Source organism: Bos grunniens, chromosome 4, assembly GCF_055505025.1.
Source record: "Bos grunniens cultivar Pamir isolate PY7600 chromosome 4, Bosgru_T2T1.0, whole genome shotgun sequence".
Classification (NCBI taxonomy): domain Eukaryota; kingdom Metazoa; phylum Chordata; class Mammalia; order Artiodactyla; family Bovidae; genus Bos; species Bos grunniens.
Genome location: NC_141168.1, coordinates 44,537,298 through 44,609,386, shown reverse-complemented (window position 1 = coordinate 44,609,386; position 72,089 = coordinate 44,537,298). Strand labels below are relative to the sequence as shown.

At 39.0% G+C, this 72,089-nt stretch overlaps 1 non-coding gene across 1 annotated transcript; it reads left to right on the top strand.

Moving 5' to 3' along the window:
* The first annotated feature begins 54,548 nt into the window (after window positions 1-54,548).
* On the top strand, window positions 54,549-54,620 carry TRNAR-ACG (transfer RNA arginine (anticodon ACG)). Its single transcript has one exon. It is a non-coding gene; the product is annotated as a tRNA-Arg (tRNA).
* Window positions 54,621-72,089: the final 17,469 nt, after the last annotated feature.

The window sequence follows — 72,089 nt, the reverse complement described above, 5'->3', positions numbered from 1 at the left end:
CATGCAAAAAGGCTAAACTTTAGTGACCCCTGAGAATCAGTTTTTTGCTGTTGGTCTGCTAAGAGCCCAGCTGAAGCCCATCTTTTTCCTTCTTTGTTGATGTTTTTATCAGGCAAGAGGTCACCATGGTAATTATAGAAGAGAAAAATATAAACAAGTAAATATTTATTGTATTTCAGGTTTTATCTTTTGTGGCCACTATCCTAATAGGATGCAAATATCCTTCACTCTGATAAAACCAGCCTGCTTCCCTGTTCCTCTGTCCAATGCTTTGCTTGGTTTTCATGTTTGGATAATAAAGTTTATGCGAATGAAAGATGTGTGTGCTGTTCAGGCAGAGCTTTTGAGCTCCCAGCAATTAAATCAATGCCAAATAAACTTTGTAAGGAAGATACTGAACTTTTTCTAAAATTTGACCTTTGCTTCACTACTCAGAAAATATGATTTTAAGCATTCAAACAAAGTTCTAAAATCCAAGTTGTGAAAAGATATTCCAATGTGTGATAAGCTCATAAGGAAATATAAATGTCATTTCCATGTAAATTTACAAGCCAGTCAGTGACTCAGAGTGCAGTTTTACAAAACCTGCTGAGAAAAGGCAGAACATTCCTCAAAAGGCTGGATTGTACCTGCTTGAAGACACGTACACATCTTTAAAGAGAATGTGTTGGCCAAGAGTCTGATGATAGCCTTTCGAAAGAAAGAAAAAGAAAAAAGTCAGTTGCAGCTGCAAACACAAATAAGACTGTAGACTGAAGGCCTGTGACTGTTCCTTTGAAAGTGCTAGCTAGCTAGAGCACACTAGTCATGCTTCTTAAGTTACCCACTTAAATTGCATTCTAATTCTTTATTTCATCAAATCTTGATTTCGGTGCTTTTCCAGATACGGAAAGGAAAGCCCACGTCAAACTATTGTGCCTTCTAATCTCCAGGAGAGCTTTTATTGATTTTTGTGAATTCCCAGCACTGACAAGCCTGTTCATTTCATTGATGCATCCAAGCATTTCCTAGGCAGGGGGATGGGAAGGCTTCCTGGGTTTCTCAAGTGGTGAGCTGGCTGGTAGAGGATAATGACGTTGTTAATGTGGAAACTATTATAACTTAATAATGAAAAGTGACCTGGAAGGTGGACACAGCCCAGGATGAGACCTGCTGGGTCAGGGATCTCCAACTGTGCTTCAGAGAAGATGATACTTGAGTTGATTCTTAAATGGCAAGTTCAATTTTTCCAGAGTGTTGATTTGTTTTTGCTCCTCTGTTTTGCTGGGAAGGGGCAGGTAGGAGAAGTGTGGGAGGCAGAGAAGGTAAAAGAGGAGCAGACACCCAAGACAGAGTGCTCTGTGGGTATATGATGGGAGAGGATCGTGCAGAGCTCTAAAGCCCAGGCTCCAGCAGCCAGGCCCAGGGGGCTAGAAAAGCTGGGTTGTAGTACTGGGCTTTATTCCCAGGCAGAGGGACAAAGTGGTGAGCAGTGGAGGCCTATGTAGCCATTCACCTACTGCTGGTAGGTAGAGATGTGTTAAACAGAGACTACCATCAGAAATAATAACATGGGGACTTCCTCGTGGTCCAGTCGTTAGGGCTTCACCTTCCAATGCAGGGAGTGTGGGTTCAGTCCCTTGTCGGGGTGCTAAGATCCCACACGCCTCAAAGCCAAAGAGCCAAAACATAAAACAGAAGCAGTATTGTAACAAATTCAATAAAGTCTTTAAAAATGATCAACATAAAAAAAGTCTTTTTTTAAAAAAAGAAACAGCCACATGTGCAATTTCAAACTTTTCTAATAGCCACACTTATAAAATAGGAAAAGAGGCAGATAAAATAAATGCAATAATAGATTTTACCTAACACAATACATCCAAAATACTGTCATTTCCCCATGTAATCAATTAAAAATTAATTAATTCATATTTTACATATTTATTTTGTACAAAGGCTTTGAAACCTGGTGTGTATTTTATACAAACAGCACATCTCAGTTTGAACACCAAACTTTCATCTGATATACTCAACTTGCTTTCAGTTCAGTTTAGTTCAGTCGCTCAGTCGTGTCCGACTCTTTGAGACCCCATGAATTGCAGCATGAATCGCAGCCTCCCTGTCCATCACCATCTCCCAGAGCTCACTCAAACTCACGTCCATCGAGTCGGTGATGCCATCCAGCCATCTCATCCTCTGGCGTCCCCTTTTCCTCCTGCCCCCAATCCCTCCCAGCATCAGAGTCTTTTCCAATGAGTCAACTCTTCACATGAGGTGGCCAAAGTACTGGAGTTTCAGCTTCAGCATCATTCCTTCCAAGAAATCCCAGGGCTGATCTCCTTCAGAATGGACTGGTTGGATCTCCTTGCAGTCCAAGGGACTCTCAAGAGTCTTCTCCAACACCACAGTTCAAAAGCATCAATTCTTCAGCGCTCAGCTTTCTTCACAGTCCAACTCTCACATCCATACATGACCACTGGAAAAACCGTAGCCTTGACTAGACAGACCTTTGTTGGCAAAGTAATGTCTCTGCTTTTCAATATGCTATCTAGGTTGGTCATAACTCTTCTTCCAAGGAGTAAGCATCTTTTAATTTCATGGCTGTAGTCACCATCTGCAGTGATTTTGGAGTCCAAAAAAATGAAGTCTGGCACTGTTTCCACTGTTTCCCCATCTATTTCCCATGAAGTGATGGGACCAGATGCCATGATCTTCATTTTCTGAATGTTGAGCTTTAAGCCAACTTTTCCACTCTCCTCTTTCACTTTCATCAAGAGGCTTTTGAGTTCCTCTTCACTTTCTCCCATAAGGGTGTTTTAGAGTTTGTAAAATTTACAGTTGAAAAGTAGAATCACCTACTCAAGTGTTGCCAGGATCCTTCAAAGTTTTCTAGTAACTGAATGGAGTATCAGCTTTTTAAATGTAAGAAAATAATAATATTAAATATCATTAAAACTGGAGTTACTTATGGCACCAGCAACACTTCCAGAGCTCAGTGGTCACCAGCTATGACCAGAGGTTATTGCAGGGGACCAAGCAGGGTTAGAGCAAGAACATTTGGAAGAAAAGATCCATTTAGGTGATTGCAGAAATAGTGACAAGGGTTTAAACTAGGGAAATTGTAGAAGTTGAAGGATCGACATGAGAGGGATCCTTAGAAGGCAAAATCAACAGCCTTTGGTGAAAGAGAAAGGGATCAGGGAGGATGGCTGGATGTTAGCATGGCGAGAGCACACAACAAGGCACACTCCTAGCGAAGGCTGTTTATCCAAGAGAAACCAAGAGCAAAAGAGAAGATGGGGTCCATGGAACGTCAAGTGGGACTGTCCATGCCCTGTAGGACCAGTTCTCTGGAGAGGTTTGGGGAGGAACTTCGAGAGTTTTCAGCAGGTTGTACTTGAAAGGAACCAGGCTTTATGGGGTCTTTGCTAAAGAAAACCTACCATCTGAGGAGCAGATCTGCTCTAGTAAAGGGAGGAAATTAGAGTTTCGAACCTGAAAATCAGGAGCAGACTCTGACGCAGGATAATCTGACATAAATCCTACCAACTGCTAGGTAACTGGCCAGTGCAATAGGGCAACTTCCTGAGGCATAACCTTATTTGTCTTCCATATTTACAAGGCAAGTAAGACAAATTAAGAAACATGCTTCTTTCTGTGCCTATCCCTAATACAGTAGTCAATGTGCCTTATATACATTAGAAACAAATGAAACAGATACTAATGGCTGATCTCATTGAAGAAAGCTCTAGAAAACAGATGTGGAATTATTTTTGTAAATGTAAAAGAATCACTGATGCTTTTTTTTTTTTTTGAGGGGAGGTCATAGCAATAGAGAAATTCAATTTTAAATTTGGGTTTTAAAAGATCATATACACTGAATGTGAACTATTACTTTATTAAAAGAATTTGAAGTCAATTTTACTTCAATAAAATGGTAAAAATAAAGACATAAACATGTTGAACAACACAATGGAAAGATTTCTCTCTACATTTATATATGCAAATAAAATTATCTCATCCTCATTGTCCTGTTTTTCATAAGAAATCAGGAGGAATTATCCATAAACACTCCTCTAAAGCTCTGATTAGAAGCAGATGACAAGTAGAACAGAGGGAGGCCGCCCAGGAGCTAATATCCCACTGGAAGGCACCATGAACCAAATCAAGCAAAACAAAATATAATCTGAGTAGAAGGAAGGAAATGTTCCCTTAGGTCCAAAAACCAAACTGTACAAGAGTAAGAACTCAGAAGAGCTTAGAGGTTCACAGGAAAAGACCTTGGGCCTTTAGTTGAATGTAAGCTCAGAACAAGTCAAGGATAATTAGATAGTAGCTGCCAGCTGTGCTGGCTCAAAGCCTGGAGGGCAGCAGGAATGTCTGTGAGCTCCTTTTGTGCTTAGTGACAAGGCCACATTGCCTCAAGACAGGTAATACCAGTGTTCTCAAATGTCCAAGAGCTCTTGTGTAAAAGGTGGGGTCCTTCCGCACAAGAGGGCGTCCCCATGTGGCAGAGAAGTAAGTTATGAAACAAACATCGTCAAGGACTTCTGCTTCCAGGAAAGTGGGGTGCATACTTTCTGCTAAATACAACTAACTCTAGATGTTACATATAAAGCAAAGAAACCCTGGCAGGTGGCAGGAAGGCAGTCTAGTCAGGGACCTCAGGACTCATAGAAGTATTGGAGGTGATGTTCTTGGCTCTTTTTCCTTCATATATTCCACGTTGGAGCTACAGAAGCAGGTAACCTAAAATACCAATGGGCACAGACAAAATAAACTAAAATGCTAGGATAAGCTAGCTTTCTTTGGCCAGAGGATCGGGAAAGGGGCAGACTAGTAGGACAGAAGACTTTTAGACAACAGTTACTCTACCCTAGCTAATAGTCAAATAAATAAACAATGAAGCCCACACCAAGCCTGGACAGCAACCTGAACCTCTATACACACAAGTTGAGGTGTCACAGAATGCAGAAGAGGAACCAGGGTCTTACATCTCCTTCTTTCCTTTATCCCAGTGTCCCTAGTGTTTAGTGGAGACAACACAGAAAGGTGAGACTTAGAATATTGCAGGCACCACCACCCCAGTTCCACTGGGATAAAGTCAAAGAAGGCCTCTAGGAACATTAGGAATTTCACCACTGCCCAGGAGGAGATCGCCTCCCTACCCCTGGAACCAATGGAGGGCACAGGCGGAGCAGTAAAAGGTAGCACTACCCCTCATGGAGGAGGTAGAATTAGCAGAGGACTGATAGATATTGAGAACCCCTCCCCCAAACAGCAAAGCTAGGATTCCCATCCCCACCTGGGTGGGAACCTTGTCTTCAGCTCCACCTAGCAGGGAGATAGTGGCCCATTTTTCCAGCTGGAGAAGTTTCAGATGAAGCCACTGAAAGAGACACAGTTAAATAACACCCAGGGTTTTATACTACCAAATCAGAAATGTCTAGAAGTCAATAGAAAGTCACTGGTCACAACAAGAATAAGAACTATATCAGACTGAATGGGAAAATAAATTAATAGATGCTAAAAATAAGATGATAGAGATGTTAGGATGATCTGACGAAGGTAGTAGCCATCATAACAATGCTTCAAAAGACAATCATGAACAAGCATGAAACAAATGAAAAACTAGAAATCTTGCAAAAGGGGAAGATTTATATTACTAAAGGATGGTGATGTCTCAATCAGTAATCTAAACTCCATCCCCAAGACTAAGGACCAGAGTAAACCCAGAGACCGCAAAATAACAGAGAAAATAAAGATTAAGACTAGAAACCAATGAAACTGAAAATAGAAAACAATATGAAAAACCAATGAAACAAAAAGAACAATAAAGTTGACAAACGTAGCAAGACTGACAAAGGACAAAAAGAGAATGCACATGACTAATATACCAATATTACTAAGAAGAATCCCTACAGACATTGAAAAACAATAAGGAAATACTACAAACATCTCTACATACATAATTTTGACAATATAGATAAAACAAAGCAATTCTTCAAAAAGAACAAAACACCTCAACTCACTGAAAGTGAAATAGATAATTCAGACTCCCTGTCAAATTAAGGAAATCAAATTAATAATTTTCAAATTCCTAAAAGATAAATCTTCAGACCCAGATAGTTTCACTGCAGAATTCTGCAAAACATTCAGTTCAGTTCAGTAGCTCAGTCGTGTCCGAGTCTTTGAGATCCCATGGACCACAGCACGCCAGGCCTCCCTGTCCATCATTAGTTCCCAGAGTCCACTCAAACTCATGTCCATTGAGTCAGCGATGCCATACAACCATCTCATCCTATGTCATCCCCTTCTCCTCCTGCCTTCAATCTTTCCCAGCATCGAGGTTTTTTCAAATGAGTCAGCTCTTCACATCAAATGGCCAAGTATTGGAGTTTCAACTTCAACATCAGTCCTTCCAATGATGACTCAGACTGATCTCCTTTAGGATGGACTGATTAGATCTCCTTGCAGTCCAGAGGATTCTCAAGAGTCTTCTCCAACACCGCAGTTCAAAAACATTAATTCTTCGGCACTCAGCTTTCTTTATAGTCCAACTTGCACATCCATACCTGACTACTGGAAAAACTATAGCCTTGACTAGAGGGACCTGTGTTGGAAAAGTAATGTCTCTGCTTTTTAATATGCTGTCTAGGTTGGTCATAACTTTCCTTCCAAGGTGTATGAGTCTTTTAATGTCATGGCTTCAGTCACCATCTGCAGTGATTTTGGAGCCCCCAAAAATTAAATCTGACACTGTTTCCCCATCTATTTGCCATGAAGTGATGGGACCAGATGCCATGATCTTCATTTTCTGAATGTTGAGCTGTAAGCCCAACTTTTCACTCTCATCTTTCACTTTCATCAAGAGGCTCCTTAGTTCTTCACTTTCTGCCATAAGAGTGGTGTCATCTGCATATCTGAGGTTATTGATATTTCTCCCAGCAATCTTGATTCCAGCTTGTGCTTCATCAAGCCCAGTGTTTCTCATGATGTACTCTGCATGTAAGTTAAATAAGCAGGGTGACAATGATACAGCCTTGACGTATTCCTTTCCCGATCTGAAACCAGTCTGTTGTTCCACATCCAGTTCTAGCTATTGCTTCCTGACCTGCATACAGATTTCTCAAGAGGCAGGTCAGGTGGTCTGGTATTGCCATCTCTTTCAGAATTTTCCACAGTTTATTGTGATCCACACAGTCAAAAGCTTTGGCGTAGTCAATAAAACAGAAATAGATGTTTTTCTGGAACTCTCTTGTTTTTTCAATGATCCAGGAGATGGTGGCAATTTGATCTCTGGTTCTTCTGCCTTTTCTAAATCCAGCTTGAACATCTGGAAGTTCATGGTTCATGTATTGCTGAAGCCTGGCTTGGAGAATTTTGAGCATTAGTTTACTAGCATTTGAGATGAGTGCAATTGTGTGGTAGTTCATTCTTTGGCATTGTCTTTCTTTGGGAATGGAATGAAAACTGACTTTTTCCAGTCCTGTGGCCACTGCTGAGTTTTCCAAGTTTGCTGGCATATTGAGTGCAGCATTTTCACAGCATCATCTTTCAGGATTTGAAATAGCTCCACTAGAATTCCATCACCTCCACTAGTTTTGTTCGTAGTGAAGCTTCCTAAGGCCCACATGACTTCTCATTCCAGGATGTCTGATTCTAGATGAGTGATCCCATCATCGTGATTATCTTGGTTGTGAAGATCTTTTTTGTACAGTTCTTCTGTGTATTCTTGCCACCTCTTCTTAATATCTTCTGATTCTGTTAGATTCACACTATTTCTGTCCTTTATTGTGCCCATCTTTGCATGAAATATTCCCTTGGTATCTCTAATTATCTTGAAGAGATCTCTAGTCTTTCCCATTCTATTATTTTCCTCTATTTCTTTGCACTGATCGGTAAGGATCAGTGTCTTTCTTGTCTCTACTTGCTATTCTTTGGAACATTAAGGAATAATAAATATCACTTGTACACAATATCTTCCTAACATTATAAAAGAGGGAACATTTCCCAACATATTTTATGAATCAGCATGCCCCCAATACTAAAATCAGGCAAAGATAGTACAAAAATTGAAAACTACAAATTCATATCATTCCTAAATTAGATGCAAACATTCATAATAAGTACACAGTAGAATCTAGCAATACATGCAAAGAATTATACAGTGTGACTATGCATGAGAAGTTAATGTTTGGATAGCAGTGTGACTGGCAGTAAAACTAAAATAGTATTGTGTCGTAAAATCAATTAAAGCAGAAAAAAATCATTTGTCAAAATTCAATATTCATTCATGAAAAAACTCTCAGAAAAATAAGAATAGAGAGAATTTCCTCAGCTTATCAAGAACATATGTAGAAAATCTACAGCAAACACCAGACTTAATGGTGATTGATTTTCCTGGTAAGAACAAGAAAAGGATGTCTGCTCTCATTATTCTTATTCAATGTATAACTGGAAGTTTTGGAAAGGAAAGAAATTAAATACATATATTGGAAAAAAGAAATAAAGCTATCCTTATTTGCAAATGCCTTTATTGTCTCTGCAGAAAACCGCTAAGGAATCTAAAAACCAATACAAAAACAAATGCCTAAACTAATACATGAGTTCAGAAAATCCATAATATACAGATTAATACAAAAAAGAAATTGTATTTATATATACTAGCAATGGGGCTTCCCTTGTAGCTCAGTTGATAAAGAATCTGCCTGCAATGCAAGAGATCCAGGTTCAATTCCTGGTTTGGGAAGATCCCCTGGAGAAGGAAATGGCAACCCACTCCAGTATTCTTGCCTGGAGAATCCCATGGACAGAGGAAGCTGTCAGGCTGCTGTCCATGTGGTCGCAAAGAGTCAGACACGATTTAGTGACTAAACCACCAAACTAGCAAAGAACCTGTAAACATCAACATTTTACATATAATACCATGAAAAATGATGAATAAAGCAAGTATGCATGTGGAAGTCTTACAAAATATGTCTAGGATTTGCATTCTGAAAACTTCAAAATGCTTATGAAAAAAATAATCTAAATAAACGGAGAGCCATACCCTGTTCATACATCAGAAGACAGTAAAGATGATGATTCTTCCTAAACTGATAAGCAGATTTATTGAAAATCCAGTCAAATTTCAGCAAGGCTTTTTGGTAGATATAGACAAAATTGTTTTAAATGTATATGAAAAGGCAAGTGAACTAGAATCACTAAAATAATTTTGGAAAAGAATGAAGAACAAGAAATCCATGTATACAAATCAAGCCTTATTATGTAGCTATGATAATCAAGGTTGTGTGTTATTGTCAGATAAGCACACTGTTTGATAGAACAGCATAGAGAATCCAGAAGTAGACCTGCAGAAGGCTGCCCATGTGGTTTTTGTTATAGATGCAAAAGAAATTCAATAGAGAAAGGATAGCCTTTCAAAAATGGTAGCCTTTGACTCCAACAAATGAAGTAATTGGACATTCATATACCAAAATAAATAAATAAATAAACCTTGACCCAAATCTCATACTTTACAGAAAAATTAATTCAATATATTAAGTGCAAATATGATATTGTAAGTCTTTTAGAGGAAAATCCCGAAGACCTCAGGCTAAGCAGAATTCTTCTACCAGACACCAAAAGTACGATCCATAAAAGGAAAGAAGTTGGACTATACACAAATTTAAAATTTTGCTCTCCTAAAACCCTGTTAAGAGGATGAAAAGAAGAACTACAGACAATTAGAAAATATTGGGAAAGCATATATCCAGCAGAGGACACTTTCAAAACTCAGTGGTAAGGCTATGATGAGAAAAGGGGCAAAAGGTATGAAGAGATATTTCACCAAAGAGGATGTACAAATGCTAAGTATGAGCATTTAAAGATGTGCAACGCTAATTAATCCATGATTGGGCGTCAATACATATGTATCAGAATGACTGAAATAAAAAAAGAGCTAATGCTGGCAGGGACAAGGAGAAAACAGATCACTCACACATCACTGGCAGACTATAAAATGGTGCAACCTTCTGAAAAAAACTGGCAGTCTCTTTAAAATCAACACGGGAAACTAGTGTATGATTCACCAAGTGCACTCCTGGCATGTATCCCAGGGAAATAAAAACTCAGGTTCACACAAAAACCTGTGAGTGAATGTGCACAGTAGTTTAACTCATAAAACCAACAGCTGGAAACAATCCAGATATACTGTAAAGACTGAATTTTTCCACAAACCAAGGTACATCTTTGCTATAGAATAGCAGTCAGCAACAAAAAGGAATGGATGTGGATACACAGAACCACGTGGTTGACTCTCTGGAGAGTTAAGCTGATTTTTTGAAAAATATTAATCTTTTTGTGGCTGAGTGTATACATGTATACCACATCTTTTTCCATTCATCTGTTGATGGACCCTAAAGTTGCTTATATGTCTTGGCTATTGTAAATAGTGCTGCAATGAACATTGGGATGCATGTATCTTTCTGAATTAGAATTTTTGTCTTTTCCAGATATATAGCCAGGAGTGGGATTGCTGGATCAAAAGGTGATATAAAGGAACTTATTTACAAAACATAAATAGACTCACAGACATAGAAAACAAACAATGGTTCCCGAAAGGGAAAGCATAGGGACAGATAAATTAAGTATTTGGGATTAAGAGATATACACTACTACATATAAAACAAACAACAATGACCTATTGTACAGTCCAGAGAACTATACTCAATATCTTGTAATAACCTATAATGGAAAAGAATATATATATGTACTATATATGTATGTATATATGAATCACTTTGCTGTACACTTAAAATACTGTAAATCAACTATCAGATCAGATCAGTCGCTCAGTCGTGTCCGACTCTTTTCGACCCCATGAATCGCAGCACGCCAGGCCTCCCTGTCCATCACCAGCTCCCGGAGTTCACTCAGACTCACGTCCATCAAGTCGGTGATGCCATCCAGCCATCTCATCCTCTGTCGTCCCCTTCTCCTCCTGCCCGCAATCCCTCCTAGCATCAGAGTCTTTTCCAATGAGTCAACTCTTCGCATGAGGTGGCCAAAGTACTGGAGTTTCAGCTTTAGCATCATTCCTTCCAAAGAAATCCCAGGGCTGATCTCCTTCAGAATGGACTGGTTGGATCTCCTTGCAGTCCAAGGGACTCTCAAGAGTCTTCTCCAACACCACAGTTCAAAAGCATCAATTCTTTGGCGCTCAGCCTTCTTCACAGTCCAAATCTCACATCCATACATGACCACAGGAAAAACCATAGCCTTGACTAGATGAACCTTTGTTGGCAAAGTAATGTCTCTGCTTTTCAATATGCTATCTAGGTTGGTCAAAACTTTCCTTCCAAGGAGTAAGCGTCTTTTAATTTCATGGCTGCAGTCAACATCTGTGGTGATTTTGGAGCCCAGAAAAATAAAGTCTGACGCTGTTTCTGCTGTATCCCCATCTATTTCCCATCAAGAGGTGGGACTGGATGCCATGATTTTAGTTTTCTGAATGTTGAGCTTTAAGCCAACTTTTTCACTCTCCTCTTTCACTTTCATCAAGAGGCTTTTGAGTTCTTCTTCACTTTCTGCCATCAAGGTGGTGTCATCTGCATATCTGAGGTTATTGATATTTCTCCCAGCAATCTTGATTCTAGTTTGTGTTTCTTCCAGTCCAGCGTTTCTCATGATATACTCTGCATATAAGTTAAATAAGCAGGGTGACAATATACAGCCTTGATGTACTCCTTTTCCTATTTGGAACCAGTCTGTTGTTCCATGTCCAGTTCTAACTGTTGCTTCCTGACCTGCAACACAAATACAAATTTTTCAAGAGGCAGATCAGGTGGTCTGGTATTCCCATCTCTTTCAGAATTTTCCACAGTTTATTGTGATCCACACAGTCAAAGGCTTTGGCATAGTCAATAAAGCAGAAGTAGATGTTTTTCTGGAACTCTCTTGCTTTTTCCATGATCCAGCAGATGTTGGCATTTTGATCTCTGGTTCCTCTGCCTTTTCTAAAACCAGCTTGAACATCAGGACGTTCACAGTTCACATATTGCTGAAGCCTGGCTTGGAGAATTTTGAGCATTACTTTACTAGCGTGTGAGATGGGTGCAATTGTGTGGTAGTTTGAGCATTCTTTGGCATTGCCTTTCGTTGGGATTGGAATGAAAACTGACCTCTTCCAGTCCTGTGTCCACTGCTGAGTTTTCCAAATTTGCTGGCATATTGAGTGCAGCACTTTCACAGCATCATCTTTCAGGATTTGGAATAGTTCAACTGGAATTCCATCACCTCCACTAGCTTTGTTCGTAGTGATGCTTTCTAAGGCCCACTTGACTTCACATTCCAGAATGTCTGGCTCTAGGTCCGTGATCACACCATGGTGATTATCTGGGTCGTGAAGATCTTTTTTGTACAGTTCTTCTGTGTATTCTTGCCATCTCTTCTTAAATCAACTATACTCCAATAAAAAAATAATAACTGTTTTGAAAGTGCCCATCTCAAAAGGTTACATAGTATATTATTTCATTTATATGACATACTTCAAATGAAAAAATAGAAATGGAAAACAGACTCCTGGTTTCCTGAGGTTAAGGAAGAGTTGGGGGTGTGAGGGAAGTAGGTGAGGCTAATAAAGTGCAACATGAGGGTCCTTTTGATGCTAGAATGTTTTGTAGCATCCTGACTGTGCCAGTGTTAATATCCTGGCTGACATGACATATTGTACCATAGATCTGCTGCTGCTGCTGCTAAGTCACTTCAATAGTGTCCGACTCTGTGCCACCCCATAGACGTAGCCCATCAGGCTCCTCCGTCCCTGGGATTCTCCAGGCAAGAACACTGGAGTGGGTCCATAGATCTGCAAGATGTTACTATTGGGGGAAACTGGAAAAAGAGTGCAGGGGTCTCTTTGTATTGTTTGTTATAACTTCATGTGAACCTATAATTATCTCAAAATAAAAATTCTAATTTAGTTTTATAAATTATAGAATTTTCTACCAGCATACAATCTATTTAGTAAGGTTACGCGTCAATTTGATCTCTAAAATACAGTGGTTTAAATCTTTAAATTTCTTACACGTGATGATTTGTTTTATAAAAACTGAAAGTATAAAACACTACCACTGCCACAACTCCCACCACTAGTAACCATCTCGTCGTCATCAGCAGCCACCAACCACCACCATCATCACCATCACCATCACCATATTCATCATCGGCATTATTAAAGGCAGTTACTAATTAGTAAGTATCGAAAGGTCAGAGTTATCTGAAGTTGGGCTTCGCATGTCTGATAAAAAGTAGCTTTCCTTACATGGAGATATTTAGGCAGAGATTAGGAAACTGTCTTTCAGGAAGGTCTTCAAGGATACATACATATACATAAATTATGAAGTAGACACTCTCTACTTCTAAGATTGCATAATTATACAAGGGCAATCAACTAAATGTTTGGTGAAGTGCAAAACAGGAAGACTGAGAAAACATGAACAGAACATTCTATCTATTCAAGTACACACACCTCTAATGAGAGGGTCCCCCCACCACCCTACTGGAAAAACCTAAATGATAGGGGCAGATGTGAGCACTGAAGCAAGCAAGGAACTGTCACCGTCACGTAGTCAATTAGTGGGAGAGCTTCCAATTAGCCCCAGAACTGTCACAGTTGCGTTTGTGCTCAAAGGTAATGCACACAAACAATGAAGACAAGCAGTCATTATCTTGTTGAGGAGCTTAGATAATAAGCAGATCGCAGTATCTCTTTTTGCATTTTCAGCAGTGGTCTGCAGCCTTCCCTCAGTATCAAATTAAATATTTCAAAATAATGCAGAGGGATCTATTCCTTTCAGTGTGTAAAAGCAGATTTTGCAAAAGTACTTACCAACACTAACCTCAAAATTATTCTGGATTTTTCTTCTTTTGAAAACATACTTTGTCCTCTCTCTTCAAGTGCAAGCTAGGCATAGTGACTTTTATCCAAAGACCACCACACTGAAAGGGAGGAAAGAAAAGTAACTTTACAGTGCCATGAGGTCAAGTTTACCATCAGCAAGGACTGTTCATGCTGAGAAATCATACTGAAAGGGCATTTCACCTCTCGAATCTTCACCTCCCAAATCCATAACCTCAGCCTAATCATTAGGGAAAAAAAATCAGATAAATCCCAACTAAGGGATGTTCTACAAAACTCCTGATCAGTCCTTCTCAACCCCATCAAGGTCATCAAAAACAAAGAACGTCTGTTCCAGCCAAGAGGAGCTTAAAGAGATATAACAAGTACATATAGGGTGATGGAGCAGAAAAGGGAATTGGGGGAAAACTATAGAGATGAATAAACTAGACTTTAGTTCAGAATAATGGATCAGGTTGGTCTATCAGGCTTCCGTGGTGGTGCTAATGGTAAAGAACTCACCTATCAATGCAGGAGACTTAAGAGGCGCAGATTTGATACTCTCTAGGTCTGGAAGATCGCCTGGAGGAGGGTGTGTCAACTCACTCCAGTATTTTGCCTGGAGAATCCCATGGACAGAGGAGGCTGGCGGGCTACAGTCCATAATGTCTCAAAGAGTTGGACACTACTGAAGCAACTGAGCACACACACAAGCACATTGTTCTATTATTTGCATCAAATAGACCATATTAATGTAAGCTGTAAATAGCAGAGGAATGTGCGTACATGGGACCTCTCTGTACCATTTTTGAAATTTTCCTGAAAATCTAAAAGATCTTAAAAATAAATTTCATTCAAAAATTTAATCCAGGCCCACAGATCAACAAATTCCAATGGGCTCATAGAAAAGCAGAATGTATGATTCCATGTTTCCTCATGCACAAGATGTGAACAATATCTCCTACTTCGTCTAGTTTAAGTCCATAGGAATCCAAGTAACGCAGTTTGTAGAGCACTTTGTAATAAAACAGATGCCCAGGGAAAGGTGGCTAAGGACCCCAAAGACCATTCAGTACATGCATCTTAATACTCTGGTCAAGTGTTTGTGCAAACTTCGGACTTCAGTGTGCCTCACATCCATTGGGTTTTACTCTTTTGTGCAGTCCCAGCCTCAAGAGTATCATCAAGAGTGAAGAGCAGTAGAACAGAAAGCATGTCTAGGCAGTACCATGCGCTAACTGCCAGTTCTCTTCCACTGGAGGGGGTGGGGTTCTCCACTCTGTAAATCCTGCATGCGTGCATCTCTCCAGGGGATTCTCCCCCAAAATGTCCTCAGGCAAGCAAGTTGGATTTTGGAAGAGTGACAGGAAGCACTATGCCATGTGCAAACAGTTCCTCGTCTCACTAAGTGACCCCCCTGGCCTCCCAGTTGCCTGGATCCTCCTCCCCTCTCCCACAGCCAGAGCCCTTGTTTCGTGAAACCCATGTCAGCTCTGCTTTCTACAAGCCTAAAGCTGAGCACTTCTCAACCGTCTACCGCCACCCACTCTGTCCCAAGTCTCCTCTGGTGACTTCTCCCTCCTGTTATTCCAGTGGCGTCTGTCCTTATCCTCCTACAGCTGATGCTCCAGACAGGAGCCAGATGGTCCTCTGGGAACTTTAGCCAGAACCTGAGCTTGCCCGGCTCAGAACCCCCCATACCTGGGCCATCCTAGCCCCCCTGGAGGTAAAGGCCCAATGGTCTTCCAGCACCTGCCTCTTGACTTTCCCCCCTCCCCCCGAGAGTCAGCGCCCCTCACGGGCCCCTCTACTGTGCCCAGCACACAGGCACTCCCCCGACAGGACCCATGTGGTGCCGAGCCCCACCTGGAGGGTTCTTTTTCATTCATCCATGGGGCAAGTTTAACTGATGGCCATCATTGGTCACCCTGTTCTGCATCTGCACCCACACGCTCCCACCCTGCCCCTCATCCATCTTCTCACATTTCATGTGCCCTCATATCACCCCTCGATTTCATTTGCTATACCCTTCCCCCAACCCCCAGCATAAACTCCACGAAGGCTAGCATCTTTATCTCACTGCTACCTGCTGCAGCCCCACTGGGTACACAGAGAAAGCACACTTGGGAAGAAATAGCTCTTATCCCTGTAGGAAAGACAGTGAGGCTCCTATTCTTCAAATCCGGGTCATCACTGTACAGAAAATACCTTTTCAGTTATTGATGCTGAGATCGTTGAATGGGATGTGGTGATGACCAGAGCGTGAGCTTCAAAGAAATATAATCTACAGATGGAGACAGTGGACAGGATGTCAAAGGATCTAAAGACACTGAAAATGTGCTTTAGAAAACTTAACCTGCCAGATAAATATTAGCTAATAGCATCTTGTGATTTTAAACTAGTTTATAGCCTGTGAGTCTCTCAGTGGCTGCATATACTCTATTTTTTCCTGAAGGTCCTTAGCATTTAGACTTCCATACAGTTTTCTGCCTTTTAAACACATCTCACATTACACATACACATGGTAAAATAATTCTTCAATTCAAAATGTCTGTCTTCCTTGCATCCACTTTAACAATAAAAGTACACTTGAGGGTGCAATTAGAGTGAATGTCATCATAGAAGCTAAATTTGGGGAAAAGTCATTCTAAAGAAAGAAAACTGAAAACACATTAACTTGAGCCTAAGAATAATTCTTGCACTATAGAAATTTTCAGGTCATTGTATTTCATCTTTTAATATGTTTTTTTTTTTTTTTTTTTTGCTTTTTTGAGATATATGTTTTAAAGTTTTTGTGTGTGTGTGTGTAAAAGCATCATTTTCAGACCCCAATGAGAAATCTTTTGTATTCCAATTTGTGTGAGAGAATCCAGTGGATCTATGAGGAAGAATTCTACTTGTGTCATTTATTTGTAAAGTAGAAAAAAGTTAGAATTTATTCAATGAAATGTAGGAAATGAGAAAGGTGGAAAAGGTGTTTAAATATTTTTTTAATCTTTTTTTTTCCCAAAGAGGACAGCTGTAAAAGACAGCTCATATTAAAAAGAATGCATTTGACTCAGTTCTAATGAGGTGCATGAAACTGGAGCCTATTATACAGAGTGAAGTAAGTCAGAAAGAAAAACATCAGTACAGTATATTAACACATATATATGGAATTTACAAAGATGGTAACAACGACTCAAATGTGAGACAGCAAAAGAGACACAGATATAAAGAACAGACTTTTGGACATTATGGGAGAAGGCAAGGGTAGGATGACCTGAGAGAATAACACTGAAACATGTATATTACCATATGTCAAACAGATCACCAGTCCAAGTTCGATGCATGAAGCAGGGCACTCAAAGCTGGTGCACTGGAACAACCCAGAGGGATGGGATGGGAGGGAGAGAGGGCGAACACGTGTACACCCATGGCTGATTCATGTCAACGTATGGCAAAAATCACCACAATATTGTAAAGTAATTAGCCTCTAATTACGATTTTTAAAAAAGACAGTTCAGCAGCATTGCCCAGATACAAATGCTAGCTGCTGCTGCTGCTGCTGCTGCTGCTGAAATGCTAGCAGGTGTCATTTAAAATGTGACTGCAGCAGTAAAAGAATATTAGATCAACGCTGAGCTGATTTCCTCCTGGGGAAAAAAACAAAACGAAACTTGTCTGACTTTATTCTGCTACTGGCAGGGATGTCCCAGGAGGAAGGCAGGTGTTTAGCAAACCACTTCCTCCTTCTTCTCCTTCCCCACTGCCCCAGTTCAAAGCAAATTGCAGTCTTCTTTCCATTTCAAATAATGACTCTAGAGTTGGGGTTGGGGGTGAAAGACTTCAATTAGAGTTCTGGGTTTAGATAGGAGCTACAGTGGTAAAGAATCCATCTGCAATGTAGGAGACACAGGGGACGTGAGTTCAATCCCTGGGTCAGGAAGATGTGCTAGAGAAAGAAATGGCAACCCACTCCAGTATTCCTGCCTGGAAAATCTCATGGACAGAGGAAACTGGTGGGCTATGGTCCATGGGGTTCCACAGAGTTGAACACAACTTAGCAACTGAGCATACACAAAATAGGTGAATTAGTTTAGTCTCTCTCAAACTTTGTTTCCTCACTGTTAAATAGGTAATATCATATCTTTCCAGCAGAAAATTTTGAATGATTTGCTATATATGGGGGAGTTTTTTTGCAAGCTAATATGGAAAGTATATTCTTAATGGTAGGCATATATAATATAGTCATGACTGTACTTCAGCGAATACCTTCTTTTGACCATCAGTTCATGCGTGGGCTTCCCTTGTGGCTCAGCTGATAATGAATCCGCCTACAATGCAGGAGACCTGGGTTCAATCCCTGGGTTGGGAAGATCCCCTGGAAAAGGGAAAGGATATCCACTTCAGTATTCTGTGGAATATTCTGTCTGGAGAACTCCTTGGACTGTACAGTCCATGGGGTTGCAAAGAGGCAAAACACAACTGAGCAACTTTCATTTCACTTCATGTATATGTGGCTGTCTAGAAAGTCCAGGCACAAACCAGGCCCCATGCTGTCTGGTGAGATGCTTTTAAACACTCTGGGCAGTCCACACAGGCCAATCACTGGGAGCACATGACATGGTAACTTCTGGCTCAGGGTGCCAATGAGTGAACATGCATTAGTTCATCAGTTCCTCACAAAATGTATGTGCTGTGATTGTCTGTGTTTTTCAGATGAGGAAACTGAGGCTTAGAGAATTAAGAATTCAGTAACTCCCTCTATGAGTCAGTGGCAGCAAACATATTTCAGGTCAGGTTTCTCTGGCCCCAGTCTGTGAACTCTAATTTTGCCTTTTCACCCTAATCTCTACCTCTTCTCTTTTTGTGGAAGAGTTCCCTGGTTCCACGTCATAGAAGTTTTCATAATATGTTTCATGAACTGCACTTGGAGGAGAGGGTAGAATCTGGTGGAAACTGGAGGAGGTGGCAAGAATCAAGTGCCTCTTCTTTTCCTTCTCTACACCCTGCAGGCCCCAGGTCCCCTCTAGTCCCCTCCTTCCCACTCAGGCCTCAAGTTTCTGCTATTAATTACAGTATCCTTCTCTGACGCTGGGAAAGATTGAGGGCAAGAGAAGGGGGTGACAGAGGATGAGATGGTTGGGTGGCATCACTGACTCAATGGACATGACTTTGAGCAAACTCCAGGAAATGGTGAAGGACAGGGAAGCCCGATGTGCTACAGTCCATAGGGTCACAGAGAGTTGGATACAACTTAGCAGCTGAATAACAGCATCATTCCCACTTCTGCTCTTCTGTAGGTCCTAGTCTCTGGGCCATAACTTCTTTCTCCAGAGAAGTCCAGCCACCAAGGATCTAAGTGCTGTCCCAGAAATATGTCTCATCTATCTGCAGATTTTTGCATTGTTGCTGCCCTGTTCCCTCCACACTAAATCTCTTTCCCCTCTGGCCTTCAGGAAAGACATTTGTCTAAACGTCTGTATTAACCATGTCTTTAATTTTCTTCATTTCTGAGGTTTTGACATCTGGGCCCTTGCTGACTTTAAAAAGACTACCCCTCCCAGAGCTAAGCAGTTCTTAGAAACTGAAAACAACTGCCTGGGAATGTACCTTTCAAATGCACACCAGCCAATGCAGAGCTCACACCTCTGCCACCTATTCTATGGGGCTTTCACACTCAGGGCCACTAAGCCCCTGTTTTAATCACCCCAGGGCCAGGTACCAGACAAATAAAGATAGCTCCTATGCTGCAGAGTTCATTGGAATTATTTAAACTAGCCAAGTCAAGGCCTGCTTACCCTGTCCAACTATTCCTTCCCATGGAAACCACAAAAAACGCGTATACCCCTGTTTATGCCTGATTCCTTCTGCCCCCTGCCTGACCCTGGTGCTTTGCATGTGACCTGCGTGGAGGACCACGCTTCTTGTTTCTAAGCCTCTCTGAGTATAAACTTCTTCCTTCATCACAATTATGTCTGGGTCTGGGTATTTTTCACACCTGATTAAAACAAATTCCAGTACAATTAAAACATCATGCATGAAACCCAGTTCATGTATCTGTCCTAAGACAAACCTTCCAGGAGCTCTAAGAAAGATGAAACTGCTTCCCTCTCTGTTCTTCTGTGTGCTGATCTGGCCCGACTTTGAACTTGCTCAAATCTGTGTATCCACATCTGGGTCCTCTGATAATCTGCCCACAGGATCCTTGTGAGTAGTGAGACCATCTTATACACTTAGAGGCTGTGTTCTTGACATACCCTCGCTCAAATGGATGTTTAATAACTGTTTATTGAATAAATGAATGAGCTGTATGGTGGACGGGGGATACTCAGAAAGCCAGAAATTTGTGATTTTGACTGCAATAAGTACATTTTTTCCTGTTTGGACTAAAGATTTAACTAAATAATCACTAATAACTCAGTCACATTTTTGTTGGATACCGAATATATTTGTATTAAATTTCTTTTACATTAAATAAAGAAATCCTGACTTGCTTCCAGGTGGTGTTCTGTCTGGCCCCCAATCCATCATAATTCTCTGCTTGAAAGTTCACCCTGACCCATGCAAATGGTCTGCAGTAATTCTCAGCAGAAATTAGAATAAGGATCTGAAACATGATCTTTGATTTATTTCATATGTAAGATCTGAAAAGTTTATTTTTTCTCTGCAAACAATGCCCAGCAGCAAAATGAATTTTGAGAGTATCCAAGAAGGCGTATGTCTGCATGAGTTTTTTTCTTGACAAGAGAAGAAGCAACAAGAGCTAATTCAAGGAAAACAAAATGTTCTTTTCAGATGGCCCAGCAGACAATTCTTTGAGTGTGCACTTTATTATCATTATTACATTATTATCAGTCCATCACCACCCTATTTCCTTTGGCTAAGCCTAAGGCAACATTCTCACCACTTCTTAGTCTACGGTTAGAGAAAACACTTGTTTTGAGTGCCACGTGGTGATCCCATTTAAGAAGTGTTTGTATTATTAAGAATATTTGCATACTAGTGTGTACTGTTACTGAAAAAGAATTGTTTTACTCTCTCATTAGTAGGATATTTCCAGTTAACAGCTCCAGTCTGCATTGTTATCTCATTTTATCCAGCCCTCATTCTGGAAACAGGTTGAGACTTTTTTCCATTTTCTTTAAGGATGTCGAAGCTCTGAGGATGATGGGTTGTCCAACTGCAAACAGGAGAGGGTGGGCCTGACCCCAGGTCTTTTGCTGTCAAATCCCGTGTTTTCTTCTATATTAACCCATGACAAATTGTTTATATTTCATCCTAGGCACTTGGAATTCTCGAATGGTCATTATGTGTACTATTTGAGAAAAGTAATGACTAGGAAATAAGTATGTCTGGTTCCCGGTGACCTTGTGTTCAATATCACACTTGCCTTTTTACACTTTTTACCTTTATTTATATATTTTCAGTCTCCTACTTGTTTACTTGTTTTCATGTCTTAATATTTACCTTCATTTAAGTATCCAAGCACTACAGATATATGTATCCATTTCATTCAACAGATAGTAAGCAAACATCTATCACTTTGAGAGTGGGTCATAGGGCAAATGAACCAAAGACAGCTCATAGGTTTACCCTGATGAAACTGTGTCCAGAATGGGATCAACATGTAAGGAAAGTGATGGATACAGATCATCAGTTTGTTACCAAAGAAGTGCAGCAAGGGGTCATCCTGCCCTGAACCCGCCCTGCTTCAGTTTGGCTAGGAAAATATGTCCAGGGCTGTTCTCCTGGTGAAGATTCTTGAATGATTCTCTACCATTTACAAGATCTGTTAACCTTTTAATTCATTGTAAACCTGATAGATGAATCTTCTAAACAAAGAAATGCACATAGGGATATGCATGCAAAGGGCAACAGAGGATGAGATGGCTGGATGGCATCACTGACTCAACAGACACAAGTTTGAGCAAATTCCAGGAGATAGTGAAGGACAGGCAAGTCTGGTGTGCTGCAGTCCATGGGGTCACTAAGAGTCAGATATGACTTAGTACAATAACAACAATTTTGTAAACACTATTCAAGAGTTTCATGATTTCTCAGACATTTGCAGAGCAAGCCTCACCAAGTATCCTCTGCCTACAGGAGAAGGTCCAAATGCCTCCAATCAGCATGTCACCCCATTACAACCTGAATGGTCAACTTATCCCTCTTCCTGTTCCTCTGACAGGTCTCACTGTCTCTGGCCCCATCCTTGACATAAACAGTTCACTCTTCCTGGTACATCTTTCTCTTCCTCTCTGCCTGCAGATCTTGCTAATTCTGTCATCTTTCCTGAACCAGTGTTCCTATCTATAAAACTGGAATAATAAGAGAATCCACTGCAAAGGGTTATTGTAAGGATTATGTGAGTGGATATATGACCTTTAAAGGCCCCTGACTCACAGTAAGGGCTGCAAGACAGCTCTCCGTACTCATCCTTAATGTCTCAGCTGGGCTGCCTCCTCCTCTACAAAGTGTGCTCTGGCTCTTCTTCCTGAAATGTGGTTGGGGGAGTCCCTCCATGCTTCCCCACACCCTGTGCCCAGCTGTGCAGCCATTCACAGTGCACGTAATCGTGAGCTCACAAGTTCAGAAATACTTTCTTCCTCCTCTTGGTGCCCAGACAACCCACTGCCAGTCCTCACTCAAATAAATGAATATTGAATGAGGGAACAACACAAAGAACACACAAGGTCTTTCCAACAATAAAGAGCTCTGCATGTCAGCGCTTATGAATAGTGATACATATACTCAATTTATGCAGTAGGAAATGGCAAACCACTCCAGTATTCTTGCCTGGAAAATTCCATGGACAGAGGAGCCTGGCAGGCTATAGTCCATGGGGTCGCAAGAGTCAGACACGACTGAGTGACTTTCATTTTCACTTCATACTCAATTTAAGTGATTGCCAATCAGTGAGATCTCTCTGGCAGCGGATAACTTTCCTTTAACCATTTCTTTCTAGCTTATCTATATTCTAGCAATTAAGTAGTGAATATTGAAGGTTTTTGATAATGTCCAGGAGTTGATTTTGTTTTGATAACCCTGTGAGGTTACAAACATGAATTGAACATGAACACCCACAATGAGCAATGAGTAATACGCACAAAATTGAAAGCAGAATCCCATTATATGAACTTACTTTATATTACAAGAAAAACAAATTCAGATTAGGTACTTTTGGCCTGAGCCTTCTTAACTTCTCTGCATATTTCTGAGCTTGAGACTGGAATAAATAAACTATGTTTGAACTGTCACTGCTATTGTCTAGCTGAGGGACAAAGGATGAAGCATTTATTATCCTAAATCTCTGTGAACCCATTTAGAAAATGGAAATGATAACACCAAAATTAACACCATGTTATCTTAATTCAATAGATGGTCATGATATAAAAGAATGAAGTTGGATTTTTACCATATACCATACAGAAAAAACTCAAAATGGGTAAAAGACCTAAACTTAAGAGTAAAAACTATAAATTCTCTAGAAGAAAATAGAAAATTTAGAAGAGCTTCATGATGTGGAATTTAGCAAAGATTTCTTGCGTGTAACATCAAAGGCACAGGCAACATAAGAAAAAAAAAGACAAATTGAACTGCATCAAAATTAAAACTTTTGTGTATCAAAGAACTGTATTATTAGAGTACAAAGGCAGCACACATCATAAGTGAAAATATTTTTAAATCATGTGTCTGATAAGAGATTAACACATACATATATAAAGAACTCCTACAGTCAACAACAACAAAAAAACTGATAACCCAATTCAAAAATGGGCTGAGGAATTGAATAGACATTTCTCTAAAGAAGATATACAAATGACAGAAAAGCACATGAAAAGATGCTGAGCACCAGTCATTAAGGAAATGTAAACTACAGTGAGATACACTTCATACCCATTAGGAAGGTTATTAAAAGATTTCAAAGAAAAAATTAAAAATAAATGTTGACAAGCGTGTGGAGATGTTGAAACCCTTGTACCTTGCTGATGGGACTGCAAAATGGTATAGCTGCTATGGAAAACAGTTTGATGCTTTCTCAAAAATTGAAAATAGAATTATCATACAATCTAGTAATTATACTTTTAGTATATACTCAAAAGAATTGAAAACATATTAGTGTCAATGGCAGCACTGTTCACAATAGGTGAAAGGAAGAAACAACCCAAATGTCCGCTGATGGATGAATGAATAAAATGTGGTATAAACACCCAGTGGAATATTATTTAATCTTAAAATGGAATGAAATTCTGATAAATACTATGTCATGAATACACCTTAAGGACCTTATGCTGAGTGAAATGAGTCAGTCCTCAAAAGACAAATATTGTATGATTATGCTTATATGTGGTATCTTGATTATGCTTATATGAGGTATCTAACGTAGCCAAAGTCACAGAAATAGATAGTGGAATTATGGTTGCCAGGGACTGAGGGGAGAGAGGGAAATGGGAAACTGTTGTTGGATGGGTACACAATTTCAGTTTGGAAAAAAGAAAAGTTCTGGAGATGAACAGTCCTGATGGTGGCACAATAATATGGATGTACTTATATAATACATATAATACACGCTTTACTGTCTGAGCCACCAGGGAAGTAATACATATAGTACATATATAATACATATAATACTTATATAATACATATAATACTTATATAATACATCCATAATAATATGGATGTACTTAAGATCATGGCATCTGCTCCCATCACTTCATGGGAAATAGATGGGGAAACAGTGGAAACAGTGTCAGACTTTATTTCTGGGGGCTCCAAAATCACTGCAGATGGTGACTGCAGCCATGAAATTAAAAGACACTTACTCCTTGGAAGAAAAGTTATGACCAACCTAGATAGCATATTGAAAAGCAGAGACATTACTTTACCAACAAAGGTCCATCTAGTCAAGGCTATGGTTTTTCCAGTGGTCATGTACTGACATGAGAATTGGCCTATGAAGAAAGCTGAGTGCCGAAGAATTGATGTTTTTGAACTGTGGTGTTGGAGAAGACTCTTGAGTCCCTTGGACTGCAAGGAGATCCAACCAGTCCATTCTGAAGGAGATCAGCCCTGGGATTTCTTTGGAAGGAATGATGCTAAAGCTGAAACTCCAGTACTTTGGCCGCCTCATGTGAAGAGTTGACTCATTGGAAAAGACTCTGATGCTGGGAGGGATTGGGGGCAGGAGGAGAAGGGGACGCCAGAGGATGAGATGGCTGGATGGCATCACTGACTCGATGGACGTGAGTCTGAGTGAACTCCAGGAGTTGGTGATGGACAGGAAGACCTGGCGTGCTGCGATTCAAGGGGTTGCAAAGAGTTGGACACGACTGAGTGACTGAACTGAACTGAACTGAACTAAATGCCATTGAACTGTACACTTAAAAATTAGAAGAAAGTCAGACAGAGGAAGACAACTATGATATTGCTTACATGTGGAATTTAAAAAGTGGTACAGATGAACCTACTTACAAAACACAGAGTCACAGACGTATAAAACAAACTTATGGCTACCAAGAGGGAACAGGGGGTAGAGGGATAAGTCGAGACATTGGGATTGACATATATGCACTACTATATATAAAATTGATAACTAATAAGATCCTACTGCTTAGCACAGGGAACTCTATTCAATACTCTATAATTACCTACATGAGAAAATAATTTTTAAAAGAGAGGATATATGTATAACTGATTCACTATGCTGTACAGAAAAAACCAACACACCAGTGTAAATCAACTATACTCCAATTAAAAGCAATTATGCAAATGCAAATTTTTATTTTACATATATTATGCCACAATATTTTTTTCAAAAAGATAAGCTTGTCATTTATAAAATATATATATATATACACATGCAAATTCCAATCTGGATTTTGTCTCCTCCAGTGATGGGACTGGCTACTGAACTAGAAATGATGACACAAGCATTCAAGTGGGCAAGTGGAGCCCAAGTTAGGTGAAGATGTAGGACAATCAGTGATTAAAAATTCAATTCAGACATGCAAGTGGTTGGAACTTGCCATGGGTTGCCAGAAGAATACATCGTGTGACAGTCAACAGTGGTGAAAATCATGGAAAATGAAAGCATCTCAAAATGGAAAAATATAAGTTTTCAAAACAGGAACTTAACTTCTGAAATAAACAAGAAAGAATGAATATACATGAGAGTAGTAAGCAGGTATGCGGTGACTACTTAGAAAAAAAAAGTAGTATTTCATGTCTCACTATGATAACTATATTGACATTAAAAATTATCTTACTCATATGTGTGCGGAGAGAGCTCTTGGTTTAGTAGGTGCTTCACCTTACCTCTCCCCTCAAAAGGTAGGTTGACTTAGAGAGCCAGATGGCCTACGTTCAGGACTAGTTCATCTTAGTGGACTCAAATGCCATATGGTCCATTTCTTATCTGCTTTAAAGTATAATGTATTAGTAGAAAATTGGAGATGTAACAAGGCCAACAGATCAGAAGATGATTGTCATTATAAAGGTAGGTTTTTTTTAAGTTTTTTTATTATTTATTTTGATAGAAAACAGCAACATTCTATAAATATAGTTTTTCATTCACAGTTCCCAAGAGCAGGGAGCCCTCCTCCCTCCAGGGGTCCACATAGGATAGCACCAGAGTGGGTCAAGAGGCAGAGGGAGAGGGGGGAAATGTGACAAAGACCCTTTATTGTGGCTTCTGCAGAAAGAAACAGGCAACAGGAAGGGTAAACAGGCTTAGGATTGATTTGTTTGAATACTTTCAGTGGGCTTTGGGACACAGGGGCTGCCCCTGGTTGTCTGGCACCTGGCCCTGGCGTGATTAGAGCAGGAGGATGGTGGTCCTGTCCATCCAGGGTCACCAAAGTTCCAAGATGTTCAAGTAACAGAAACAGAAGATAAAAGACATACTTAAGAGACTGTCTGCACTGACCGAGCACCCTATAGACAACAAAGACCCTTGTGGGGCCAGGGCTACACCAGGGGCACAGTCAGCACTGATCCCTGAGGCCCCACAGGCAATCTGTCCTCAGATCACATGCAGATTAAGATTTGCTCATAAAACATTCATTTTACTTAACTTTTTTCAGTGGGTGTGTAGCACAAGAACACATGCACACGATCTGCCCCACAAGCTTCTGAATTGAGTCCTCTAACCACTTCTTGGCTACATATTTTATAAATTGTGTTTAACCAATAACTTTGGAATTTGGTATCTACATGTTTCAGCCAAAAGTTCCATTTTAACATCTTGTTACACTCATTCTAGGGTAATTTTTTGCATCCTCATAAAATATCAAGAATAATATTTGGCCCAAGTTCCTGTATCTGTAAGGATCAAGTGAACTGCTCTGTCCTTTAGTGACACTGTTATTAGAAATGTTAGTATTATTGGTCTATTATTTGTTTTTGATGACCCCAGCACACATCTGTAGCATTCTTAAAGCTCCTCAGAGAGCACCAGTTAATGCAGTGGCTACAATGAAAAAGCCCAATGTGCAAGATTTCATCAACTACATTTTATTTGTGTCCCTTGCTTTCCCCTCAGGTGAGATTATTTTCCTCCCTAGTACCCAATCCATCACAAAAGACTTTATGCCTTTGAATTTAGTATTTTTCTGCTGTTTACTATATTTCCCTTGATTTAGTGACACCACCCTTATGGCAGAAAGTGAAGAGGAACTAAAAAGCCTCTTGATGAAGGTGAAAGTGGAGAGTGAAAAGGTTGGCTTAAAGCTCAACATTCAGAAAACGAAGATCATGGCATCCGGTCCCAACACTTCATGGGAAATAGATGGGGAAACAGTGGAAACAGTGTCAGACTTTATTTTTCTGGGCTCCAAAATCACTGCAGATGGTGACTGCAGCCATGAAATTAAAAGACGCTTACTCCTTGGAAGGAAAGTTATGACCAACCTAGATAGCATATTCAAAAGCAAAGACATTACCTTGCCAACAAAGGTTCATCTAGTCAAGGCTATGGTTTTTCCTGTGGTCATGTATGGATGTGAGAGTTGGACTGTGAAGAGGGCTGAGCGCCGAAGAATTGATGCTTTTGAACTGTGGTGTTGGAGAAGACTCTTGAGAGTCCCTTGGACTGCAAGGAGATCCAACCAGTCCATTCTGAAGGAGATCAGCCCTGGGATTTCTTTGGAAGGAATGATGCTAAAGCTGAAACTCCAGTACTTTGGCCACCTCACGCGAAGAGTTTACTCATTGGAAAAGACTCTGATGCTGGGAGGGATTGGGGGCAGGAGGAGAAGGGGACGCCAGAGGATGAGATGGCTGGATGGCATCGCTGACTCGATGGACGTGAGTCTGAGTGAACTCCGGGAGTTGGTGATGGACAGGGAGGCCTGGCATGCTGCGATTCATGGGGTTGCAAAGAGTCAGACACGACTGAGCGACTGATCTGATCTGATCTGATGCTCATGAAAGAAAACTTACACAATATATAACTAAGAAAAAAAAATAAGTGTTCCTGTGGTCTTAATAAATAATATTGATGCCAATTCTTTATAATTTTACATACTTCTCTCATTCATGATTGATGATTTAGGGGCTGAGTTGTGTCTGACTCTTTCAACCCCATGGACTGTAGCCTGCCAGGCTCCTTAGTCCATCGGATTTCCCAGGCAAGAATACTGGAGTGAGTTGCCATTTCCTTCTTCAAGGGATCTTCCCAATCCAGAAATCGAACCTGAATTTCCTGCATTGCAGGCAGATTCTTTACTGCTGAGCCACCAGGTTTATTATTATTATTATTATTCATTTGTATTAAATAGTAGAATCACTGACTATCCAGAAATAAGCACAGTCTTTCTAGAGATCATGGCTTAGCCTAGACTGAAATTGGAACCATGGCAGTTGACCAGTGATCAGCTCCACAGCCCTGTCAGGACACTGTTGTCATGTCAATGACACAGCAGATGCCTCACTTGACTATTGCACACTTGGTTCACCCTTTGTCCTGATGTGCAGCTGAGAGGTGAATACTTGAGAGGCAGGGGAAGCCCATCAGAAATAAAATGTGAGTATGTATTGGGAGGCAAAGACTGGTGTGCAAGTTGAATCCAAGAATGAAATAAGCTAAGTGTGCCTGGGGGACTAGACCCCTAACTCCAGCTAATTCCAGCACCATGGTCAGAGTCCTGGGCAGAGTCCATCAGTACACTGCCATGTCTCACATTTTGCACTCCTTCAGGCCTATGGGAGACCCCTGGTCAGTCCTGAGCACTATTTTCTATGAGGTGCAGTGACACACTGGGAGGCCTTTGGAGGTGTGGGGCCCCCATGTGAGTAGTTTCAGGTTGTTGAAAGTGTGCAAACGTCAGGTAGGGTAAGGGGAGAGCACACACTGTTCTTAGCGTTGAGGAAGTAATGTCAAGTTGAAGACTGTTCTCAACTTCAGTGTCTTCAAAGGATACATCTTGAAAAGGTGACAAAATAAGATTCAATATCTCATGAGAATAGCCCCTAAACAAGAAAGTTTTCCAAGCACGGGATGACTACAAGCTCTTATCATTTGTATTCACAAGCAGGTTGAGCAACACTTTGAGAGGAAATAATGAATGCAGCTTCTATAACTGGAGGAAGAGAAACTAGACTGACAGATCATCTGATCTCAAACAGCTTTTCAATTCTGTATTCCCCAAATTTAATGAATGATATCCTACTATAGAATATGCTTCTTTGCTATAAGTTATAAAAACATAATATTAAATAAAATTACCAATTAAAAAATCACCCAAATCCCATCCTCTTCAGTCAAAATTCTCATTTCCCACAGTCCATTGCAATTTTAAAAAATTCATTCATTCAATTGGAAGATGCTGTTCATACCCTGAGTCTGTGACAGATGTCCCTTGTGACTCCCATCTCAGACCCACACTGCTTTTTTTCACAGATGGGGGCTTTCTCTCAGGCTACAGGATTTTGTTCAGCCTGCAAGCCATGCAATCCAGAAGGCTGAGGACAGCCCTTAAATAATGACCTGTGGGAGATAATGGATAAATACCCCAGCTTCCCTGAGGAATGTCCCAGATGGCTCCTCAGATGGTCCCTGGTACACCAGAGTCCCAGTTGACTGCAGGAGTGACCTACTTACAGTGGACCTTTTCTTAGCTTTCTGTCTCCCTCATCTGTTCCCTATTCCTGCTCTTATGCTTCGTATGAGCTCACCTCTTGCACTTCAGACCTTCTTTAAGTGTTTACTTTTTATTGGTATCCAAACTAAGATCTCTGTTACTGCCAGGTGTGGGGCTAGGTCCCAAGGGGAGTTGGTTATGATCCCTGGTGGTGGGAAATGTAGCCGATGTGGAGCAGACAGATATCATGATGTGGAGGTTTATAACAGCATTTGGGTAAGGTAATAAGGGCACCTGAAGCAGAAGGTAATTGACTCCACTTATGATGTTCTAGGAAGACTCACAGTAGTATCTCCTGGAGCAGAGACCTCAAGAAAAAGCAAGAACTGGTGAAATTTACCAGAGAGCAGCAGTGTTACTGGCACAGGGGTGCCATGTGCAAACAGAAGGGGTTTGGAAGCCACTGTGGCACAACTGGGAATCTTGCACTGTGCGTGCTGAATGCAAGAATGGGATGGGACTGATGCTGCATACAGTATCAAGGGCCAGGAACTAGCTGTGGAATTTGGCTGTCAAATTATAAGTGATGGGAAGACTCATGGAGGATCAAAAAAAATTTAACAAAAACAAATAAGAACAGAGTGATGTAATCAGGATACCATTTTAGAGAAAGATAATTTTATCTGCAATGTGAAGAACATGAACTGTAAGCTGGGACATCAGATTAGGGTATGAAAGTTATCCACCTGAGAAATGATGGGGCCTGATCCAGGTTAGTGTAGATAAAGGGAAGAGAGATAACAATGTATTGAAGATACACTCAACATCATCATGCATGTATTGAAGGGTTGTGTGTAGGTATGGTTGTAGTAACGCACCAATAGAAAATATTAATACCATCTCCTAGATTTCACTTTGGGGGTCTGAATCAGGTGAAATAAGTGGGTAAGAGAAGTTAGAGAAGATGAGGTAACTCTTCCATCAACTCAGAGGTCAAAATATTAAGACAGCTGGGTGCATCTCTGAAGTCCAAAGACAGTCAGATGGGGACATATAGATTTTTCCCTCATTCTCTGTACACAGGAAGAAACTAAAGGAATGGAAATAGAAAGAAATGAGGGTGGGAAGATTTGGGAGAATGGCATTGAAACATGTAAAATATCATGTATGAAACGAGATGCCAGTCCAGGTTCGATGCACGATACTGGATGCTTGGGGCTGGTGCACTGGGACGACCCAGAGGGATGGTGTGGGGAGGGAGGAGGGAGGAGGGTTCAGGATGGGGAACGCATGTATACCTGTGGTGGATTCATTTTGATGTTTGGCAAAACTAATACAATTATGTAAAGTTTAAAAATAAAATTATATATAGAACAGTCTTATGGACTCTGTGGGAGAGGGAGAGGGTGGGAAGATTTGGGAGAGTGGCATTGAAACATGTAAAATATCATGTAGGAAACGAGTTGCCAGTCCAGGTTCGATGCACAATGCTGGATGCTTGGGGCTGGTGCACTGGGACGGCCCAGAGGGATAGTATGGGGAGGGAGGAGGGAGGAGGGTTCGGGATGGGGAACACATGTATACCTGTGGCGGATTCATTTTGATATTTGGCAAAACTAATACAATTATGTAAAGTTTAAAAATAAAATAAAATTAGAAAAAAAATTAAAAAATAAAAATTAAATTAAAAAAAAAAGAAATCAATGTTTTTAGATTAAGAACATTGATTAAAGCAAATCTGAGACATTATTCGGGTGATTTTAAGATTTTCTAATTTAAAGTACAATTGACATACAACATTACGATAGACAACATAATGATTCAATGTTTGTATATTTTGTGAAATTATCACCACAGTAAGTCTAGTTAACATTGTCAACATACATATTTACAGAACTTTTAAAACTGTGATAAATTTTAAGAACTACTCTCTCAGCAACTTGCAACCATATAATAGAATATTATTAACTATAGTCACCAGGTTGTATGTTATATTCACATAACATGAATTTTATAACTAGAAATTTGTACCTTTTGACCACCTTCATCTATTTTACCCATTCCAAACTCCCCCATTGTTGGCAAACACCAATCTGTTCTCTGTAACTATAAACTCTCTTTTTTTTAGTCCACATATAAATGATCATATGGTATTTGTTTTTCTCTGTCTGACTTACATGACTTACAATAGGGCCCTCAAGACCCATCCATGTTGTCACAAATGACAAGATTTTATTGTTTTTTAATGGTTAAATAATATCCTATGGTATATGTATCAGTCACTTCAGTTGCTCAGTTGTGTCCGACTCTCTGTGACCCCATGAACCGCAGCATGCCAGGCCTCCCTGTCCATCACCAACTCCCGGAGTCTACCCAAACCCATGTCCATCTAGTCAGTGATGCCATCCAACCATCTCATCCTCTGTCATCCCCTTCTCCTCCTGGCCTCAATCTTTCCCAGCATTATGGTCTTTTCAAATGAGTCAGCTCTTCTCATCAAGTGGCCAAAATATTGGAGTTTCAGCTTCAACATCAGTCCTTCCAATGAACACCCAGGACTGATCTCCTTTAGAATGGACTGGTTGGATCTCCTTGCAGTCCAAGGGACTCTCAAGAGTCTTCTCCAACACCACAGTTCAAAAGCATCAATTCTTTGGCACTCAGCTTTCTTCACAGTCCAACTCTCACATCCATACATGACCACTGCAAAAACCATAGCCTTGACTAGACGGACCTTTGTTGGCAAAGTAATGTCTCTGCTTTTGAATATGCTATCTAGATTGGTCATAACTTTCCTTCCAAGGAGTAAGCGTCTTTTAATTTCATGGCTGCAATCACCATCTGCAGCAATCTTGGAGCCCAGAAAAATAAAGTCAGCCATTGTTTCCACTGTTTCCCCATCTATTTGCCATAAAGTGATGGGCCTGGATGCCATGATCTTAGTTTTCTGAATGTTGAGCTTTAAGCCAACTTTTTCACTCTCCCCTTTCACTTTCATCAAGAGGCTCTTTAGTTCCTCTTCACTTTCTGCCATAAGGGTGGTGTTATCTGCATATCTGAGGTTATTGATATTTCTCCCAGCAATCTTGATTCCAGCTTGTGCTTTCTCCAGCCCAGCATTTCTCATGATGTACTCTGCATATAAGTTAAATAAGCAGGGTGACAATATCCAGCCTTGATGTACTCCTTTTCCTATTTGGAACCAGTCTGTTGTTCCATGTTCAGTTCTAACTGTTGCTTCCTGACCTGCATACAGGTTTCTCAAGAGGCAGGTCGGGTGGTCTGGTATTCCCATCTTTTTCAGAACTTTTTACAGTTTTTTGTGATCCACACAGTAAAAGGCTTTGGCATAGTCAATAAAGCAGAAGTAGATGTTTTTCTGGAACTCTCTTGTTTTTTCAATGATCCAGCAGATGTTGACAATTTGATCTCTGGTTCTTCTGCCTTTTCTAAAACCAGCTTGAACATCTGAAAGTTCACGGTTCACGTATTGCTGAAGCCTGGCTTGGAGAATTTTGAGCATTACTTTATTAGCGTGTGAGATGAGTGCAATTGTGCAGTAGTTTGAGAATTCTTTGGCATTGCCTTTCTTTGGGACTGGAATGGTGTATGTATATATGTATGTATATATATACACCACAAGCTTTACATTCATTCATCCATTAATGGACCCTTAGGTTGTTTCTACATTTTGGCTATTGTACATTATGTTGCACTGAACATGGGGGTACATATATCTTTTGGAGGTTAGTATTTTTCATTTTCTTCAGATAAGTACCCTGAGTTGGAATTTCTGGATCCCACAGCAATTCTTTATTTTTAATTTTTTGGGAAACTCTATACTGTTTTCCATAATGGCTACACCAATTAAAAACCCCATTAACCATTCATAAGGGTTCCCTTTTCTTCTCATCCTCACCAGTACTTACTTCTTATCTTTTTGATGATAACCATTCTGCCAGCTACAAGGTGGTATCTCATTGTGGTTTTAATTTCCCTGATGATCAGTGATGTCTTACATAGTTCCATGTACCTGTTGGCCATCTGGACATCTTCTTTGGAAAAAATATCTATTCAGATGTTCTGCTTATTTTATAACCAGATTGTTTTCTTTTATTTTTGTTTTGTTGCTTTTGGTGTCAGTTCTAAAAAATCATTGCTAAGACAAGTCAAGGAGCTTAATGGCTTATATTTTTTTTCCCTGGGAGTTTTATTGTTTCAGGTCTTCATCCAAGTCTCCTATCCTTTTGAGTTTTTTTTTTTTTTTAATGTGATGAGACAGGGGTCCAGTTTCATTCTTTTGCAGGCTTCCCTGATAGCTCTGTTGGTAAAGAATCCACCTGCCGGTTCAATTCCTGGGTTGGGAAGATCCATTGGAGAAAGGATAGGCTACCCACTCCAGTAATCTTGGGCTTCACTTGTAGCTCAGTTGGTAAAGAATCCACCTGCAATGTGGGAGACCTGGGTTCGATCCCTGGCTTGGGAAGATTCCCTGGAGAAGGGAAAGGATATCCACTCCCATATTCTGGCCTAGAGAATTCCATGGACTCTATAGTCCATGGGGTTGCAAAGAGTTGGACATGACTGAGCAACTTTCACTTTCATTCTTTTATATGTGTATTTTTTATTATATGAATATTCATATACCTGTAGGAAATCGACATTTGAGGTGTTGCCAAATGTTTCATGATACAAATAATACAGAAATTAACAGTCTTATATATATGTTTTTTCCTATTTGTGAAAATAGCCACAGGATGTACATTCATGGATTAGAATTGTACATGTTCAGTTCTGATATATATAGTGTTGTATCAATTAGTATTCTTTCTCTTTTACTTTCTCTTTAAGATTCAGTAAACTTTATCCACATTAAGACAAGTGACTTTCTGTAAATAAAGTTGTAATAAGTGTAAAATAGCATGTGAAATGTAAGAAAGTGAAGAAAAAAAGAATGCAAATGGAAAACAAAGCACCCCCAAACCCTATCATGTTACATGGACAGATCATGACCCATAGAATTTACTGTGTTCCCCATGATTGATGAAAGCACTTGTTGGTAGAGATGATTCAGGCTTAGAAGAAAGGGACAGTAGGGTGCAGTGGAAAGGTCAGAAAACCTGGGAAAGCATTCCAGGAAATGTATCTTTTATCACTGTGTGATTCTGGACAAAGTCAAAATATGACCTCTACGTGCCAGAGTGCCTGACTTCGCCTTCGCTAAGATGTTACTCACACTTCCTGTTGCTCAGAGAGAGAAAGCAAACATCAGATATCATCAATGTTTTTGTAAACCAGGAAAGATATATAGCCTCATGGTTATAATTGTCTTTAAGTAGTCACTTGTAGAAAAATATTCATAATTGGTTCAATTTTCTTGAATAATGATTAATTTCATGATTAGTTAAAAATAATATAATCTTCTAAAATCTACTTTCCTTGAAGACTTTAAATGGTTATGATCTTCAGAAATTTTAAGATGATTTGTTTCTAAATCCTTTTCTTCAGTCTTGGATTTTGGAAGAGAACAGTTTTGTTGTCACACTAAATCACATTGACATAATATTAAAAACACATTTTCTAAATGGGTTTTTTTAGCTAAAGATTTTATTTGGACGAAGTTTATCAATATTACCTTGAAGTTCTCAGATTCAGGAAAAGAGGGAAAATAGAGCACTTTATTTCTCCCTTTTCACTTAAAGGGCTGCCAGCTGTTGCCAAGCACATGCCCTAAAACTCAAGCTGTCCCTGGTGTGACCACAGTGGAATCTCATTCTCTGCGTCAGAAAGCATGTGTTGTGTCTCACCTTGAGTCTGGGGGAGCTGACACTTCCTTCTAACCAAAACCATGGGTTGCTCAGAATAATGACTCCTGTGGAATGGGCATATTCTGTGTGTGTTACATGTCTCCCTTCACTCAACTTCCGTGAAAATCCTGGGAGGTGGGAGCTATCATATTCCCAGCTCACAGATGGACAAAGTTAGGCACAGAAGTCAAGCTGACTTACCCAAGGTTCCCAGATGCCGAGGCCAAGAGAAGAACCACACTGTGTGGTCGTCCCTCTTAAGTCTGTAAACCACCACTCCCAGCCTCAGCTCATGCCCTGCATGAAGTGAAGGATTCTGTGTTTGCCTGTGGGGAGAGGCCAGGGTGCTGCGGGAACACGCTCGCTGCTGTGACTCACCTTTCATTTTCTAGAGCTCTCATAAAAGCATTTGTTTCACTTAAAAGTTTGAAAATGGTTCAACCTTTCAACAGAATGCTAAGTGAAATGGTGTGGTTTCCCACAGCCAAAAAAGATCCCAGCACAGCATCCTGTGCAGCAGTCTGCAAGGTTAGTTCCATGGCATTCATGGAGGGGGTTGTCCCCTGGGAGCTGGCGATGTTGAGACCCCAAGCACACACTGGGGCAGAGCAAGCAGGACCCTCCTATTTCAGTCAAAGCAACTCCACATGTATGTGTGGTGTGTGTGCCCACGTGTGCATCTACATGCATGTGTATTTATCTGTTCAGCTAGGATTTGTGGAGAAAGACACTGTCCTGAGCCCAGAGCAACATCTGTGAATATGTGACAGAGAGAGACACGCTCACTTCCCTCAGGGCCTCACAGTGAAGGGGGATAAATGATAGCCATGGCCAGTGCTGCGATAGTGAGGTACAGGAAGTGAGTGATTACAAAATACCCAGATCCAGCTCACCTAAAGTCCTCTGCTACAGAAGAAGCATAGGAGCAAGACTCAGCCACCCATCTACCTGTCTGTAATATCTATCAATCTACCCATCTATCTATCTATCTTTCTATGCCATTTGAAAAATAATGCTCTAGACCCATATCTTTTCTTCCAGTGTATGGTCACTGTTATAAGGGTGAACTTCATCAAGTTCCCTAGACTTTCAGACTTCATATTTGGTAATAAGAAATAGTAAATATCTCTTGCAGGCAGCTTATTTATTAAGTAAAAAAACATTTACAAGGTATCTGATAAGTATATGTATATACATATATATGCACATACACACACATGTGTCTGTGTGTGTGTATGTGTGTGTTATGCTGTGCTAAGTAGCTTCAGTCATGTCCAACTCTTTGTGACCCTATGGACTGTAGCCTGCCAAGCTCCTTTGTCCATGGAATTCTCCAGGCAAAAATACTAGAGTGGATTGCTGTGCCCTCCTCCAGGGGATCTTCCAAACCCAGGAATTGAACCTGCATCTCTTATATCTCCTGCATTGGCAGGTAGTTCTTTATCCCTAGCACTACCTGGAAAGCCCTATAGATAGATATAGATATAGATATAGATATAGATATATGTATATAGAGTGAGGTAGAGACAGAGAGAGAGACAGAGAATCATTCATATTATTATTTTCTGTAAAGTCTTAGTTAACACTAAACTATTGCTCTTAGGGGAAATACAGGATATGGTTCCTGCAAGCTTCAGGTCACAACATTCTCCTCAACCAATCAATACACAACCTTGTTTTATACCTATTTCTGTTGAACATTTAATATTAGTGTTGATTTATTGACACTGAGCTCATGGCCAACAGCACTGGATCTCATACCTGAAGGGAACTAATCTCCATAAGGCACATGGCAGCCTTCCCGCATTAAGAAACAACAGGCAGTACATAAGCACTACTACCATTTTAAACAGCAGAAGCACAAATTTTAAGGAAAAAAAAATCACAAAATGTGTAGATGTGGTCCTAAACATAACCCGTAAAGAGCGCCTGTTCACAGTGTGAGAAACAAGAGGGCCAGCAATCCTTTATTCAATCCCAGCTAGGAGCAACAGCAACTCAAAATTCCTCAGCATGTCTGCAAAGTACTGTGAAAGTGCCATGAGTATTGATTTTGAGGTTACAAATTCCAAGTAGATTTTAGTGAGTAGTGAACTTGTACATGATGAATCCCTGAATAATGAAGATCAACTATGTTTCTTAATAAATAAAACCACTAGTCATTACCCAATAAATCAGTGATCTGGTAATGTTTAAAAATCTTTTTATGAAAAGTCAATCACAAAGTAATTTTTGTCTTTTCCCAAGTCACTGATTTTGAGGGAAATCATTTGAGGAGATCTATCACTGTAAATATTTTGACACCCTTATTTGATGATGTATTTCCAGAAATTGAGTCCTAACCTCTTATGAGATCTGTATCTTCTCATCTGTACCAGTGGCCAGGACTTGGGGAGTTGCCTCTAAACAGAAGGTGTTTACAAATTGCTGGACTTTCCTGTGATGGTGCATGAAACACAAAAAGAACTCACAGCACTGAAATTAGGTGGGGGTTTTTTGTAATAAAGGTACACTTGTAAAATATGAATGTGGTTGGCTCAGACTCTGTCTCAAGTTATTGTTTCCTTAAATAATCTACATTTTCACAAGTCAAAGATGGAAGATTTGCCCCATAATGATTTTTCCATGAAATAAAAAAGACAACAAATAGGATAAATAAGGTTACAGATGTATTAGGAGGGATGGTAGGAAATGAAATCACAGTTGGAATTACATCCTATACTGAATGTTCTTGCTTCCAGTTGGGATGGAGCATCCACCACAGTCCAAAGCCTCACTGAGGACAACTAGAAAACCAGATTAATTGTCAGATATTTAAATTGCCAGTGTACACGATGGAAACAAAGATGTGGCAACAAAACTGCAAGGAAAAAAATTCCAGCATGGAGTCTTGAAAAGTATCCCAGGGCCCTTGCCATCCTTGGTAGCACAAAATCTGCTGGTTTGGAGGACAAGCCAGAGGCTATGAGCTTAGTCTTGAGCAAGGCCACAGGCTTCTGCTGAAGGATGAGACAAGCTAGTGAGGTCTGCAAACACAGGAAAGATCCCCTCAAGGTGTTCACTAAAGTCTAAAGTAGGGTGGGCTGAAAGCCCAAAAGCTAAGCAAAAATGATCTGAAATGCATCAGGGAGTGTACTGCAGTCTTCCAGTGTTTGAATGCTCATGAGACAGAGACCAGAGTAAAGAAGGAATGTTGAGTGCAACTGGTGAGCACTGCTTGAGAACTGCTAGCCCAGAGAAAGTGATGAATTAGCATGGAAGAATGCCCAACTCCTCCACCACCAGCTTTATTCCTGGACTACTTGCCATTGTGGACCAAGTTGGAGGCTAAGTTGATTTTTATTTTTTAAAGAAAAAAAAACTTTAATTGGCATTGTATCAAAAACTACTGCCCTGAAAATAAATGGAATTCTCTAACAACCAAAAGAAGAAAAAAACAAACAAACAAAGGCAGAAATACAGGTGCCTTAAATGCTGGAGTAAGCAGCAGACTTTAAAATAACTCTGATTACTGTTTTCAAGAAAAGAAAGAAGTACAAAATAAATTAAATTATGTGGAATTTTAACAAAATTTCTATTTATGAAATAGAGTATAATGCATATTCTACAACTGAAAACTATGATTTCTGATGTTAAGGACTTGATTTATTGATGATTGATTGCAAATAAACCCAGGAATGGTAGTGTAGATATTAGATTGACAGAAAATATGCAGACAGAAATATATGCAAAGAGAGAAAGAAAAAATTAAGAATGGAATCACACAACAGAGTAGAAGAGATGTATAGTACCCAGTTAAAAGGTATAATATTCCTGTGATTGATGTCCCAGAAGAAGAATGCAGGGAGAATGAGATAAATGTAATTATTTTTCAAATGGTTAAGAATTTCCCCAAACTAATTAATAGCATTAAGCCACACATTTAAGAAGTTTAATGAGACCAAACAAGATAAAGAAAATACATCAAAGCCAAATCATTGACAAGCAAAAATAAAAGCAAAGGAAAAAATGGTGAGGCAGCCAGAGGGAGAAAAAGGACTCATTTTAAAAATTTTAAAAAGTCAACGCACGGCTGAACTTCTCAGAACAATGGGACAGGAAATATGTGGGTAAATACAAATGAAAACTGACTAGACAAGCACTAACAGTAGCATTCTAGAGGTTTAAAACGGCCCTAGTCAAAACCGGTGGCCGATGAAAGAAGAATTTGGGAGTGGATAAAGGAATGATGGGGATTTCCTGGTGGCTCAGAGGGTCATGGAATTCTAAGGTTCTGAGAGAATCACAAAATGGTAATCATTTTGTACTCTCTAGGATGATAACCAAAGAAAAGTAAAAGATGATGGATCTAACACAACTAGAGCAGCAATTCAATCAAATGCGCATTTGCTAGGTCTATGTAAAATCCCAAATAAAAGTCCCATTAGATATACTTTTACTGGAAATAAAGATGATAATTCTAGAAATGCACCTGGAAATGTGAAGGCAGAATTTTCAAGAAAATATCAAACTCAAAGAATTTAATATTGAATTTCAGTTCCAGATGATTATACCTATTGAAATTCTATAGTAATTAGGGCAGCATGGCATTAGAGCAAGTTTAGACATTGACCAAAGAAGTGTCTGCTTCGTATGTCAATAAAGAATTAAAAACCCACACTGGGGACATAAAAGAGTAGAATATAAACCAGGGAAAATCCAATTAGTAGATGGTAATGACATACCTGGAGAAGGCAATGGCACCCCACTCCAGTACTCTTGCCTGGAAAACCCCATGGACAGAGGAGCCTGGTAGGCTGCAGTCCATGGGGTCACTAAGAGTCAGACATGACTGAGCAACTTCACTTTCACTTTTCACTTTCATGCACTGGAGAAGGAAATGGCAACCCACTCCAGTGTTCTTGCCTGGAGAATCCCAGGGATGGCAGAGCCTGGTGGGCTGCTGTCTCTGGGGTCGCACAGAGTCGGACATGACTGAAATGACTTAGCAATGACATACCTGAAGACTTCTACTCACCTTCAGGGATAGAAGAGACATTAAAATAAGACTGAATTTTATACAAAATTGAAAGAAAAAAATAAGTGTGAACAGACAAATTCCATGAAGCAATATCTGATTATACCTTTGCAACATATTCTAGCCAAGGAAATAAAGAAAAAGATATTTTATCATCCAAGTAAGAAAAATAACACTTTTTTATTTAATTATTTAATTTTAACATTTAAAATATTTTATTAATGCCAATTTTGTAATTTCAACATGTAATCAATATAAAACAATTTAATGAGTTATTTTACATTGCTTTTTTATTTTTTTTTATTTAAATTTATTTATTTTAATTAGAGGCTAATTACTTTACAATATTGTATTGGTTTTGCCATACATCAACATGAATCCACCACAGGTGTACACGTGTTCCCAATACTGAACCCCCCTCCCACCTTCCTCCCCATACCATCCCTCTGGGTCATCCCAGTGCACCAGCCTCAAGCTTCCTGTATCCTGCATCGAACCCGGACTGGCGACTCGTTTCATATATGATATTATACATGTTTCAATGCCATTCTCCCAAATCATCCCCCCCGTCCCTCTCCCACAGAGTCCAAAAGACTGTTCTGTACATCTGTGTCTCTTTTGCTGTCTCGAATACAGGGTTATTATTACCATCTTTCTGAATTCCATATATACGCATTAGTATACTGTATTGGTGTTTTTCTTTCTGGCTTACTTCACTCTGTATAATCGGCTCCACTTTCATCCACCTCATTAGAACTGATTCAAATGTATTCTTTTTAATGGCTGAGTAATACTCCATTGTGTATATGTACCACAGCTTTCTTATCCACTCATCTGCTGATGGACATCTAGGTTGCTTCCATGTCCTGGCTATTATAAACAGTGCTGCGATGAACATTGGGGTACACATGTCTCTTTCAGTTCTGGTTTCCTCGATGTGTATGCCCAGCAGTGGGATTGCTGGGTCATAAGGCAGTTCTATTTCCAGTTTTTTAAGGACTCTCCACACTGTTCTCCATAGTGGCTGTGCTAGTTTGCATTCCCACCAACAGTGTAAGAGGGGTCCCTTTTCTCCACACCCTCTCCAGTATTTATTGCTTGTAGACTTTTGGATTGCAGCCATTCTGACTGGTGTGAAATGGTACCTCATAGTAGTTTTGATTTGCATTTCTCTGATAATGAGTGATGTTGAGCATCTTTAATACCCCACTCACACCTATGGATAGATCAACTAAACAGAAAATTAACATAGAAACACAAACTTTAAATGATACAATAGACCAGTTAGACCTAATTGATACCTATGGCCCTCGACTCTAGTACTCTTGCTTGGAAAATCCCATGGACGGAGGAGCCTGTTAGGCTGCAAGAGTCAGACACGACTGAGCGACTTCACTTTCACTTTTCACTTTCATGCATTGGAGAAGGAAATGGCAGCCCACTCCAGTGTTCTTGCCTGGAGAATCCCAGGGACGGGGGAGCCTGGTGGGCTGCCGTCTATGGGGTCACACAGAGTCGGACACAACTGAAGTGACTTAGCATAGCATAGCATAGGACATTTCACCCCAAAACAATGAATTTCACATTTTTCTCAACTGCACACAGAACCTTCTCCAGGACAGATCACATCCTGGGCCATAAATCTAGCCTTGGTAGATTCAAAAAAATTGAAATCATTCCAAGCATCTTTTCTGACCACAATGCAGTAAGATTAGATCTCAATTACAGGAGAAAAACTTTTAGAAATTCCAACATATGGAGGCTGAACAACATGCTGCTGAATAACCAACAAATCACAGAAGAAATCAAAAGAGAAATCAAAATATGCACAGAAATGAATGAAAATGAAAACACAACAACCCAAAACCTATGGGACACTGTAAAAGCAGTGCTAAGGGGAAAGTTAATAGCAATACAGGCATACCTCAAGAAACAAGAAAAAAGGCAAATGAATAACCCAACTCTACACCTAAAGAAACTAGAAAAGGAAGAAATGAAGAACCCCAGGGTTAGTAGAAGGAAAGTAATCTTAAATATTAGGGCAGAAATAAATGCAAAAGAAACAAAGGAGACCATAGCAAAAATCAACAAAGCCAAAAGCTGGTTCTTTGAAAGGATAAATAAAATTGACAAACCATTAGCCAGACTCATCAAGAAACAATGGGAGAAAAATCAAATCAATAAAATTAGAAATGAAAATGGAGAGATCACAACAGACAACACACAAATACAAAGGATCATAAGAGACTACTATCAGCAATTATATGCCAATAAAATGGACAACGTGGAAGAAATGGACAAATTCTTAGAAAAAAATAACACTTTTAAGCCAATTTTTGTCTGTAATACTAAATATCAAAAGATAATGGAGCAACAGCTAAAGATTTTAAAAAGTGGTTAACGTATCATCTCTCATGTATACTAGTAAAGTAGGAACATACTTAAGCACAACCCTAAAGCTTCATTTATTCTATTTTCTGACCAAAAAAAAGTTTTAAATGAAAACTGGAATTCATTCAGAGACAAAGATAAAAATAACAAATAGATATAAAATCCAGAACTAAGTAATGAGTAGGTAAGGTACATTCATGGATGAAAGAAAAGTTACATCTTGAAATGTTTAAAAAAATTAATCATACTAATAATTTGAAAAATAAAAATGAAAGTATAGTCATGTACGGATATGAGAGCTGGCCCATAAAGAAGGCTGAGCATCAAAGAACTGATGTTTTCAAACTGGTGCTAGAGAAGACTCTTGAAAGTCCCTTGGAAGCAAGGAGATCAAACCAGTCAATCTTAAAGGAAATCAACCCTGAATACTCTTTGGAAGGACTGATGCTGAAGCTCCAAGACTTTGGCCACCTGATGCAAACAGCTGAGTCATTATAAAAGATCCTGATGCTGGGAAAGATTGAAGTCAGGAGAAGAGGGATGGTTGGATGGTATTACCAATTCAACAGACATGAACTTGGGCAATCTCCGGGAGATGGTGAGGGACAGGGAAGCCTGGTGTGTTGCAGTCCATGGAGTCATGAATAGTCAGATACGACTTGGCTATTGAACAACAATGACAAAATAGACAACTAATAGGCATTTGATTAGATTTAAATATCATATTTTGTTAAAATAATAATTATAAAATTGAGTAGCAGGATGTTTTTTTAGCATGACAAATAATATCTATTTTAAATCAAAGGGACTTCAGTTTCTGGTTTGAGCAACAAAAGCTGAACAAACTGAAAATCAGTAATTCTTCTTAGGTCCATTAAAGAACTGAGGTCATAGTGAAAATTCTTCAGAAACTAGAGACAGGCAAATGAATATGGGGAAACATACCTTACTGGGAAGACAAGCCCAGAGCTAGAGCCAGTATTGGCAAGAATACTATAAACTATAGTTGATGAACTTAAAGAGGCTTAGTGTATACTTATTTAAGAGTTAGGTCTTCAGAGATTCCCCACCCTTTTTTCAGTTTTATATCCCATGAGCTGCACCAAAGCTACTTTATAAGAGCTTAACCAACTGGAGTTTTACCAAAGTCTAACTGAATTTGGGGAAGAAAAATACCCAATTCCAGCCCCCCTAGACTTTAGGATAGAGGAAGAAAACTGAACAACTCAGGTTCTCTAAAAGACTGACACCTAATCAAAGGCTATAGAATCCTTCACTTATCCCTGTCTTACCACCATGTGCATAGTACGCCTGTATAAACAGGAACTGCTGCTGCTGCTAAGTCACTTCAGTCGTGTCCGACTCTGTGCGATCCCATAGACGGCAGCCCACCAGGCTCCCCCATCCCTGGGATTCTCCAGGCAAGAACACCGGCGTGGGTTGCAATTTCCTTCTCCAATGCATGAAAGTGAAAAGTGAAAGGGAAGTCGCTCAGTCGTGTCCGACTCTTAGCGACCCCATGGACTGCAGCCCAACAGGCTCCTCTGTCCATGGGATTTTCCAGGCAAGAGTGCTGGAGTGGGGTGCCATTGCCTTCTCCGATAAACAGGAACTACAATAAAATAAATGCATGGCTTAGGTTCTCCTTAGGAAGGTATCTCTAGGGAAACTCAAGGACAGCTGGATGACAAAAACAAGGATGCTAGGGAAATTTGGGGATTCCCTGGTGGCTCAGAGGGTAAAGTGTCTGCCTGCAATGTGGGAGACCTGGGTTCAATTCCTGTGTTGGGGAGATCCCCTGGAGAAGGAAATGGCAACCCACTCTCCAATACTCTTGCCTGGAAAATCCCATAGATGGAGAAGCCTGGTAGGCTACAGTCCATGGAGTCACAAAGAGTCGGACACGATGGTGAGCTACTTCACTTCACTTAGGGAAATACTCCTCCTCCTCCTCTCCAACACCACAGCTGCAGAAAATAGTAAATATGGTCCAATTTCTAGCCAGATAAACATGAACACTTATACTAAAGGCCTATTTAACTCGTTTATCCAATTTATCATGTTCTGGCTTTCAACAAAAAGTTATAAGACAGGCTAAAAGGTAAAAGATTAACACTGAAGAAACAAAGCAAGCATCAGAGCGAGATTTAAATATGACAGACATTTTGGAATTATCATACCAGGAATTTAAAATAACCATGACTAAAGGTCTAAGGGCTCTAAGGAAAAAGTGATCATCATGCAAGAACAGATGGTTAAGGTATGCACAAAGAAAGAAATCCTAAGAAAGAATGAAAAGAAAATTCTAAAAATAATAAAACATTGGACAAAAGTGAAAAATGTCTTTGTTGTCTTGGGGCATAAAACAAAAACCTTATCATCATTTTTTTAAACTATTTTACCAAATTTAAAATGACAGTATTCATACAAAGTTTACTTTCATTAACAATGGAATTACACTAAAAACAAATAACAGATAGATGGAAAGTACCAAAATATTTTGAGTTTACACACCATATTTCTGTGTAATACATGAGTCAAAGTCTTAATAAAATTTTAAAAATATTTTGAATTAAATAAATACGAAAATATATATTAAAGTTTGTGGCATACAATAAAAGCATGCTTAGAGGGAAATTTCTAACATTGAATACATATTTTAGAAAATGTTTAAAGTTACAAATCAGACCAATGGTCTGTGAGAACTCAAGAGTGAAATGACACAATTAATTATTTTATTAACTGTCTAAAATGTCTTAGAATCACAATAACTACCTACTAATTGCCCAAACAAAAAATTGTACAGGCAAAAATTAAATACATATGCATATATATATATACATGCATATGCATTAAAAGTCAAAAGAAATTTCTCTAGTTTTATTGTCATTTTAATGAAAAAAATAAGTAGTATAATCAATAGTTTTTTTAAAACGGCATCTTTATTTTCTTTATCAAGGTTATTTCAAAAGTAATATATCATTGAGATATTTTGGTAACTTTAGAAACTGTACTTACTTTTCTGTGAAAAAAAATATGTTTTACATGTTTTGCAACTTTGTTGTTTGGTTCATCCATATTTGAGATAACTGTGTCTTGTTAACGAATTGACCCTCTATCATTATACAATATTTTGCTCTATATCTGGTATATTTTATTTTTGCTCTAAAGTCTACTTTATCTGATATTAATATAGAAAATTTTGATTTATTATAATTAATATTTGAGTGGAGTGAAGTTTTAAATTATTTTTTAAATTTACCTTTATCATTTTACCTAATATGAGTTCTTCATACACATTGTATAATTGTCCCATGTTCTTTAATCTACTCACCGATTTCTGTCTTTTACTTGATGTGTTTAGATCATTAACAATAAAAGCAATTATTGATGTTAGAGCTTTTTATGCCAATTTTCATTTGTTTATTTCTTTGATTTCTTTTTCCTGTCTTCCTGTGGGTTCAGTTCCATTCAATTCAGTCACTCAGTCGTGTCCAACTCTTTGCGACCCCATGGACTGCAGTACACCAGGCCTCCCTGTCCATCACCAACTCCCAGAGCTTACTCAAACTCATGTCAATTGGGTTGGTGATGCCATCCAACCATCTCATCCTCTGTCATCCCCTTATCTTCCTGCCTTCAATCTTTCCCAGCATCAGAGTCTTTTCAAATGAGTCAGCTCTTTGCATCAAGTGGCCAAAGTATTAAGAGTTTCAGCCTTCAACATCAGTCCTTCCAGTGAATATTCAGGGCTGATTTCCTTTAGGATGGACTAATTCCATCTCCTTGCAGATCAAGGGACTCTTCAGAGTCTTCTCCAACACCACAGTTCAAAAGCATCAATTCTTTGGCACTCAGCTTTCTCTATAGTCCAACTCTCAAATCCATATATGACTACTGGAAAACAATAGCTTTGTCTAGACGGACCTTTGTTGGCAAAGTAATGTCTCTGCTTTTTAATATGCTGTTTAGGTTGATCATAACTTTCCTTCCAAGGTCATAACTTTTCTTCCAACTTTCTTCCAAGTAATCCTGTGGGTTACTGGAGCATTTTTAGAATTCCACTTTGATTTATCTATGCAGTTTTTTAGTGTATTTATTTGTATAGCTATTTCAATTATTGTTTCAGAAATTATGTTATATACCCATTATACACATAATCACAGTATACTGAGGTCATCATTTTGCTCACCCAAAAAAACTGTAAGTTTTACCTCACTTTACCCTCCACTCTCCTTTGTTTATAATGTAATTATATGTTCATAATTTAAGTGTCTGTTCTCTTTACCCATATTTTGGCTGTTTCCAGTTTCTTCTTATTTCTTGGTGTTCTTAGAGGTCTTGTTTTATCATATAGTATTTGTTAGATAATTTTATTTAGCTATTTCTGTAAGTTAGGTCTCCTGGTGAATATATATATATATATGTATTTTAATATATATTTTATATACATATATTTTATCTTTCTTGAGAATGTTTTGTTTTCCCCTTCATGCCTGAAAGATTTTTTTACTTGATACAAAATGCTAGGTTGACAAGTTTTACTTTCAGGACAGGAAAAATGCTGTGCATTTTTTTTTTCTGCCTCTCATGGTTTCTGATCAAAATTTGCTATCATATAAATTGTCTTCTCCTTGTAGATAATGCTTTGTGTTTTTTTTTACTGATTTGATTTCAGGATTTTTGTTTGCCTTTTTTTCCCAGTTTAACTATGATGTGTCATGATGTGGATTTCTTTTGGGTTTATCCTTTTGGGAATTTGGTCTACTTCTTAAATCTGTAGGCTTATGTCTTTTGTCAAATTTGGGAAATTTGGGAATTCCCAATTCCCTTATTTCTTCAAGTACTTTTTCAGCTCTGCTTTCTTTCTCTTCTCCTTCCAGGATTTTGATGACAGTAATAGTATATCTTTATCATAGTCCACGAAGACCCTGAGGCTACTTTTTTTTCAGTCTCTCTGTTGTTAAACTGAATAATTTTGAAGATTGTTCAACTTTCAAATTCACTGATTTCATGCTCTGTTCTGATGTTGAATCTCCAGTGAGTTTAGTATTTTGGTTACTATATTTTTCAGTTCCTAATTTTTCATTTGCTTCTTCACAACTTCAACTTATTTTCTAAGGCTTTCTATTTTTTCATTGATCTCAATCATGTTTATAATTGCTTCTTGTAGCATTTTTATGATAGCTGCCCCAAAGTCTTTGTAAGTTAACGTCAAAGTCTGCCACCTTAGAGTTGACATCCGTGACTGCCTTCTTTCATTCAAGATGAAATTTTTCCTAGTTGTTTGTATAAGTGATTTGTAAATTAAATTATGCATATTTGTTCTGAGATTTGGGATCTTATTTGAACCCATGTTTTAGGTACCCTCCTTTGACATCACTCAAAGGAACAGGGGAAAGAAAAAATTCATTTACTTCCAGGTGGAATTAGAAGTCCAAGTTCCCATCTTTTTTTTTTTCCTTTAAGTTTTATTGAGATATAATTGTCATACAGCACTGTAAAAGCTTAAGATGTACCACATAATGATTTGACTTAAATAATTTTTTTATATATTTGAAATGAAATGATTGTCACAATAGGTTTAGTGAACATCTATCATCTCATATATCACTTCAATTCAGTTCAGTCACTCAGTCATGTCCGCCTCTTTGCAACCTCATGGACTGCAGCACACCAGGCCTCCCTGTCCATCACCAACTCCTGGAGTTTACTCAAACTCTTGTCCATTGAGTCAGTAATGCCATCCAATCATCTCATCCTCTATCATCCCCTTCTCCTCTTACCTTCAATCTTTCTCAGCATCAGGGTCTTTTCAAAACAGTCAGTTCTTCATATCAGGTGGCCAGAGTATTGGAGCAGGGGAAAGAACTAATTCATTTACTTCCAAGTGGAATTAGAAGTTGAAGTTCCCATCTGTTTCTTTTCTTTAAGTTTTATTGAGATATAAATTTTCATACAGCACTGTACAAGCTTAAGATGTACAACATAATGACATTAAATAAATATACCTTAAAAATTGTTTTTCCATGTGATGAAAACTCAGGATTTACTCTCAACTTTCATTTGTAACATATAGCAGTGTTGTCACAATCAAGTTGTACATTATATCCCTAGTATTTATTTATCATATAACTGGAAATTTGTACCTTTTGTCTTCCTTCATCTAATTGCTCCTCCCTTTACCACCAGTCTGGTCACCGCAAATCTGATCTCTTTTTTAAAAGTTTTTATTTTTTAAAAAAATTTATTTATTTTAATTGGAGGCTAATTACTTTACAATATTGTATTGGTTTTGCCATACATCAACATGAATCCACCACGGGTGTACACATGTTTCCAATCTTGAATCCCCCTCCCACCTCCCTCCCCATACCATCTCTCTGGGTCATCCCAGTGCACCAGCCCCAAGCATCCTGTATCCTGCATCGAACCTGGACTGGCGATTCATTTCTTATATGATATTATCATGTTTCAATACCATTCTCCCAAATCATCCCCCCCCTCCCTCTCCCACAGAGTCCAAAAGACTGTTCTATACATCAGTGTCTCTTTTGCTGTCTCGCATACAGGGTTATCGTTACCATCTTTCTAAATTCCATATATATGCGTTAGTATACTGTATTGGTGTTTTTTTTTCTGGCTTACTTCACTCTGTATAATAGGCTCCAGTTTCATCCACCTCATTAGAACTGACTCAAATGTATTCTTTTTAATGGCTGAGTAATACTCCATTGTATATACATACCACAGCTTTCTTATCCATTCATCTGCTGATGGACATCTAGGTTGCTTCCATGTCCTGGCTATTATGAACAGTGCTGTGACGAACGTTGGGGTACACATGTCTCTTTCCCTTCTGGTTTCCTCAGTGTGTATGCCCAGCAGTGGGATTGCTGGGTCATAAGGCAGTTCTATTTCCAGTTTTTTAAGGAATCTCCACACTGTTCCCCATAATGGCTGTATTAGTTTGCATTCCCACCAACAGTGTAAGAGGGTTCCCTTTTCTCCACACCCTCTCCAGCATTTATTACTTGTAGACTTTTGGATCGCAGCCATTCTGACTGGCGTGAAATGGTACCTCATTGTGGTTTTGATTTGCATTTCTCTGATAATGAGTGATGTTGAGCATCTTTTCATGTGTTTGTTAGCCATCTGTATGTCTTCTTTGGAGAAATGTCTATTTAGTTCTTTGGCCCATTTTTTGATTGGGTCATTTATTTTTCTGGAGTTGAGCTGTAGGAGTTGCTTGTATATTTTTGAGATTAGTTGTTTGTCAGTTGCTTCATTTGCTATTATTTTCTCCCATTCTGAAGGCTGTCTTTTCACCTTGCTTATAGTTTTTTTTTGTTGTGCAGAAGCTTTTAATTTTAATTAGGTCCTATTTGTTTATTTCTGCTTTTATTTCCAACATTTGTTTGTGTATATATGCATTTGCTTATTTTGATGTATAGCTGGCCACATCTATGTTAGTTACTGGTACACAACATAGTGATTCTATATTTCTAAATATTTCAAAAGAATCACCATGATGAATCCAGTTGTCATCAGTCACTATACAAAGATATGACATAATTACTGACTATATTCCCCACACTGTAGATTTCATACCTGTGACTCATTTGTTCTGTAACTGAAAGTTTGTACTTCTTAATCTCACTCATTTATTTTTCTCCTCCCCTACCCTTGCCCCCTGGCAACCACATGTTTGTTCTCTGTATCTATGATTCTGTTTCTGTTTGGTTATATTTGTTTATTTGTTTCATATTTTAGATTCTGCCTTTAGGTGAAAACACAGGGTATTCATCTTTCTCTAACTTATTTCACTTAGCATAATACCTTCTACATCCAACCATGTTGTCACAAATGGCAAGGTTTCATTGTATTACATGACTGAGTAATCTTCCATTGTGTGTGTGTGTGTGTGTGTGTATGTGTTGTGTAAAAAATACCTTTATCTAAACATCTAATAATGGGCATTTATGTTGCTTCTGTATCTTGGCTATTTTGAAGAATGCTTCAGTGAACATAAGGGTGCATGTATATCTTTCTGAATCAAAGTTTTTCCTTTTTTTTGGTGAATATTCAAAAGTGAAATTGCTGGATTGTATGGTAGTTCTATTTTTAATTTTTTCAGGAATGTCAATACCATTTTTGATAGTGACTATATCAGTTTATGGACGTGAGTCTGAGTGAACTCCGGGAGTTGGTGATGGACAGGGAGGCCTGGCGTGCTGCAATTCATGGGATCACAAAGAGTCGGACACGACTGAGCGACTGAACTGAACTGAACTGAACTGATATCAGTTTATGCTTCTACCAACAGTGTAGAAGTGTTCCCTTTTCTAAATATCCTTGCCAATATCCATTTGTTATTTGTTGTCTTTTTGATAACAGCCATTCTGAGAAGTGTGAGGTGGTATCATAGTAGTTTCAATTGCCTTTCCCTGGTGATTAGTGATATTGGGCTAATATTAGTGCATCTTTTCATGTGCACTAATATTACTGCATCTTAGTGCACTAATATTAGTGCATTAGATATTAGTGCATCTTTTCATGTGCCTGTTAGTCATCTGCATGTCTTCTTTTTGAAAAATGTCTATTCAGGTCCTGTGCCCATTTTTTAAATTGAAGTATACTTGATTTAGAATATTATATTAGTTTCAGATGTACAACATAGTGATTCAATATTTTTATAAATTGTACTCCATTTAAAGTTACTATAGAATATTAGCTATATTCCCTACATTATATATTACATACTTGTATTTTATTTATTTTATATATAAGGCAATGGTAACCCACTCCACTACTCTTGCCTGGAGAACCCCATGGATGGAGGAGCCTGGTAGGCTGCAGTCCATGGGGTCGCTAAGAGTCGGACATGACTGAGCGACTTCACTTTCACTTTTTCACTTTTATGCATTGGAGAAGGAAATGGCAATCCACCCCAGTGTTCTTGCCTGGAGAATCCCAGGGACAGGGAACCCTGGTGGGCTGCCATCTATGGGGTCGCACAGAGTTGGACAAGACTGAAGTGACTTAGCAGCAGCAGTCTTCTATATACTGTACTGTACTTCTTGATCCCCTAGCCCTATCTTGTCCTTTCCCCCATCCCTCTCCACACTGGTGACCACTAGTTTGTTCTCTATACCTCTGAGCCTGTTTCTGTTTGTTATATTCATTTGTTTGTTTTAATTTTTTAGATTCCACATATAAGTGATAACATCAAAAAACATTATCTATGTTTTCTTCTAGAATTTTTATTATTTCAGGTTTTACTTGTGAGTCTTTAATCTATTTGAATTTTCTTTTTTAATGGTGTAAGAAAATAGTGCAGTTTGATTATTTTGAATGTAGCTATTCAGTTAAGGAGAGTTATGACCAACCTAGATAGCATATTGAAAAGCAGAGACATTACTTTGCCAACAAAGGTCCGTCTAGTCAAGGCTATGGTTTTTCCAGTGGTCATGTATGAACGTGAGAGTTGGACTGTGAAGAAAGCTGAGTGCCGAAGAATTGATGCTTTTGAACTGTGGTGTTGGAGAAGACTCTTTAGAGTCCCTTGGACTGCAAGGAGATCCAACCAGTCCATTCTGAAGGAGATCAGTCTTGGGTGTTCTTTGGAAGGAATGATGTTGAAGCTGAAACTCCAGTACTTTGGCCACCTCATGCAAAGAGTTGACTCATTGGAAAAGACTCTGATGCTGGGAGGGATTGGGGGCAGGAGGAGAAGGGGACGACAGAGGATGAGATGGCTGGATGGCATCACTGACTCGATGGACGTGAGTTTGAGTGAACTCCAGGAGTTGGTGATGGACAGAGAGGCCTGGCGTGCTGCGATTCATGGGGTCGCAAAGAGTCAGACACGACTGAGTGACTGAACTGAACTGAACTGAACTGATCCAGTTCCCAGCAGCATTTATTGAAGGGGCTTTTTTTCCTCTGAATTTATAATTTCTGTTAGGCTATACTTTTCCTGGTCCTTCAGCTAGTAAAGAAAATTTTTGTTGGAAATTTTTTTGGTCTGTACCAAAGGATGTATTTGGGTTTCTGGCTTCTTCAAACTCCAAGTCTGAGATATATGAAGCAAAAAGGAAACCCATGTCACCATGGTGTCATTCCTTGGTTTTTGAGGTCCATGGATGGTCTGTTCTCTCCTTTCCACTTTCAGATTCTTCCTATCCTTGTTTTACATGCAATCATCAGACTTTTCAGTGTAGTTAAGATAAAGAACAGAGAAAAAAATATCTATACCATCTTCCTGGAAACAGAAGTCAAAATCTGGAAGCAGATTTTAGTATATATAATAATCATAAAGTATACATAATGATAGTGAAAATTGAAAACTCCCTCATTCTGAGGAGGGTGGGGGGAAATTGATTGTTTTTTAACCATGGTAACAAGTAAACACCAGAACTGGTTTTAATTCTGTTTACTCAATCAATGACAACACCCCTTAATCTAATCAATCAATGACAACATAACACAGAAAGTCACCAGGTTAATGACCCCAGATTGTAAGCAGCAGCCTCCCTCCAGTAAATACACATCTTGAACCCAACCAGTAAATCACAGATCTGCCTTATTGTCTTGCTTCTAAGGCTGTTGACAACCCAGACCCATCATTATAACCAACATAACTCTGATCCCGATCAACCGCTGGACCCAAAGCTTTATCTAAGACCTGCATTCCATTGCCTGACTCTTTTTTGCCCTTAAGAAAATTTACACTGATGAAATCTTAAATTGGAAGAATTAATGTATTAAAATACAGTGATTCATAGTTTGTCTTTCTATTTAACTTACATTTCTATTTCATTCAGCAGAAACATTTATGTCTCCCTTGTTTCATATAGCTATGTGAAGAAATAGACTCAAAGCCTTTTAAAAGATTTAATTTCTCTCTCTCTTTCCAGACCTAGGCATTATTCCTAAAAAAAAATAGAATTAAATTAGGAGAGGAAGCCCTGTGTTCCAACTCAGTTCCCACCAAAAACTTGTATTAGGGAATATGGGGGAAATGAGGCGTTATTAATACAATTTTGCAAGGTTTTTAGTTTTCTATTACTCTTTATTTTTAAAATCACATAGAAGTAGGGGCAAAGTTGACAGTGATTGGATGGCAGGTTAGGTATCAGGGCATTTCTGGAATAATACCCCATAATGTTCCTCAAAATCATTTAATTAACCTCTAATACCTACCACTGCCTACTCAAGTCCTGAATGGATTAGAAAAGATAAAGGGACAAGCAACACACTTGTTGATTGAGCCAGGTAAATCAGAATATGCCTGGTAAACTAAATGAACTTGAAGCTTTCTCTTTCTAGACCATATAGGTAGAAATGGAGATGAGATGAACTTCAATTTAAATATACCTTTGTTGTCTTACATTGTAGTTACAATGACTTCCTTGGTGGCTCAGACGGTAAAGCGTCTGCCTACGATGCAGGAGACCCGGGTTCGATTCCTGGGTGAGGAAGATCTCCTGGAGAAGGAAATGGCATCCCACTCCAGTACTCTTGCCTGGAAAATCCCACGGATGGAGGAGCCTGGTGGGCTACAGTCCATGGGGTCGCAAAGAGTCGGACACGACTGAGCGACTTCCCTTTCCCTTACTTGTTGTCTACCCTTGGTTACACGTTTAAAAGATGTGAAGACACAAAGATTAGCACCACACCATAGTGAATTTGCAGTGGCAAGCCAATGTACCACCATAACTGATATATTTAGTCCTCTGAAAATGTAAGAAAAGGAGACATCATTTCTGAATTGGTGCAATACGGAAAGCTCTTAGGTGAAATATTGTCTATGACTTTGAAGAATGGGCAGAACTTTGACAGAAGAAGCAAAATACACAATGTAGATAAATATGAAAGAGTGATTTGTGGTTGCAAACTAGGGTGTGGTCCTTTGCATCTAGAATCACTTAATCTTCATAAAAAAAAAATGGCAAAAGATGAGACTGGACAGGCAGAATGTAGCCAATCTGTGACTTGCCTTTCATGCAAAAATAAAGAAATTGGACTTTCAATTCAGTTCAGTCACTCAGTTGTGTCCAACTCTTTGCAACCAACTATAGCACGCCAGGCCTCCCTGTCCACCACCAACTCCCAGAGTTTACCCAAACTCATGTCCATCAAGTCGGTGATGCCATCTAACCATCTCATCCTCTGTCATCCCTTCTCCTCCTGCCTTCAATCTTTTCCAGCATCAGGGTCTTTTCAAATGAGTCAAAACTCTTCATGAGGTAGCCAAAGTATTGGAGTTTCAGCTTCAACATCACTCCTTCCAATGAACACCCAGGACTGATCTCCTTTAGCATGGACTGTTTGGATCTCCTTGCAGTCCAAGGGAATCTCAGAGTCTTCTCCACCACAGTTCAAAAGCATCAATTATTCAGCACTCAGCTTTCTTTATAGTTCAACTCTCACATCCATACATGACTACTGGAAAAACCATAGCCTTGACTAGACAGACCTTTGTTGGCAAAGTAATGTCTCTGATTTTTAATATGCTGTCTAGGTTGGTCATAACTTCCCTTTCAAGGAGTAAGCATCTTTTAATTTCATAGCTGTAATCACCATCTGCAGTGATTTTGGAGCCCCCAAAAATAAAGTCTCTCACTGTTTCCACTGTTTCCCCATCTATTTGCCATGAAGTGATGGGACCAGATGCCATGATCTTAGTTTTCTGAATGTTGAGTTTTAAGTCAACTTTTTCACTCTCCTCTTAGTTGTCAATAATGAGAAGATATGGAAAAGAAGTAGGTACAAGCACTCTGGATATACTCTACCGTAGAAGACAGAGACAGGTTGTATATTGCCACCCTGTTTATTTAACTTACATGCAGAGTACATCATGCTAAATGCTGAGCTGGATGAAGCACAAAACTGGAATCAAGATTGCTGGGAGAAATATCAATAACCTCAGATACACAGATGACACCACCCTTATGGTAGAAAGTGAAGAGGAGCTAAAGAGCCTCTTGATGAAAGTGGAAGAGTAGAGTGAAAAAGTTGGCTTAAAACTCAACATTCAGAAAACTAAGATCATGGCATCCAGTCCCATCACTTCATGGCAAAAAGATGGAGAAACAGTGAGAGACTATTCTCTTGGGCTCTAAAATCACTGCAGATGGTGACTGCAGCCATGAAATTAAAAGACATTTGCTCCTTGGAAGAAAATCTATGACCAACCTAGACAGCATATTAAAAATCAAAGACACTACTTTGCCGACAAAGGTCCATCTAGTCAATGCTATTGTTTTTCCAATAGTCATGTATGGGTGTGAGAGTTGGACTATAATAAAGAAAGCTGAGCATCAAAAAATTGATGCTTTTGAACTGTGGTGTTGGATAAGACTCTGGAGAGTTTCTTGGACTGCAAGGAGATCAAATCAGTCAATCCTAAAGATCAGCCCTGAATATTCATTGGCAGGACTGATGTTGAAGCTGAAGCTCCAATACTTTGGCCATCTGTTGTGAAGAGATGGCTCATTGGAAAAGACCCTGATGCTGGGAAAGATTGAAGACAGGAGAAGGAGGTGACAACAGAGGACGAGATGGTTGGATGGCATCACCGACTCAGTGGACATGAGTTTGATCAAGCTCTGGGAGATGGTGAAGGACAGGGAACCCTGGTGTGTTTTAGTTCATGGGACTCACAAAGAGTTGTACATAAATGAGTGACTGAACAGAAACAACAGAAGACAGAGAAGAACAGGGAGATCCTGGACCAGGGAGAGCAGTGGAAAACACTTTTCCAACAGTCCAGGTGAGAAATGAACCATGAGTGTGGAGTTGTATGAGAGATGGCTTGAGATGGAATCAATGGGAGTCGATTCATTTGGGGTTGAGAGGGAAGAATCACAATGAAGGGAGGAGTCAGACTTCTAGTCCAGACATGTGGATGAACCATTAGTCAGGGAAGAATCATTCTTTTGAAATATAATTGAGCATAAAACTGGATAAAGCACTACCTATTTTAATCTCACTTATCAAAACCTATTATTTCTGCATCTGATGTGTCCTTGCTAAATACACAGGCTCTCAAACTCTAGTATACGTTAGTAATCTTGCCTTATCCAACATTGGACAAAGATGCTAATCCACTGCTGCCCATGGCACTGCTGTGCACAGATGGAGTTCAGAGTAGCTTGTGTTATTTTCCTAAAATGGAAACTGAGGCTTCAAGAGGTTTCTCCAAAGCCAAGTGGTTTAAGTGGCTAAAATAGAGTTGAAACCAATTTCTTTGCTGTTAAATTCTAAGGTGTATCTGCTACAGCCTATGATGAGCATCACACAAGTAACTCAAATTCAGTCTTGACCGGTCTCTACTAATGATTAGAAAAACATCTTTTATATCCAAATTCAAAGCATAATCACTTATCTTTTGTAAGCTATGTTATTCTTTAATATTCATGCATTTACAATTTTCTAGAATTGAGTTTAAATAATATTTGAATTTTGTTATTGATATAAACATGATATATAGCATGTTAGTATAAACATTCATAGCAACACAAATGAGATTACTTTGATTAAAAAATAAGATGATGTTGAGATTGAATTTTGTCACTAGGAAAATGTATAGTGAAAATCTCTTACTACCTCTCTTCTCTGCAGCCAAGTTCCAGTCTCCAGTCTTGTGGAGAGGTTGGCTGCCTCACTCAAGTTCCTCTCAATTTCCTTTATCTTTTAAAATCTTGGAGCTCACTGGTGTTGGGAAGCATGATACTTCTGGGACTGTTCTTCCCTCCACATTTGCAGCCCAGATTTGAGCTCAACCATAGCTGAGCATCTGGACTCCATTTTCAGAAACTTTCACAACACAATCCAGCTCTTCTCTTAAAATAATTCTGTTATCATCTCAAATGACAATGTCCCAAGTCTTCTCAAGACCTTTATGGGGGAATTTGAAAGCAATTGCTGTCAAAAGTGTCAGAAAATGCCAAAGAAATCATTAACTCACTGCAGAGGGTTGCCAAACAAATCTAATTGTTGGAGTCTCACAGACTTCAAAGTGCTTTTAACTTATGACTAAAGGTACTAAAGGAAAAATGGGATAGGATTTCACTTTTATTTTGTTTTTTTTTCTTTTATTGTTGATATTGTTGTTTTAATTACACGTATCTTCAGAGCAGCTTTATGGGAAAATTCAAATTCCCAGGAAGCTGGAAATTAGATCAGAAAAAAACAAACAATGACAAAAAAGAATATTGTGTTTTGTTAGGAAATTCCACAACAAGCAACCTCCTATGTGCGTTCATGTGTGCATGCTAAGTCGCTTCAGTCCTGTACGACTCTTTTTGAAACCTATGGACCGAAGCCCACCAGGCTTCTCTGTCCGTGGGATTCTATAGGCAAGAATACTGGAGTAGGTTGCCATATCTTCCTCCAGGGAATCTTCCCAGCCCAGGGATCAAATCCACATCTCTTATGTCTCCTGCATTGGCAGGCAGGTTCTTTACCACTAGTGCCACCTGGGAAGCCTAACTTCCAATAAAAATTTGTAAGGAATATGTTTTGTGTGTAATGAAGAGCTTGGGTGTTTCACATGGGAGAAGTTGAACACTGCTCCCTCTTCACCAACGCCTGGATATTGAACCTCATCTGTATAAGGTAAATGACAGTGAGGTGGAGCACAGAGTGGTTACATAACATCCCTTTACAAAGGCACAAATTTATAAAGATAGGCTTCCAACTGGAGTGCAGGCAGTCCAGTGACTCCTCTAAAGATCATTTCTCTTTTGTTAGTGAATTTCCTCTTCAATGAGTCAATCTAGAGTCCAATCCTAATTTATACAACCAGTGCTGCTATAAATTCATAATTTTAAAAACTAGGAAGATATTTGTATGTTTGAAAATTAAGGAATACTGTTTTAAATATCATATAGTTCAATGAAGAAATCAAATTAGAAATTAAAAATATTTTCAGTCAACACACACACACACAAACACACACACACAAAACCTACATAGCAAAATTTGTAAGGAACAGCAAAAACTGTTTAGAGGAAATGTGTAAACTTAGAAAAAATGAAATTAACTTTTAATATACTAGAAAGGAACAGCAACATTAACCCAAGAAAATTAAAGGATAAAAATAATAAGCATAAGAACAGAAATTATTAAAAAGAAAACTATTGATAAAAATGACCAAAAAAAAAACCCCCAAAAAAACCCCAGTATCTGTTCTTTTAAAGAGTAATCAGTTAATAACCCTTGGTAAGCTTTATCCAGAAAAAAAATAGAGAAAAATAAAAATAATCATGCTCAGGAAGAAAACTGCCACATATTCTGCAGACACTAAAACTACAATAAGCAGTCATGAACAAATGCAAGTCATAACTTCAAACATCTAATGGAGTGGACAAGTTCAAGAAGAATTGATTCCAATACATTTTCATGCATTATCTGTTTAAAGATTGGCACTTTTCTCCCCCCTCATTTTCTTCATGTTCAACTATATACATGTTATACCTTCTCAAGCAGTCCTTTTGTGTCTCAGTCTCTCTTCATTTTTTTATCCTCTTAGACTTTCTGTTGCTGTTTGCTGCTGTTTAGTCACTAACTCATGTCCATCCCTTTTGTGACCCCAGAGACTGTAGCCCAACAGGCTCCTCTTTCCATGGGATTCTCCAGACAAGAATACTGGAGTGGGTTGCCAATTCTTTCTCCAGGGAATCTTCCCAACCCAGGGATTGTACCTGCGTCTCCAGCTTGGCAGGTGGATCCTTTACCACTAGACCACCAAGGTTTTGTGGTTTCTCAAGTGGCTTTAGTGGTAAAGAACCCACCTTCAAAGCATGAGACATAACAGACATGGGTCTCTTACATCTCAACCACCTGTCAACCATGGGACCACCAAGGAGTCCCCAGACTTCCACTGCAGGAGGCATGAGTTCAATCCCTGGTCAGGGAAGTGGGATCCCACATGCCAGTTCAGTGTGGCAAAAAATAATAATAATAATAATAATAAGATCTATACTGAAAATCAGGAAACCCACATGTGCATTCTGAACTTATTGAGCACTACCTGTATAGACTCAGGCTGTTTTTTTCCACTTCTTTTCTGATCCTTCCTTTGTTCTCTCATATATAAATTAAGACAAAAAAAAAAGAAACTGATTAGTGTAAACAGGGAAGATGATTGAACAACACTGTATGTTGATATAATTTTCAGTGGCAAAGCACTATTTGAAGAAATGGTAGAGCATACTTCTTGAATGGCATGAAGTAAAGTGTTTATCACATGGACAAGTTCCATAATGTCACATTTGGATTTATACTTCTATCTACTGAAGATATAAGCATTCTAATCTGTTTCTATTTTAAAATAATGACAACTTTAAAGTGCACTTGTAAGATTTCTTGGCAATGAAAAAATGTAGCCCTATTCCTAAACTACTGAAATGACCAAGATTTTTAAATGGCTCATAAATGTTGCTCATTTTAGAGTTTTAGAAAGTATACAGCTAAAGTTGGAAATGAAGCACTGCTTGAAAATTCAAAAAAGGAGTATGCCATCCATTTGTATGTATCTCTACTGTTTTATAATGTATTTCTTTACATAGCTTTTTAATGGTTACTCTAGGCATTGTAGAGCTTCCCAAGTGGTTCTAGTGGTAAAGAACCTGTCTGCCAATGCAGGAGACATAAAGAGACACAGGTTCGATCCCTGGGTCAGGAAGAGCCCCTGGAGAAGGGCATGGCAACCAACTCCAGTATTCTTGCCTGGAAAATCCCATGGACAGAGGAGCCTGACAGGCTACAGTCCACAGGGCTGCAGAGTCAGACACACTGAAGCAACTTATCATGCACTAAGCATTATAGTCTATCTCTCTAATTTGTTACAGTTCACTGATATCAGCATTTATCAGTTTGAGTGAAGTATAGAAATCTTTACTCTCTTCATATGCTCTATCCTATGCTGTTTATAATAAAGCCTTAAACATTTTTACAACTACATCAGACAAGCATGTCCTTAATTGCTTACTGAATCATTTTTATGATTTATGAATTTTCAAGCAAATATTTTTTATGGAATTTACTTGAAAATTACAGTCAGAACATTCTAATATCTTCGGCATCTTGGTGTTGATTTCTCTTTACTGCATTTCTTTCATTCAAGTAAAGATTTTCCTGGTTCTTAATATTATGAATAATTTTTAATTGAAAACTGAGCATTTCCAGTATTATGCCACTCTGAATCTTACTTTAAATCTATTTTAACTGACTTTTTCTATAACTTCTCTAAGAGAAAAAGGGTTGGCACTACCATTTTATTGCCTGATGGTGGTAGAAGTCTAGGATGGCTCACTTGACCTCAATTAGCATCCATCAGAGGAGGTTTCCCTGTTCCTGCTGGTTGGGAAAATGGTTCCAGCTCTCTTAAGAGTCTCCACTGATGGGGCAGGACTGCCTCATTACAGCTGCTTCATAAGTGGCCTCCATAGACAGCGAGGGTTGAGGAGGTAGCCCCTGTATACTGATCCTTTCTGCTGGATCTCCTCTGATAGGGCCGTGAGGAGTTGCAAGTACACATGGTGACTGCCAGCAGGAATGGAAATCCGGGTTTCCCTTGTGACCGCTACTGACAGGGATGGGGGTGAAAGTGCCAGTTCACTCCCCCCATTTACTGAACATCCTCCCCATGTTCAGTAAATGACCTCCCCTCTGACTACCTAGAGAAAACAGTGGGCATGAGATGAGTAGTCTTCTCTCTTACTGATGCCAGTATGATATGAATTACCATGAAAAATAAAGTTCACTGCACTGACATAGAGTGCTATAAATCAGCTATGAAGGTGGCTCCTCAGTCCCATATAAAACCCTCTGAGGCAGGGCTTCCTTGACTGTTGTGAATGAACAGAACTTACGTATCCAATTGCTCTTAATGACTACAATTTTGGAAACTCAGGGGGGGAAAGTGCTATTATTTCTGTACTTTTGAATTTCCATACTTCATGTAAAAGAAAAAAAACTAGTAAAACAAAATTTTATTTTCAAAATTCAAATGCCAAATTAATATTCTCCACATTTTTATATAAGACTGCATTTCAGTACTCTAAATTTGGGACAAAATTCCTAATTTAATACCCATATTTTGGTTGTTTCCTCTATTTAGCTTGCTTAAGTTATGTTAGAAGTGGTTGTAGACAGAGAAGTCAAGATATCTATTTTCATTCTTCAAAAAAGACCACAGATTTTTTTTTCTTTTATTTTTTAACTTTACAAATTGTATTGGTTTTGCCATATATCAAAATGAATCCGCCACAGGTATACATGTGTTCCCCATCCTGAACCCTCCTCCCTCCTCCCTCCTCCCTCCTCCCTCCCCATACCATCCCTCTGCGTAGTCCCAGTGCACCAGCCCCAAGCATCCAGTATCATGCATCGAACCTGGACTGGCGACTCGTTTCATATATGATATTATACATGTTACAATGCCATTCTCCCAAATCATCCCACCCTCTCCCTCTCCCTCTCCCACAGAGTCCAAAAGACTGACGCACATATATGGAATTTAAAAAGATGGTAACAATAACCCTGTATACGAGACAGCAATAGAGACACTGATGCACAGATTTCTTTTTAAAGAACTGTTTGTTTAGTTGGCACCCTAGTGTCCTCCTTTCCATAGCCAAGCTAAATTTTTTTTTAATTTAATTTCAGATACTCTCCTTCCACACATCTTACATTTTCCCATGACTTTCCCACCAAGTACTCATTGAGATACCTTGTAGAATGCAAAGATAAGGTTGTGTACTTATATGATCTGGTGAAGCCGCTCAGTCGTGTCCAACTCTTTGCAATCCCATGGACTATAGTCCACCAGGTTCCTCCGTCCATGGGATTTTTCCAAGCAAGAATACTGGAATGGGTTGCCATTTCCTTCTCCAGGGCATCTTCCCAACCCAGGGATCGAACTTGGGTCTCCCTCACTGCAGGCAGACTCTTTACCAGCTGAGCCACCAGTGTATGATCTGAGTTACCTATTATTCCACTACTTTGTTGTTCAGTCACTTGGTTATTTCTGACTCTTTATGATCCCACGGACTGCAGCACACCAGGCCTCACAGTCTGTCACCGTCTCCTGGAGTTTGCTCAAACTCATGTTCATTGAGTCAATGATGCCGTCTACTAAATACACATACTACTATAATGTGTTTTTAGTAGTATTTCACTATGAAAGTACACATAGTAATATACATTTAAGGAGAATCTGGGGTTCCCTTAAATTGACAGTCATTCTGCATGTCCCAGTAGTGGAAAAATAGTTACTTACATCACCAACCCCAACCCTACTGAGGGCAACCACACAACCTCAGAAAGTTGGAATGTTCGTGTAATCTCAAAAGCAACAAATGCTAGCATTATACTGAAAAACTACTGGTCTAAAATATAGTTCCAGAACCTGAGAGACAAAATCACTGCACAGAGTTGCTTTTAGCCTAAGAGCTTTGACTGGTCAACAGGAAAGACCTGCAATGCTGAACCCCAGCACACTGCCTGCTAGTGGTCTCAGAAGGGAAGCCTGGCCTTAATGCAGACTCCACCCACGCCGGGGAGTGCTACCCAGTCTGCATCTTCCTCTAACGGAAAATCAGGAGCAAACAAGGCAACAAACTGCGTTCAACTTGCTTTCCCCAAATAGAATCTCTAACTTCAAGATGAAATATTTGTCTCTGGAAGAAACAAAAGACAAAATCTTTAAGGAGCATGAAAACATGACCCTAGCATCCAACTATTCCTACAAACATTTAAGTGATCAATGTCTGTAAAGAGCAAAAGGGAAATTGTCATGTAGGAAAGCAGGGAGCATGAGTGAGAATCCATGGGCAGTGGTAGCAAAGGAGAGTGGACAAGGAATAGAAACAGATAGAAAAGATGTAAGATATTGAACTGACAAGATTCTGATAAAACAACTAGCCTTATTTTGCACAAAAGAGGAGAAGCCAAGCTTTTAATATGGGGACTAGAAACTGGAACCAAGTAACATTAAAGATTTGCAAAATAACCAAACTGAAATTCTGGAATTGAAAATACTAAAACTGAAATTAAGAACACAAAAGAAAGCCAATAAACACATTAGAAGAGACAAGTATTAAAATTCAATGTGGATCAAAAGCATATAGAGAACAAAATGAGGAAGATAGGAAAAATGAGGGCAGAAGACTGAGAATAAATAGAATGGACCCATCTAAACTCTATTTAATTGAAATTAAAGAAAGGAAAATGGGACAGAGATGATTTTTAATGTGATATTGACAGCAAATTTTCAAGAACTGATAAAAGTTACTGCTTCATCAATTCAAGAATCCTAAGAAACCACTGGAGAATAAAAGAAATCTATACATAGACACATTGTGTTGGAAATGCTAAATACAAAAGGCAAAGAGAAAAATCTTAGAAGCAGCCAGCTAGGAACAAAAGAAAGAATATCTTTCAGGGAGCAAAATTTTAATGACAGCTGAAGTCTCAACCAAAGAGAAGAAGGTGATGGGAAATGATCCCTTCAAAGCACCCAAAGGAAATAAAATGCATGCAGAATTTGTACTCAGGAAATATTTTCAAAGTGTTAGTGACATGAAAACATTATTAGACAAATACAAGTGGAGAGTTTGCCAAACAGAACCTCATCAAAAAAATTAGTAAATATCTGTTTGGGGAAGAAGGAAAAAGATCTCAGAGAAAGGTTAAAGACAGAAGAAGGGATGAAGAGCAAAGAACTGGATACATCAAAGTGAAAACGGTTCAAAAATTAAATGGATTTAAAATTCACTTCTGCAAAATGTTTCAGGAGAGGTGAAATAAATATTCTAAACCATTGTATTGTTTGGTGAGAAAATAAAGGTATTTTTTGTCATTAGACTTTCATAAATTCAGTTCAGCTCAGTCATGTCCGACTCTTTGCGACCCCATGGACTTCAGCACACCAGGCCTCCCTGTCCATCACCAACACTTGGAGTTTACTCAAACTCATGTCCATTGAGTCGATGATGCCACCCAACAATCTCATCCTTCTCCTGCCTTCAATCTTTCCCAGCATCAGGGTCTTTTCTAGTGAGTCAGTTCTTCCCATCAGGTGGCCAAAGTACTGGAGTTTCAGCTTCAGCATCAGTCATTCCAATGAATATTCAGGACTGATTTCCTTTAGGATTGACTGGTTGGATTTCCTTGCAGTCCAAGGGACTCTCGAGAGTCTTCTCCAATACCACAGTTAAAAAGTGTCAATTCTTCGGCACTCAGCTTTCTTTATAGTCCAACTCTCACATCCATACATGACCACTGGAAAAACCATAGCCCTGACTAGACGGACTTTGTTAGCAAAGCAATGTTTCTGCTTTTTAATAATCTGTCTATTATGGCCATAACTTTTCTTTCAAGGAGCAAGCATCTTTTAATTTCATGGCTGCAGTCACCAGCTGAAGTTATTTCAGAGCCCCCAAAAATAGTCTTTCACTGTTTCCACTGTTTCCCCATCTTTTGCCATGAAGTGATGGGACCAGATGCCATGATCTTAGTTTTCTGAAAGCTGAGTTTCAAGCCAACTTTTTCACTCTCCTCTTTCACTTTCATCAAGAGGCTCTTTAGTTCTTCTTCACTTTCTGCCATAAGGGTGGTGTCATCTGCATATATGAGGTTATTGATATTTCTCCTGGCAAGCTTGATTCCAGCTTCTGGTTCATCCAGTCCAGCATTTCTCATAATGTACTCAGCATATAAGTTAAATAAGCAGAGAGACAATATACAGCCTAGACATACTCCTTTCCTGATTTGAACCAGTCTGTTGTTCCATGTCCAGTTCTAATTGTTGCTTCTTGACCTGCATACAGATTTCTAAAAAGACAGGTCAGGTGGTCTGGTATTCCAATCTCTTGAAGAATTTTGCACAGTTTGTTGTGATCCACACAGTCAAAGGTTTTGGCATAGTCAATAAAGCAGAAATAGATGTTTTTCTGGAACTCTCTTGATTTTTCAATGATCCAACAGATGTTGGCAATTAGATCTCTGGTTCCTCTGCCAGAGGAACCAGAGATCTAAATCCAGCTTGAACATCTGGGAGTTCACAGTTCACATACTGTTGAAGCCTGGCTTGGAGAATTTTGAGTATCACTTTACTAGTGTGTGACATGAGTGCAATTGTGCAGTAGTTTGAACATTATTTGGCATTGCCTTTCTTTGGGATTGGAATGAAAACTGATATCTTCCAGTCCTGTGGCCACTACTGAGTTTTCCAAATTTGCTGGCATACTGAGTGCAGCATTTTCACAGCATCATCTTTTAGGATTTGAAATAGCTGAGCTGGAATTCCATCACCTCCACTAGGTTCATTCATAGTGATGTTTCTTAAGGCCCACTTGACTTCTCATTCCAGGATGTCTGGCTCTAGGTGAGTGATTATCTGTGTCGTGAAAATCTTTTTTGTACAGTTCTTCTGTATATTCTTGCCACCTCTTCTTAATATCATCTGCTTCTGTTAGGTCCATACCATTTCTGTCCTTTATTGAGCCCATCTTTGCATGAAATGTTCCCTTTGTATCTCTAATTTTCTTGAAGAGATTTCTAGTCTTCCCCATTATATTGTTTTCCTCTATGTTCTTGCACTGATCTTTGAGGAAGGCTTTCTTATCTCTTCTTGCTATTCTTTGGAACTCTGTATTCAAATAGGTATATCTTTCATCTTCTCGTTTGCCTTTCACTTCTCTTTTTTCTTAGCTACTTGCAAGGCCTCCTCAGACAACCATTTTGCCTTTTTGAATTTCTTTTCCTTGGGGATGGTCTTGATCTCTGCCTCCTGTACAGTGTCATGAACCTCCAGCCATAGTTCTTCAGGCACTCTGTCTATCAGATCTAATCCCTTGAATCTATTTGTCACTTCCACTGTATAATCATAAGGGATTTGATTTAGGTCATACCTGAATGGTCTAGTGGTTTTCCCTACTTTCTTCAATTTAAATCTGAATGTGGCAATAAGGAGTTCATGATCTGAGCCACAGTCCACTCCCAATCTTGCTTTTGCTGACTGTATAGAGCTTCTCCACCCTTGGCTGGAAAGAATATAATCAATCTGATTTTGGTGTTGACCATCTGGTGATGTCCATGTGTAGTGTCTTCTTTTGTGTTGTTGGAAGAGGGTGTTTGCTATGACCAGTGTATTCTCTTGGAAAAACTCTGTTAGCCTTTGCCCTGCTTCATTCCGTACTCCAAGGCCAAATTTGTCTGTTATTCCAGGTATTTCTTGACTTCCTACTTTTGCATTCAAGTCCCCTATAATGAAAAGGATATTTTGGGGGGATGTTAGTTCTAGAAGGTCTTGTAGGTCTTCATAGAACCATTCACTTCAGCTTCTTCAGCATTACTTGTCGGGGCATAGACTTGGATTACCATGATAATGAATGGTTTGCCTTGGAAACGAACAGAGATCATTCTGTCATTTTTGAGACTGCATCCAAGTACTGCATTTTGGACTCTTTTGTTGACTATGATGGCTACTCCATTTTTTCTAAGGGATTCTTGCCCACAGTAGTAGATATAATGGTCATCTGAGTTAAATTCATCCATTCCAGTCCATCTTAGTTCTCTGATTCCTAGAACGTCGATGTTCACTCTTACCATCTCCTGTTTGACCACTTTCAATTTGCCTTGATTCACGTACCTAACATTCCAGGTTCATATGCAATATTGCTCTTTCCAGCATCAGACTTTACTTCCATCACGAGTCACACCCACAACTGGTTGTTGTTTTTGCTTTGGCTCCATCTCCTCATTCTTTCTGGAGTTATTTCTCCACTGATCTCCAGTAGCATATTGGGCACCTACTGACCTGGGGACTTTGTCTTTCAGTGTCCTATCTTTTTGCCTTTTCATACTGTTCATGGGGTTCTCAAGGCAGGACTACTGAAGTGGTTTGCCATTCCCTTCTCCAGTGGACCACATTCTGTCAGAACTCTCCACCATAACCCATCCATCTTGGGTGGCCCTACACAGCATAAATTATGAATGGATATTACAATTTCTAATGTATCCACTGAAATAATAGGATAAAATGGTGTATGCCCTACTTAAAAATTAAAGAAGAAAATGTTAAATATTCTTAATCTACTTATTAAGTGGGAATTTCACAGAAGGAGTTCTTCCTAAGTAGTACAATTTGGAAAGAGGTAGAAAAAGAATACCTTTAAGGAAGTGACCTGACACATACTGTCCTGAACAGGTGATTAAAGTCACAGTGATGAGTCAATTTGATTATGTGTACCTTAGATACCTTGATGATAAGAATGGCACTTTATTGTGTGGTATTCCCTCAGTAAAGAAACATTCAGTCCAAGCAATATCCATTAAATATTCATTGGAAAAATAATATTCAATGAAGATACAGTTTTAATTGCACACAAAATATTCCAGAGAAAAAGAAAAGATACTCTCATAATCCTGATAACAAATCAAGTACTCAAAGAATTATACAGCCTCACTTTGGATGTAATAACCAAGTTAAGCTTAACAACCAAAGTGATATGTTGCTTTTTTATGATTAAGTCAAATGATATAAACTCACCACATTAACAGTTAAAAGACAAAAATAATTCAGTCATCTCATATGATGCAGAAAAGTATCTCATAAAATTTCATATCCATTATGATGAAAAATTTTATCAAATTAGTAATAGAAGAGAACTCCCCTAACCTGAAAAGTGTATCTATAAAAACCCTCAGTGAATTCCTCAAAAGTTCTGATATTCAGGAAAAAATATTTCTTCTACATTATGCTGGATATCAGAATCAGAAGAGAGATAAGTGGAATAAGAATTAAACAAAAACAACATAACTATTTGTAACATACAAATATATGTTTATATATATATGATTATTGATATATGATAAAGTATAGAACAGAATAGAGATTCCATAAACAGACCCACATGTATATGCATAATTTAATTTTGATAAAAGTGCAAAGAACAGAGAATAGTCTGTTCAACAAATGGTGCTAGAATAATTGAATATGCATGTCAAAAATAAACATGCTTGTATTTTGTACCAAGTACAATAATTAATACAGAATAGATCGTAGACCTAAATTTAAGACCCAAAACTATGAAATTTCTACAGCATAACATAGGAGAAAAACTGTAAACCATAAGTTAAGGAAAGCTGCTTACTTACAACTGCAAAAGCATGACCCATAAAAAATAAATTGATATACTGATCTTTATGCAATTTAAAAGTCAACTTTCAAAAAGCATGGCTAAGAAATTACAAAAGCAATCTACAGACTGTTAAAAAATGTTTTCAAACTATACATCTAATAAAAAAACTTGAATCCAGAATATACAAAAGACTCTCAAAACTCAGTGACAAACAGCCCAGTTTTTTAAAATTGATGGAAGATTTGGACAGACACTTCTCCCCATAAGATACTTGAATGGCAAATAAGCTCATGAAAAAATGCTTAACATCATTAATCATCAGGGAAATGCTAATTGAAACCTCTGTGAAATATCACTACACATCTATAAAAGTGGTTAACATTTTAAAAGATGTGGCAGAATTGGAACTCTCACACATTACTGATGGAAATAAAAAATGGTACAATCTCTTTGGAAAACAGCTCAGTTGTCTCTTAAAAACTTAAACACCTACCATATGATCTAACTATTCTACTGCTGGGGTTTATCCAAGGGGAAAAAAAAAGCATATATTCATACAAATATTTGCATGAATGTGGACTATGAATGAATGGATGAATGAATGAATTGTTCGAATATTTGTATGAATATTTGCATGCATGTGGACTACCATAGCATCTTTGATTGAAAGCTGGAAGTTTTATTTGTAACCTAGAAACAACCCAAATATCTAGCAGTAGATGAATGAACAAACATCTACAGTATACTCAAACCTAGACTCATGCTGAATCATGAATTTATCTCAAAATATATGTTGAGTCAAAAAAAATCAGATAGAAATGAGTACATACTATATGATTCTGTTAGGTAGGAAGTTAGGCATGAGCAATGAGGAGTGGCCTAGCCAAAAAGGATGCAAGTTGATCTCTAAACCCTATCCCAGTGCTGCTGGAGAGCTCATAGATATGCTACAAAACAACCACAGAGACTTTTCCAACTCCTACGAATGCACCCTAGGCACACAGTAGATACAGACTAACCACAGGGCCTTCTCCAACCCTGGCACATGCGCCCTTATGCCCAGCTGTGTCCTCGAGTGACCTCAGGCAGCCAGGAGCCCTTTGAGATTCATAAATATTCTATACATACATACATCTGATTATAACAGACTGAATTATGGGAAAGACATGCACAATACAGCCTGCTGTTAAGTAACTTGCAACTGACAATCAAAACTGTCAGCCCACACCCCGCTAAATGAATATGTGAAAGCCCTGTCTCTAAACCCCCACCCCGCCACTCCTGTGCCAGTGCCTCTCTTGACTTGGCCCACCTCTCCCTTAAGGTGCTCTTTCTATCCCTTCCATATTAAAATTTTTGCCGTGGATAAGACCTCAAATTCTTCTTTGGGTCCTTACCAAGAACCAAAGCCCACTAGGGAGGGTCCTCTTCAACCTTCTCCTATGTCTGGTAACAATTCCATTAATATAAAATCCTGCAAAATGAAAGCTAATGTATCATGTATTGACTGAAATGATATCCGGGATTGTTTGGGGATAAGGTGGGAGGAGCTGGGCTGAAGAGAGAGCTCATAAAAAAGCTCGAGGAAAGTTGTGGTGTAATGGACATGTTCATTCTCTCCATTGTGGTGATATTACATGTGTGTGCATATGTCAAGACTCATTCAATTGTTCACTTCAAATACGCACTCATTTATTATCTGTGGAATATACCTCAATCAAGCTCTAACAAAGGGGTTTCCCAAGTGGCTCAGTAGTAAAGAGTCTGCCTGCCAGTGCAGGAGACATGGGTTTAATCCCTGGAAGATCTGCTGGAGAAGGAAATGGCAACCCACTCCAGTAGTCTTGCCTGGAGAATCCCATGGACAGAGGAGCCTGGCGGGCTACAGCCCATGAGGTTGCAAAGAGCTGGACATCACCAAGTGACTGAGCACACACACAAGTTCTAATAAAACACCAAAAATATGCTTCATATATCAGTGAAAGCACAAAGTCCAAAAATAAAGAGTTAAATTTGGGGGAAGCTGAAAATTCCTTTTAATGCCATGCCATCCCCATTCAAATACAGTAGGCAAGAATCCTACTAGGGAGAGAATCTTTCCTTTACTTTTATTTCTGATGGTTTAGACACGGAGAAGGCAATGGCAACCCACTCCAGTACTCTTGCCTGGAAAATCCCATGGATGGAGCAGCCTAGTAGGCTGCAGTCCATGGGGTCGCTAAGAGTCAGACGCGACTGAGCGACTTCACTTTCACTTTTCACTTTCATGCACTGGAGAAGGAAATGGCAACCCACTCCAGTGTTCTTGCCTGGAGAGTCCCAGGGACGGGGGAGCCTGGTGGGCTACCGTCTATGGGGTTGCACAGAGTCGGACATGACTGAAGTGACTTAGCAGCAGCAGCAGACATAAAGGATTCCAAAGACTAGAAAATAGTCAAAACGTTTTAAACAGCAAGTGGTGAGACTCATTTGGGAAGTTTCCAAATTTTCCCCATTTTTGTTTATGGATGTAGCATTTTTAAAGCATAATAAAGTGTTTAAAAGTTTCACTTTTAAAACCTAGGCTTTTTTTTCACTGTTGAAAACCTAGGCTTGTATTTAGGAATAATGAACTACATCTTAGAAAGAAACTACACTGGCTAGTTTTCTAACCTACTTTTAGTTTTGTTTTACTCTCATTGTTGACTAGTATTTTAATCTAGCTTTAGAGTATTAAGGTGCTGTTTTATAATAACTTGAATTCCAAGAAGTAGGTTGGCAACATCCTTGAATCTCCTTGTATAAACTCCCCTA